Source organism: Convolutriloba macropyga, chromosome 1, assembly GCF_964194025.1.
Source record: "Convolutriloba macropyga chromosome 1, txConMacr16.3, whole genome shotgun sequence".
Taxonomy (NCBI): Eukaryota; Metazoa; Xenacoelomorpha; order Acoela; family Convolutidae; genus Convolutriloba; species Convolutriloba macropyga.
The window spans coordinates 7,187,398-7,259,486 of record NC_134468.1 but is presented as its reverse complement, the minus strand read 5'-3'; the positions used below and the strand labels follow the sequence as shown (position 1 = coordinate 7,259,486).

Below are 72,089 nucleotides of genomic sequence, written 5' to 3'. Positions count from 1 at the left end.
GACAATTTTCGATATTCGCGTATTGTTCCAAATTAGTTGGTGTATGAATTAAAAAAAACGTCTTTGAACTCAAACCACTGAACGAAATAAATAAGGTTGCACTAAAGAGCTGATGAGACGTGCCAACAATGAGACTACTAGACTACACAAACAGCAAAATCAAAAAATAAAAACTATGTTTGGTGCTCAAACAAACGTTTCTGAAATATCATTTTCGGTATATTGATTTGATATATTATGCTTTCAAGTGCGAATGAGAACATTCGCAACCGTCCCGCCCACAAGCACCAAGGCTACGTAGTTATTAGGTCTGAAGCACTCAGCATACGGTGCTTTTCGTTATTGATTGGCTCTGATAGCCTCTTTTCTGAAGCTCTGATTGGCCAATTTAAATCGTTATTTCGTAAGGGGAGGGGGAAAATAGGCTGCTTTAATCAACTAACGTAACGACGGTCTATCTGCTATCCGCAGTGCCCCGGTGGTCTGTATCAAAACCTCGCATCTTGTACATCATTCGACGGTCTGTATCAATGTATCAAACGAATTTCGGACCCCCCCCCCCCCCCCACCCCCAGTACGTTATGCTCCCCTTAATAACAGAGCACGTGCCATTACATAGTAACTCACTATGTGAAAATATGGCACGTGCGTTTGGGGGGGGGGGAGTAAATCACTGTGTAAAAATTTGGCACGTGCGTCTGGGGGGGGGGGGGGGGCAAGGGCAATGACCAGGGACCTTTTCTGGTTGCATTTCATGCCTCAATCGACAGTGATTCATAACTCGTCACAGATTACTCGACATTGTTAGTCTCTATTTTCTATTTTTGTTTTGCATTTTTGTCTCATTATTAGCAGCATTATGCAGTTACAATGAAGATTTGCAACAGTTAAGTTATGAACATCCGACTTTAAGTTGTAATCTTTACTCACTTTCGGTTGAATGTGTGTGTGTTTATAACTATGCGACTTATGTTATAACTTTCTTTCTATTTAGCCGTTATTATTTTATTCAGTTATAAGCATTCGCGCTTTTACTAAATGCTAGATAAGCTTGTACAAGAGAGTAAACAAACCGACACGCCGTTCGTGTACAATAGTGTATGACTTGTAACTACATTATACACTTATAAGGCAGTAGATGTGCCGTATGTGATGTGTAAGGGAGCGTAATTCCTTGAATAAGTGCGCTGTATCTGCGCTCTTTCCATATATGGTAAGCCATAGGCCATACTTTCACTGAATTTCATCTCCCTTCAGTGAAATTGAAGCAAAAATAGTCCGAAGTCAACTTATACCCCCTCTAACAAATTCGTCCATCATTTGTTCAGCATCGCTGTTGTAGAAAGTCGCATAATTTTGTAAAATTTGTTTGAAAACAAGTCCAAAATAACATCTCAAAATGTGTGAAGACGATGTTGCTGCGCTTGTTGTCGACAACGGATCCGGAATGGTCAAAGCTGGATTCGCTGGTAAGTTTTGCCAGACTTTCTCCGGAGACTTTAATTTTTTGCATCGACGGGGGATAAAAACGGGAAGATTGTGGAAAATTTTACCGAGGAAAGAACTGCAAACGGATGATAGAAGCCGAAATGGGGGGGGGGGGGGGGTTGGATAGATTGCTCAAGCATATAATTAGAAGCAAGCTGATGAAACGTTTCATATTTTCCTGTATAATTTTAAACGGAAAAGCAAGCGTAAAAAGCTGCTGCATTACATGATTACTTTGTCTAAACCATCTCAACCCCCCCCCCCCCCCCCGCCCAGCGCCTCTCCTTTCTTCCTAGCAACAAACGTGAAGTAACCAGGTTAGAAACGAAAACAAACATTTGTGGAAAGTTGTCATTGTTCGTTTGTAGGTGACGATGCCCCCCGAGCCGTGTTCCCCTCGATCGTGGGCCGACCCAGGCACCAGGGAGTAATGGTGGGCATGGGCCAGAAGGACTCCTACGTCGGAGACGAAGCCCAGAGCAAGAGAGGTATCCTGACCCTGAAATACCCGATCGAACACGGAATCGTTACCAACTGGGACGACATGGAAAAGATCTGGCATCACACTTTCTACAACGAGCTCCGAGTTGCACCCGAGGAGCACCCTGTGTTGCTGACTGAGGCCCCCCTGAACCCTAAAGCTAACCGAGAGAAAATGACACAGATCATGTTCGAGACCTTCAACAGTCCAGCCATGTACGTTGCGATCCAGGCTGTGCTTTCGCTGTATGCTTCTGGACGTACGACTGGAATCGTGATGGACTCTGGCGATGGTGTGTCACACACTGTGCCCATCTACGAGGGTTACGCTCTGCCTCACGCCATCATCAGATTGGATCTCGCTGGCCGAGATTTGACTGGTAAGTTTCAATCTTGGCTACTTGACAATTTTTGGACTATAAATAAAGCCCTTTCTCATTCCTGTTTCTGGGCTCAGAAATCTAGGTCCTAGGCAAACTTGACCCTACGAGGGTGTCAATTGGAGATCTGGAAAATTTTGAATTTACAAGCGACAAACTTCGGTTGTGCGGTCAATCTTTGGGTCAGTCTTTGAAACCAAGCAACTCGGAGGACCTTGAACTATGAAACCAGGGTGGAAGTATTCAAAATCTAAAGGTAGACGAGTGTATTTTAAAAATAGGAATCGGGAGGTCGGTTATAAATCCGCAAGTTGCTAACTTCTCTTGGACTGTTGTGATTCCGATTTAAAAATCAATTTGTTTTTAAGACTACCTGATGAAGATCTTGACCGAGAGAGGATACAGCTTCACAACCACTGCAGAGAGGGAAATTGTGCGAGACATCAAGGAAAAGCTCTGCTATGTTGCTCTCGACTTCGAACAGGAGATGCAGACCGCAGCATCCAGCTCGAGCCTCGAGAAGTCTTACGAACTTCCCGACGGACAGGTCATCACCATCGGAAACGAGCGATTCCGATGCCCTGAGACCCTGTTCCAACCAGCCTTCATCGGCATGGAATCTGCTGGAGTCCACGAGACCACTTACAACTCCATCATGAAGTGCGACGTTGACATCCGAAAGGATCTCTACGCCAACACCGTGCTCTCGGGAGGTACCACCATGTTCCCCGGAATCGCCGATAGGATGCAAAAAGAAATTTCGGCTTTGGCTCCCCCAACCATGAAGATCAAGATCATCGCTCCTCCAGAGAGGAAATACTCAGTCTGGATCGGTGGATCTATCCTGGCATCTTTGTCTACATTCCAGCAGATGTGGATTTCGAAGCAAGAGTATGACGAGTCTGGACCTACTATCGTCCACCGAAAGTGCTTCTAAGCTCTTTTGAAAAACTCAAACGCAATGCAACAAATGATTGGAAGCAGAACTTATTTCATTTCTCCTTAGTTGCTCATTCCCTTTTGAAACTGACTGAAAATACAATTCGTGCATTTCTTCGTAAAAGCAGCTACATGATAATCATATTTTGAATTGAATTGCTCCTTGCAGGAAGTTGTAAACAAACAAATAGCAGCCCCTGGATTTTGCTTGAATTTACAGGGAGTTGATTTTTGCAAATATTGCCTCTTGAAATACTATGAAAAGAGTTGATCTGAACTTTGTACTGAATCTAAACTTGTTTCTTTTTCTCATCTTCTCATCTCGGCTTAGAATTTATTTGAATAGGGTTTATTTTTGCTAATTTATTGTCAGGAAAACTCATTTTAAACCTTGCACTAGGTCACCTGGAAAAGTCAGCATTAAATGGTCGATATGAATTCTTATCTGATTGACCTTTTAACAACTTTTGCAGCAGGTCGGAGCTATTCAGTTACTGCTCACGCACTCAAATTGTTTAAAAAACGGGAGTATGAAGGCAGTAAAGCCGATTTTAATGGTCCGCCTAGGATATGAAAAATTAAACTGCTTTAACTGTGCCCACCGTCTTGGCCGACCGGACGTCTAGCGGACAAACACCAAAAAAAAATTGCCTACAAACGCTAACTCTGAAGCTCTGATTGGGCTACTTAATCCGGTATTTCGTAATCGGGCAAATAAACGAGTTATCAACTAGCATAACGAAAGTCTATCCGTGGTTGCACTAGCGGCCTATTCTAATATCTAATTACCATCACATATTGTAAGTATTGCTAAGGTGAGTATGGCCATAATTTTCGAATGAGAATTTTGCGTGGTACCATAATTGCATCCAATATTGGTCAGGATACGAGCAAGCTTAAACTAGGGTTTAGTTCGAGCGCATCCTGACTCCGACTACATAACAGGCAGGGGGCGGGGGCTGAACACTCAGTCTTTGTCATGCCGAGTACACACCGTACCTCTCGTCAATTTTCGCGGAAAGGAAAATGTAAAAACAAGTATGCAGATATACGGAACCGAGAACGTACAACATTTCATTTATCTCGGGCTGTCCTATAAAAAAATTTAGTGCCAAATAGTACAAAGTGACAAAGATATTACATTTAATGGCATTTTACCGAAAATCTGCAATGTACGCGAGAAATCGCCAACGCCATACGCAAACTGCTCACGGACTTAGATAACGACCGAAATCACATTTAGAGAGCAAACATTAAAACGTGATTTCTATATGAAAAGGAGAAGTAAACATGGGGAATAGAGAACATGAAAAGTTCCCTAAAAAGTAATGAATTATCTTCCCACACGGGCAGAATGAACACGTGAATTGCAAAGGAAACGAGAAAAAATAGCATAAACAGGAAATGACAAAAACAACAATTCATTTGATTCTAGAAATTTGTTTGAAGTGAAATCAAACACGCAAATCGAAAAGAACTTTGACTTCAAAAATGTCAAGTAATGAAAATTCTTTTTGATTTGCGTGTTTGATTTCACTTCAAACGAATTTCTAGAATCAAATGAATTGTTGCTTTTGTCATTTCCCGTTTATGCTATTTTTTCGCGTGTCCTTTGCAATTCACGTGTTGATTCTGCCCGTGTGGGAAGATAATTCATTACTTTTAAGGGAACTTTTCATGTTCCCTTTTCCCCAGTGTCAAAATCGCTTTTATAGGCGATTTGATATTTCGTAGACAACAGTCACAGAAAATTACAAAGTTTTATTTTGCGTCACTTATTTCACGACAAAAAGGATAATGCAAAACGTGGATTTAAGTAACGCAAAAAATGCATTTGGCCACTGGAATTGTCTTTTTAAACCAGAATTAGTATTGCGAGTAACATTTCAAAATAATCAGCAACAAGGTTTGCTTCTATTTTATTCTAATTTACAAGTTGTTATCTATCACGGACAGCTGCGATGGTGCGGACTGTGCTAGGAAATAAAGCCGAAAGGAAAATTAGCCGAATGGAATATTAGCCGAAAAAGAGCTATCAACCAATCAGATTTTAGAACGGCCGTGATATTTTGTTCGGTTGTGATAGATTCATATCAAGTCCCATACGCCGTTGAGGCATGGCCGTGGCCCTCGAGGCATGGCCCAATGCATTGTTTTCATGTGTAAGTGAGTTAAACAATTGCGCTTCCCACTTATGTTTGCTTACCGCAATTATCTCATGCAATTATTTCTGCTACCATGCCAAATTTTGACTTTTTTGGCTAATATTCACTCGGCTAGTGTTCCGGACACCGGTGCGGACAAATGTGAAAACACGTTTGTAGAGCGTCTGTAAACGCGAAATGTGAAAATACGTTTTTAAACATTATCTTCGTTGTCCACACTTGTCCAAAAACAGGAATCGTCTCCAAAAACAGGAAACACTTGTCCACACTTGTCCAAAAGTTGTTAAGGGTATAACCAAACTTGAAGCAAAATTGAACTGAATTCGCCTGCTGCCACAAATGTTCACACAGGCTCATAACCTTAACTTTAAAACATTGTAGTTTAACATACTGTCCACCTGCCCAACTTGAGTAAATTAACTTGACAGTACGGCATGTGCTACGTTGTGAGGGTAAAAAGAAGAAATCTGGAAGAATTCTACAGACTGACAGAGTCCAAAAAATCTACAGTTGCTCAGAAGGGTTCGAAACAGTTCGGATTTTGGCAAAATGAAGTCCCTACTCTCTTTGTTAAAATGAACTCAAGTGGTGCAATAAAAACATCTGCATATGAGGTTACATTGCGATACTTGCTATTATTAATATTTGGCTAGGAATTATCTTGCAAACAAAATGCTGATAGGAAACAAAGATAACGAAACTAGATCGCGTTTTCTGACAAATTTTATTTTGATCAAAATACATTCCCATTCAACTCAATTCTCAAGGCCTCAAGTCAGGAGGACCAAGAGATCATGACATAGAACAGTTCATAAGAAAGAAAACAGTTGTAAAAATCCTACAACGCATCCTAACTCCTTTATCAACTTTTCGTCCGATCGCCTCCGAGTTTATTTTTTGTTACAAAAACCAACAAAAATCGTGGGTGCCTTTAGAGTATCTCCGACTTTTCCAGCTTCATGCAAAAAAATTTTTTTGTAATTTTTTCAGAATTAAATAAATCTTTAAAAACGTTTCGCTCTTTCGAAAATCAATTTTAAACGGATATCTTACGAAAGAATTGCTGCGATCAGTTTCTTAATGGAGATATGCGCCAGAATGGAATATTCTAGGATTTCCTTCCTCTGCATCATTCCTGAGGAACAAATAAGTTCTGAACCCTATAACATTTATTTACTACACTACATTTCTCGATTTTTGTCATTATTTTGAAAAGAACTTCAAATCCTTTTGTTAAAAATTTAACCGTTGTTGAATAAAGTTTATAAATTTATTTTTTTGTGTGGGCATAACTAACTGATCAGAGATGCTCAAAGTTTTAGACATGGCTACAATATATTTGGAGAGTATAAAGTAAAATTTTTGATCTTTTGAGTCAATTTTTTTTTCTGAACCACAAAATTCTTTTGACGTACTATGATTCAGCGATTTCAACTATGATTCAGCGAATGATTCTGACTGTTTCTCGTGTAAAAAACTCTGAATGTTGAAAATTAAGTAGTTGTGACATGTGAACTTTGAGAAATGTATCAAATGTTTTCCCCTTTTGGGTATCATATGCTGATGGATTGGCAATTATCAATTTATTTAACTTTTTGTTCGCAAATGAAACTTAAGATTTGAAAACATAAAAAAAATGCTGCGAACAGACTCTCCATAGCAGATTGTTCTGGATTCAGCCAGTCATGTTCTACAATTTAACTAATCCTAATATTTCCGAACTCTCGTAAAACAAACTGCGAAAAAACTACAACAAAAATTTCGTTATTATATTAAATCAAAAAAGATTGAATAAAGATAGTCTGCGAATGTATCGTAGTTAAAAATTTTGTGATAAACGCACTAAAACATCAGCTCTACAGATAAAACTTTCTTTAAAACAGATAAAATACGGAAACTTTTTCAATTGACATCAATCGAAAAACTTAGCCAGAAAAAACAGGTAGCACAAGAAGAGTAGTCAAGAGACAGTTTACAACAAATTAGTGTTGTTTTATGAGGGTAAAATTAATTTCAGACAGAGCATAGAAAATACTGACGAAAACAATTTTCCAATTTTCAGCTATTCTTTTACTCGGTAAAGAAAATCTATTGGAATTACCTCAAGCAAATAAGCATGTGTCATTTATTCTGCATGTTGTCTTCTGAATCATTTCGATTTTGATAAAATTTTAATAGCCTTTAAAAATTTACTTTTGTTTCACAAACATCACGGAAGTCTTGATTTACTTTTATAAAAAAGTAATCTCAAAATATTATCAACCATTTTTTTATATTAATTTGGACAATATGTTTTACAATATATTAAAAAATTTTTCGATTCTGTTCTAAAAAAGTAATAGTTCTGCTTTGACTAAGACACAGGTTTTATCAGTTTCTAATAGCGATTAAGGTCTCATTGATTTCACAGAGGATACAACTGACACAAATATTCTCTTGAAAAATGCAGTAAATTGTTCCAACCTTTCAATGGAACTTTTTTGATTATTCTTTTTGGATAATCAGCTGAAGTGATTTAAAGATTTTTAAAGATATTGGTTTTAGTCGTTTGATGATTTTAAATAGGTTTTAGTCGTTTGAAGTACAGTAACTCAATGGTCAATAAACCAAAATAATCACCAGAAAGACAAAAACTTTTCAAAAGTTCCCTACATGTCGCAACCGAAAGAAGACCGAAATTTCATATCCAAAATGTTTTATTTTGTGGCTCAGAAGTTTTGAAACAACTTCAGAAACGGAGAAATAATTTTAACCAACAAAGATTGGTAAGACTCCCTTTCATAGAGCATACGGGACACATGAGAGCAGAAACGCCTGTTGTGGATTCACGTTCAACGATGTGAGCCCAGAATATGAGAGTAGAAAGCAGACGCTTAAGATAGAGCCGGGCCGACAGGGCGTTTAGCCGACAAACAAAAAAGGAGAAATTTAGCCCAAAGTTTACTTAAAATGCGGTAGTAGATCAATTCTGAATCTGTGACAGCCCAATATAAAACTATGTTTCGTAAAAGGGAAAATATACGGTGCGGTTTTCATTAACCTGCATAACAAAGGTCTATTCCAAAATTTCAAAGTAAACAGGAAAGAACTGTAAATTAGTTACAACGGTACTTTGTTTTGTTTTGTTGTTGTGTGCCGGCAATCGCCATGTTTTTGAAATTGATCTTTTACAGTTTTTTCATAAGAACGCCACAACGAAAACCAATTTTAAAAAAATGACATTTGCAGAGTGAATCAATGAAAAAGACTTCAAGTACAAAAATGCTTGCTTGGGTGAACAGACAAAACAGTCCCAGACAAAACAGTCCCAGACAAAACAGTCCCAGACAAAACAGTCCCAGACAAAACAGTCCCAGACAAAACAGTCCCAAATTTCAAAATATTCCCAGACAAAACAGTCCCAGACAAAATAGTCCCAAGAAAACAGACAAAACAGTCCCAGACAAAATAGTCCCAAATAAAATGTTCAAGCAATTGTAAATAGAATCTACAAACAATTAAAAATCCTAATCTTTGAGTTAACCTTCTGAATGCATTGTTTTTAATTGATATGAATTATGATTTAACCAAAAACTCGTGTCAAAACACATTATTTGGCAACAGCTTAATACTTGTTCAAAGAAATACAATCATATGAACAACGTAAGGGGATTCTTGGTTAATTGATGTGCATATGTTTGACTGACTACATATTTAGTTCGGACTATTTTGTCTGGGACTGTTTTGTCTGTTTTCTTGGGACTATTTTGTCTGGGACTGTTTTGTCCGGACACGGCTTGCTTGGCTTTCCTGAATGCTTAAATTGTTCATAGAAATCATGTTTTCTAATTTCCATTGAAGCTTGAGCCGGAACTTTTTGGAATCTGATTCACTGAAGCCCTACAAGACTGAACAGATTAAAAATTGAAAAAAGAATTGTTTCTTGAGAAAAAACGAGGAAATTTCCGGACCTCTACCACCGTAGGTTTTTCTAACCATAGTTGGCAGGCAGTTACTGAATTGAAAAAGAAACAATAAAATCGCAGAATGAGTATAGAAATTACCGAAAACGAACACTTAGACTTAGAACAAAAAAATTGAGAAGACATTTTTATTATAAAGAAAAAATACTTCTCTACGAAAAGTAACATCTTTTGTTGAGAGGTTTGCTTTGAATACGATCCTTTTAAGTTGACCAAACACGGGACGTTTTGACAGATCATAAAATGACGAAACATTAAAACTGAATATTAAAAAAGTCTAATTATGCTAGCCCTCAACACTAGAAAAACAGTTTTTAAAATAATTTGATTTTTTACGCTCCACAAAAAATTTCAAAAATTTCGCGCGATTTATTACGAGTTCTGCTAAACAGAAACGTTTAAGCCAAAATAAAGTTCACTTGAATTTCGTACTTGAATGAACAATATCAGACAGCAAAGAAAGCGCTGAAACACGTAGGTTTCTTTGCCATTCTTTATCACTGAATACCTGAATTATGTAGAATCGAAATGAAGCAAAAATCAAGGATTTTTTCTGACTACAAAAACACAGATTGAGTTGATTAGAGCAAAACTGCTGAATAACAATTTTTACGCAAACGCAAAATGATACAGATAGGTTTGATTCGAGTATGCTGCTGAATAAAATTTTTTACGCAAAAACGATTTTCAGTGAATTGGGAGAATAATTCGGCTGCAAAGGTTGCTTGAGATGCTTTAATTAAAATGAAAACTCGTCAATAATTTTTTTCGGAAAACTTTGAGCTCATCTTCTTTCTACCCACATCACGGAGGCAGTGGACTGAATTTCGAATCTTTGGAGTGCGAAGCACACACACCATCTCTTCGGTTTTCCTCCTGATTTTAGGTTTGTAACAATCTCTTCAACTTGCTGTACATACACCAAGAAAAAAGCATTCCTTGCAAGATAGTTCAGTTTCAGCTAACATAAAACCAACAATTGCGCTGTAAGCATTTTTTCATGGTACAGAGTTTGATTCCTCAACTAAATTTTTTATTAAACGTGCAATTTAGAGCATAGATTGGATAAACAATTTTTTCTCCCTACTCAGCAGAATTTCCAGCTCTGTTTTAAATTTAAAGGGCACCAATAAGGCCTCCGTTGTATTTTAAATTACTTTTGATTTTCGAAACTTTTTTGTTGCATTGCTGTTCTTCACTGATGGGGCCTCCAGCAAATACAATTTGCGGATCAATTTCATTGTTCAACTTGTGCTCATTGTTCTTTGCTTCAGTTCAACGAAATAAAAACTTTTGTTGCCGCTTCGTTTGCTGTAGAGTCAGACTAAATTGGTCACGTGATACCCCACATTAGTCTTCATTGCTTTAATTCAAGTTCAAGATTTTGCATTTTCTAGCCGAACAATTTTTGTCCTATAGAAATTCTTCAATTTTTCAAGTATTCAAAAGAATTAAATAAAATTATAGCTAAACAACCAAGATGCAGACTTCATTTGACTTTTGAGCTTGATGTACCCTAATTTTACTTGGTAAGCTTTTCGGTTCTTTTCATTAGTTGCGAACATTAGTCTCCTTGATTTCATAGAATTTGCTTTCTACGCAGAATTTTTCATCGCGTAACTTCTCATCAGAAGTTAACCTCACATCTTGCTGTGGTACTTATTTTTTTTTAACAATTTTCTGGAATTATAATCTTAATACGTTTGTATGTAAATAACATTGTTATCTTTTTAAGTAAAAATTATACCTTTATACAAAACTAGCTTCCCTTCCTTTAATATTTCAACCTACAGTTTTTGCAACTGCACAAATTTTTAGTGAAAGAATTACATTTTTCATTTTAGCTATTTCTAAAACGAACTTAGTTAATTCTAAAACGAAAATTAATTCATCAATTCAATTTTGCGCTTTTATAATCTACCCCTGCTCCCTACTAATAATACCTACCCCTTCTAATTGCAATATTCACCAAAAAGAGTTTAACGAAACGGTTCACGCTCTGTGTCGGTGAAAATTGCAAACCACCTCTGTGGCAAATGAGAGACGTCAATATAATTATCTCCAACTTTTGCATGGAATTCGATTTTGGATATAACCTCCATTTATACTCTTAATACAATTTAATCAAGAATTCCAAGTATGACTAAAAACAGCTAATTGTCGTTAACATTTATTTGCCTCAAGGGCAATAGCAAACGTAGCCCATGCAATTTTGTTCAACTTTTAAACAATGCAGACAAATTGTAAACAGCAAAATATTTGCCAAGTTGTTGAATTTCACTTTTGAAACATGTTAAAATGAACTCTAAAGATAGCCATTGATGAATCATGAATATCAAGTTAGCAAACTTCGATTTGAACTAAAATGTAAAAACTTGATGCAAAATAATTAATTGATTCATTTTATTCAACTGTGGTAACACGACAGGTACATTGAATCTAGGTCAAATAGAGCCTTAAATTTCCAAATTTATAGATTTGACTTCCGATAACTCTACACAAAAATCTATTTTCAACAATGAGATAAACTAATACAAATGTCTGAGGGACACACTAAGCACTTTCATGCAATATATTTATTCTGACAATATCTAACTATACAAGTGCACATTGATTCAGTAATTCTAAGCGATACAAAATCGTGATTAAATTCTATTCAGTCTAAAATCTATTTAAAATTTCTGACTAATTGTTCGGATCCTCTCAGTAAATGCCCCAAATATCTAACAAAAACGCCCCCCCCCCTCTTTGCCAATTCCACTGTCATTGATCCCTTTTAGATTTCAAAATAGCAAGGGCGCGTTAGGGGATGCAAATAATCTGCACACAGGATCAAGATTTTTTTTTGGGGGGGGGGGGTAAAAATTTTCAGGATCAAGATTTTACCCCCCCCCCCCAGACGATGGTGGTCATGTTAGACTGGGCAAGTAGCCGGAGAAGATCCATTTATTCTGACTAATTATCTAGAAGAGGGGGTCCGAATCGGTAGGATACAGTTCATTGTCTACATCAAGTTCGTGTCTAGATACCGACGACATGCACCAACATCTGCAACAAGACGGAATTTTGATCGCATTTTCAGCAGCCGAGAGCAAAATTTCATCAGCAGTCTTTCGTTTCGTCTCTGGAAGTGCGAAAAAGAGGACCAAACCGACACAGAAACTTGCAGTCATGAATATCACGAAAACTCTAGGTCCAATTTCACTCTTCAAAAGAGGATAGGTTAATGTGACAACCAGAGATATAACCAAATTAGTTATAACTGCAAACGAGGCAATTGATGAACGCGCACTGCTTGGGACCAATTCTGGAACCATAAGCCAGGGCATCGGACCGGGTCCAATAGCGTAACTGCAAAGAAATATTGAAAGTCCAACCAAAAGTATTATATTGGTTGCTAATACGGCGAAATTTCCTTTGTACAGAAGTGCAAACATAACAAGTCCAGCGCCTAGTATAGATCCCAGAATTCCAGAAAGGTGTAGAAAACGGCGTCCGAGTCTTTCCACAAGAACAGTTGCAGCCAGAGTGAAAGGAATTAGGAACGCGTAGACAACCGAATCCCAAAATAAGGAGTTCAAATTTGTACCAAACACTTTAGAAAGAATCGTCGAAGAGTAGGATAACATGACAGTGATTCCAGTCAACGACTGAGACGCATGCATACATATACAGATAACGAGCATTCTTCTCAAGTTTGGTTTTGACAAGATTTGTGAGAACCTTAGCATACTTCTGGCTCGATTCTGGTTGATCGCGTCTTCTGAGTTTTGCAAGATCTCATTGTCAATTTCAGCCAGATCTTCGCTAACATCGGGGCAGTTTCGTAGGCGTCGCAAAGATTGCATTGCGCCAAAAGCGTCTGATTTGAACAGCAACAGAAATCGTGGACTTTCAGGACAGAATTTGAGCAAGAGTGTTTGAAGAAAGGGTATCACGAGAGAGATAATAAACAGGTAATGAAAGTTGCTCATAGAACCAAGCAGGTTCGACAACCCAAGAAACAGAGCCAGAGTAGTTCCAGCAACATTGCCGAGCTGGAATGTTGACGTTATGTATCCTCGTTGGTGAACAGGTGCAATTTCGCTCAAGTAGACGGGCGCCACAGTTGCAATGATTCCACAATAAGCACCTGTTACGACCCTTCCCAAAACGAACACTTCTACATAACGACTCATAGAAGCCCACAGTTGAAGAGACGCCCCGATAACTCCAACGCAATTGTTCACAATCAGGAATCGCTTCCTTCCAAGTTTGTGTGAGCAAAAATGGGAAGCAAAACATCCAAATATTGCACCTATTGGTAATGCAGCAATGACGAAATGCCAAAATAAATCCATCGAATTTGAATCCAAATAATTTCCGTAATGGGTGAAAAAACTTTCGTTCATGTGTGTCTTCAGAACTGTTTCACAGTTGTTCACAAGACTGAAATTGTACCCGTACATCATTCCAGAGCCCAAAACTACTGTCAAAATGGTCCGCAAGAGGGCAGGGGTTAACTTAAATGAGAGTTGTTTCTTAACGCGTCTGGATGTAGGGTCCCATTCACCAGTCGAAGCCGAACTGCTGGCCCTGGTAAGAACCAGAGTCGCTGGTTCTGTATCGTCCAGAAATAGTGACATTTTAGCGGGTGGTTGATTTAAATATTTGTATCCCCTCTAGGGACTAAACTTGTTTAAATTTTCACATTGCAACAGCTGAAAAGCAATACTTTTGATCGAATTGAAATACAAATCAATTTTATACGCTTTAGCGCACAGCTACACTTCCAAACTCCACAGTTTTACTGTACGTTTACCATAAATTAAACGGACTCGAAACACCAATAGAAAAATGAAACGGCGTGAAAAGTTCGATTATGAACGAAGCATTCAACGGACTGGCTGCACCATTACGGATAGTGTAAAAAATCGAATACCATAAAAATATTCCTCAGTACTCTCATTGTTAAATCAAGATTAGGCGTTTCACGTTTGAAAAATTCACTGCAGAATCATTTTGAACTTTTTCTGGCATTAGAGCAGATGAACTTTTTCTGGCAACGTTGTTTCGCGCAGTTATGCATCATCTCGCTTATAACTCATCTTGAAAATAATCTACTGATCCCAGACGGGTCGTCGGACAGAGGGTCTGATCTAGTGGTTTGCTTCAGCGGTTGTGGAGTGTAGTAGCTTCAATATCGGACTGACATTTATTTTAGCACATGTTTCAAATCCGATTTCGAGGAAATTGACGACTTTATATCTGCTTGAAAGCAATGTAAGAAGCACTAATGCTTTCGACACACAAAATTTGAGCTATTATGTAACACTTCTGGGGCTCGTTATATGGTTGTTCGGTATAATTCATCGATCGATTTCTGACTATTATTTTTTACCGAATAAATTTCATTTTTTAAAATAAAAATTGTCTCAAATGACTACCTTAGAAACAAAATCTCAATATAAGTAACAGTTTACAGAAAACTTTCTGCATGTACGGAAAGACAAAAGAATCAAGAGTAAAAAGGCATCAAGGGTCCGGCACCAAAACCTTAAGACAGCTCACCTCAATCAATTAGTTTGAAATCAAATGGAAATGCTAGTTTCCTGATCTGCTTTTTCTAAGTTGTTTGCCCTACTTAGTCATTGTTCCGACCCCACTTGTGGGGGGGGGGGAACTATACACTCAAATGGGTTTTTTTGTTCAGACAATTTTGGCCGATCGATATATTCATCGTAGAGAACTGTGAGTGGTATCATCAAAAAGCTCGTCCAGGGTAGAATTCAAAACTATTTTTTTTAATTTCGTTTTTTTTCAAGGCAATGAGGATTGAAGTTTTGTGTGAACACGGGATATTTGGCATGATTTTGTTCACTTTGAGTGTAATTTTTTTTTCAAATTAAAATCTTTTTTATAAATTTTTAATTCAAATTTACTTTTTACGCCCCAAATGAATCAATTTTGAGTTCCTAAGAGACGAAAGGCGATAAAAAGTTTAGTTCTGGTCTCATAAGGAAGTTTACTATAAAAAAATTGAATTCTATTTTACAGCTCTTTTTAAGAAAACTTTTCATACTTTTTTGTTTTCTTAAATCACCTAGAGACTAGTCACATCTCATATCGAGGTTCCGTTAATGGCAAACCTTATTTACAGTCCAATGAAGCCCAATGAACAAAAAATTCGTTTTCAAGGAATCAGAAATGCGTGTTTTTTGGCTTCTGAGTTTTCGTAATTTTAAATGAAAATTTGATTTTCTTTTTAAGGTTTTACTAAAGTTTTGGAGTCCTATGGCATAGACTCGATGACTAAAAGTGCAATAGGTTTTGTAATGAGCATTAAAAGAACCTATCTAGTGCTTTGAGTGGCCAGCTAATGGCTGTTAGGAGTTTAAAAAAATAAACCGATCATAAACATATTTTCGTGAAATGTAAGTCAGTCTCACTAAGGACAAGACCCCCTTCCTTTCAAAATTTTCATTTTTGGTTCCTCTTGAATTATTTTAACATTATCCCAATATTGGTAGCTCCCATTGGCTTAGAGAAGACGTTCAATGGATCAAGGATAACGTTTTCAGAGAACAGCTTATGGTTTAAATGGCTTTGACACTTTCTTGTACTTTTCTACTGAATTTTTGGTTTTGCATGTATTTGTTGTTTCCATAGTCATAAGACTTATTGCTATGACTTATTGATTACCTATGCATGAAAAATATCCTTTTCCTCTCATCGATGCAAAACTGAGCGTTTTTCATGACTTCCGTTGAAAGCTATTGAATTCAATGTCTGTTAAGACATTCAAAATAATTCTTCAAGAGGTTTTTGAAAATTAACGAATGTTGAACTTATTTTCGTGAACTTTGAGTCAGTCTCAGTAATGACCGGACGCCTTTCGTTTCTAATTCAACAAAAATTAATCTAGTTAGCGGTTTTATCTTCTAACTATTGGTTTTTTTTTTGGAAAATTCCTTTTGAAACCTCAACACATTATCCTATATTGATAGTTCCCATTTGTTTAGAGAAGACGTTCAATGGATCATAGTTGAAGTTTTTAAAGAAAAGCTTATGGTCTAAATGGCTTCGACACTTCTCGCACTTCTTTACACTGAATTTTTGGATTTTGACTGTATATGTTGTTGTTTTCATAGTTAATGACTAATTGTAATGTCTTATGGAAGACTTGAGAATGACAAGCAACCTTGTTGTCTCATAGAGTCAAAACAGAGCCTATTTATTAGCTTCCGTTGAAAGCTGTTGAATTTTATGGCGATGATGCTACGGGTTTTCTCAAAAATTTCGTGGTTTTAAGGTATTAGTTCATATCTGTTAATTTTTTGAGGTCAAATTATTTAAAAAGAAGAATCCCACTGCTGTTAAAAATTTAATCAAAAAAAGAAAACTTTTACTGTAAAGTTCATTTTTTAACAGCTTCGACACATCTCTCGCACAATTTTTTTTTGAATTTGCTGCTTTTGACTGTTTTTTTTTCTTTAGGTAACCGTAGAATGCTGACCGGTCTCATAGGCTTGCAATTGAGGATTGAATGAATGATGTTACCCGAAGCAGTCAGTTTATAGCGAAGAGTTCTAAAGTTCATGATAATATACATTTTCAATGTTATTTCAATTTTTCAGTTTTTGTTCTTTTCGTCAACTTGTAACTAACTGTCACCGATGAGAGGTCCCATCCAATTCCTTATAATTTGAAAATTAACATGTTTACTGATATTATGTCGTAACTGATGTTTTGTTTGTTGAACAATATGCGTTTTGATAAAAATTGAGTGGTGTTTTTGTGTTACCTTTTCTCTTCCTTTAGCACTTAACAGAACCCAATGATTTTCAAATGTGGCCGAATTGGTTTTTAGTCTGTTCCTATGGCTTAGTCCAACCAAAGACAGGTCCGTTGGTTTCATAATGACTTTTTAGTAAGTTTATCAAGAATTATTTCGTTAAAAGCTAATGATTTTTAAGACTTTTGAAATTTTTTGGTTTGAAAAATATTGATTTTTGAATTTCGCCTCATTATTTCTTCTTTTTGTCCACTTGTTACCTAGTCTCAAAAAGGAAAAATTGCATATGCTGTGTAGTTCGGAAAAAGTATTTGTGTAGTAAGGGTTTTGTCTGATTGTAATTTGACGTTGTTACTAGGTGCTTTTAAATTTAGATATTGAGTTTTCGCCGTTAACAATTTGTTTTTTGCTTTTTTTGTTGCTGTTGTTTTTTCGTAGTTTTTTTGCTCGCAGATCTCGCTGTAATGAGGCATTACGTTATGCAATTCAATTGATAGTTTGGTTGTGTAACAATTTTTTTATATTCAAACATCTAATTTTGATTATCCCTTCATTTGGTTGACAGTTAAATCAAAACTGTAGAACGCTGGTCGGAACATCATGTGCGCACGCAGATTAATGAGCCTCCTATTGCAATAAAAAACTCACTGTGACTGGTTTCTCGTATGTCAACAGAAAACGCCTAATCATTTCAAATGTAATTTTTAAACAAATCCTTTTGTGAGGTCCCCAGGTGCTTTCGGCGACTCAGGTTTTTTTCTAATACATACTAGGAGAAACATAAACCGACCAATGTCGGAAGAATTGCACTTGAACGACAGCTGAGGCACTCTAGTTCAGGGTCTGTAGCCGAGATAAATTTTTCTTTACGGATGCAAAATTTTACACGCCGGGATTCGAACCATTGCCCTCTCGCTCCCTGACCAGAATCACTACCAACTCGGCTATCAGGCCCATTTCTTGCTATGCTGCAATCGAATTTATTTTAGGAACAAGCTTTACATCGGAGTGAGAGCAATAGAGATCACACAAAAATGAAGAACCAAAGCGTGAAAGTTACTTGAGAAGTCAAAGAATGCTCTAGAAGAAAATCGCAAAATGGTCAAGCAAAAAATTGCATAAAAAAGACCGACACGTTTACAATAATTGCTACGAACTTCGTTCAAGAGCAATTAATCAAGTGTAGAAAAAAGTCAGGCCCTTAGTTTGCAATTAAATCTTAAGAAACGCAACTGCAATAGACTGCTCTCCTAAATCTAATTTCGCTCGTCTTACTTAGTTGCCATAGGTAGTAGTCCTCTCGCACTTTGACCTTTTCTCAATTGCTGACAAAATGAGCATAGTTTTTCCACTCTGATTTTAAAATACGTTAGAACATACATCCTAGTCCCCCTCGTGCTTGTACCCAGCTCTCAGGCGCTAAGTCCCTTGAGCGACTAAGATTTATGATTCCAACATATATTTAGTGCACCGGGCAGAGTTGACACGAAGCAAAGCAGACTTCAAACGAAGCCAGAAACTAACAAGGCGGCTCGGTAATGTGCGATGGCACAAAGTTCCGACCCCACCCATCCACAATTTTGGCATAATTGTCTACCAAATGAGGAACATATAGAAAAACCCAAAAATTATTTTTTGCGAATCCCAAAAAAGCCCAAGTCTTCAAAAAATTCTGTATGAACGATAAGATAGCCTCCAAAGCAAATAACTCAGTGGAGTAAAAACTGATGCATTAGATTGCTGTAATATGTCAATATTAAGAAAGCGAGTCAAGACGAACAGCAAAATCAAACAACAACAACAACAAACATTAATTACATCAAAAAATTTATGTCCCTCTTAAAACCTAAATTTAATAACAAAGTCAACATACCGTCAGATAAACCTAAAACTAAACAAAAATAACTTATAAATCATCAGAAAACTTTTCTCAATTGCTGACAAAATGAGCATAGTTTTTCCACTCTGATTTTAAAATACGTTAGAACATACATCCTAGTCCCCCTCGTGCTTGTACCCAGCTCTCAGGCGCTAAGTCCCTTGGGCGACTAAGATTTATGATTCCAACATATATTTAGTGCACCGGGCAGAGTTGACACGAAGCAAAGCAGACTTCAAACGAAGCCAGAAACTAACAAGGCGGCTCGGTAATGTGCGATGGCACATAAAGTTCCGACCCCACCCATCCACAATTTTGGCATAATTGTCTACCAAATGAGGAACATATAGAAAAACCCAAAAATTATTTTTTGCGAATCCCAAAAAAGCCCAAGTCTTTTTCAAAAAATTCTGTATGAACGATAAGATAGCCTCCAAAGCAAATAACTCAGTGGAGTAAAAACTGATGCATTAGATTGCTGTAATATGTCAATATTAAGAAAGCGAGTCAAGACGAACAGCAAAATCAAACAACAACAACAACAAACATTAATTACATCAAAAAATTTATGTCCCTCTTAAAAACTAAATTTAATAACAAAGTCAACATACCGTCAGATAAACCTAAAACTAAACAAAAATAACTTATAAATCATCAGAAAACATTTGCGACCAGTCCATAAAAAGGTTTGGTAACAATTATACAAAAAAGAACAAAAACAGTAAAGTAAAAAAATTTAACTTATTTTTTTGAAACAGTTAACTTCAAAGTAATAAATACCATTAGGAATCAATTAATATTACCACAAATTTACGATTATCACTGCTTCTATAGAAGGGCATTAGGACCTGTCCTTATTCATTTTTTAATGCGGCTAAAAAGATTAACAAAGAACAAACAAAATTTCAATTGAAACTTGCCAGAAAACGCTGTCAAAACCGTCAAGCCAAATTTTGGCACTCAGAATATATATTTGATTGCGCCTTCTTCAAACAACTATAATGTAGTACGTGGCCATTCGCGAAGTGCTAAAGTATGTAATAATTTTAATTTTTTTTTCGAAACGAAATTACATTCAATGTCATGAAAGGCATTAATTACTAAAAGAGCTATTTAAATAGGGTCGTTTATTCATGAAAAGGAGACCTTCGAGACCTGCAATTATCCAGAATATTTCTTGCATCTACAAAATGAACGTCAAATATGACAAAAATCAAATTAGTTTACTTTTTTTTTGTGAAAAACCGAAAAACCGGTGTCGAAGCCAGTAAGGTCATAACAAATTCTTTAAAAAAAAAGATTTTGGGACACCAATACCTTTTATTCCCTTGAGACCTATAATGTCATATTTGACCTGTAATTCACTTACGAGATTAGGTAACAAAAAGAAATATAAAAAGAACAAAATTGCGAAGTTAAAAAGTTTTTTTTAAATTTTGGAAAACGATTGTTTTCAAAGTCATGAAAGCCATCAGCTATCAACTAATTTCAGAATATTGTTTCTTCTATTCTTCCATGAAAAGCCAATGAAAGCTATCACTATACAGGAAATTTCATACGACCGAAACGACAAAGTATAAATGACAGTTAGAGACAAAATTAAAAAATTCAATTGATTTCTTCAAGAAAGAGGCGTCGAGGCCGTTAAAATGACGATGTATATCTTTCAGGATTTTAATATGTTCAATTCTGCCTTATTATGAATGCTAACAAGGTGACATGAGAACTGTCAATAATGTGATAATGTGACAAAATTAGAAAACGCGAAAACCTGGCAAATATCAAAACAAATAAAAATCTGAAATCTTTTAGTATCAAAGCCAGAAAACAATAGTTGCAGGCTTAAAACTGCAACCCAAAATAAATGTTAAATCAGTAGAAAGAAGAAGCAGTCTTTCTTTGATGACACTAAGCTGGAAGTTGAACAAATTAAGAAAAAAATAGAGGTAAAGTTAATTAAGCCATTATTCATTGAAAGTCATTTTTTTTAAAAAAAAAAGAAACGACCATAAACTTTCAATTAAAAACTAAATGCATTAGTTTGGAGCTGCTTAGCAAGCGAATTGGTTGGACCTATCACTCCTGGGCTTTGATTTGATATGTTCTGTTCTTTATTATTAAAAAAAAGTCTTTTTTTTAAAAAAAAAAGGCCGACTGATTACAACCCGATTTTTTTTGGATTTTAACAGTCCAAGAATGGTCCAAAACTAGCCCTGCTAATACCTATTGTCCGTTAGGAACAATTGATTTTTCAAATGTTGTAGATGTAGATAATTTGTTAGTTGAAAACTCAAAATAAATTCTGCATTTTTGATAATCAATGAGTAAAGTTAGCAAAAAACGGCAAAGTTTTAACTACAGTGCACTCTCAGCGGACTCTGAAGTAGAAAAAGCCCCCCCTCTGAGTCCACAAAGATTGTATGAGGGTTGTTTGGGGTAGTACTGTCGGCAAATTTAATCAAAGTGGACTAAAGTAGCTTATTTCGTGCTGTTTTTGTTGAAAAAGGCTAAATTTTGAAATGTTTATCCAGATTTTTTGACCAAAAAAATTAAATCAAAACAATCAACAATGCTTGTTCGTCTTTAAAATTAAAATCAACGACACTATTCTTAAAAATTATAACAAATTTTAGCAAAATTGACGAAAATTTAGGCAAAAATTCCGGTAAATGTGAATAAAAACAACGTGAATTCACTCTTCTTTTCTCAGAAGTTTAAACCTCGATAACTCCCTGTAGAAAACGAAAATTAAAAAAATCTTTTTAATTCCATATTCTACGCTGGACGAGCTTTCTAATGATACCAGTCTCAACTCTCTACGATGAATATATCGAGCGGCGAAAATTCACGGAACAAAAAAAAAAACCCACTTGAGTATATAGTTCCTCCCCCCTCAAGAGGGTCGGAACAATTAATGACGCATAAAAAGTAGTTCTTTTCATTTTTTAGACCATTTTTACAAAACGGCTCTGCTAAGTAATTCATTCAACGCAAAAAGTTCAACAAAGCACTTCGATCACAACCGCAAAACTTCTACTTTTTTTATCAGAAGAGAACATCCAAAAATCAACATTTCTTTAAGTATTATCGTTATAAGTACCATGGTTCACAAAATCACAAGAAGATCAAATTATTATTGCTTCTTGAAAACATAAGCCACTAACGTCGGGGAATTGCTCTCAAACGAGAGCGGCTGGCTCTGGTACTAGCTATCTGGAGCTTGGGGATGCTATCATTGGGGATTGGGAACGAGCGGGAAATTCGAATTGCCGAATGGAGGAGGGTGAACGGGGAGTTCAAAAGCGCCACACGAAAAAAACGTTCCAGCGAAAAACCGCAAAAAGGACTCCAGGACTAATATAATGGCTACAAACTTCGTTTGAGAGCAATTAGAAACCGTGTTAAAATATTTCTCGACTTTAAAACGCAAAATAGAGCAAGTAAAATACACTGGTGTCATCCAAGACTCGAAATTACAGTTTCAGTTAAGGTAAAAAAAACTACGTAAGTGCAAAATTTTCTACGTAATACTAATTGGGATAGATTACTTATTTTCTTGAAGCTCTAATTTGATCTAGTTTTCATAAATTATGATGAGAAATTGGTATTTAAAGAAAACTATTTAAAATTTGCTGTCCTCATGGAATTCAACTCCCTTGCCGATTCTTGAGAACTCCACTCCTCAAAAAGTTGAAATCCTCAGTCAATTTTATTGTAATCTGAACCAAATTCTGATGAAAAAAATATCTTTTTTAAACTCCTCCTACAGTGAATTTACGAACAGTAAATAGAAAACGAAAAAGTCATTCCAGTACCGTTAGAGCTGTTTACTGTTTTGTTAGAGTACTTAAAACCTTGTAGATTGGCCAAATAAGCATCAAAGATTGATTTATGAATTTTATTCAGCTAAAAGCAACATTGGTAACTAAAATGTGAAATATAAACAGGACATTTGATAACCAAAACAAAACTTCAACACAGTTGGCAACGAAAAATTGACACATGAATATTGATCAAATTAATGAAATTGCTAGAATATTATTAGCACCCATAAAATTATTGAAAGCCAAGCAAAACGTATCTACTTCTAAATTGACGACAGAGATCAAAAAAATTTGGAATGATGACAATAAGCACTAATAATGAGAAGAAATTAAGACCGTGGATAAATCAACTGAACGGATCACTTTTTTTGCATGAAAGCATCAATTTCTAACAAATAGAAACGCCTTTTTGGTCCCGGTAGATAATGACCATCAATAATGGACAATCTTTCATCCCTTAAAATATGAATTGAACTTCCAGCTCTTTTTACGCAGATCTTTTGGTTGTAATCTGGCCGGAAATTACTCAAGAAAAAAATTTCAGAATAATTTACATCAAATCATGAGGATTTAAAACGCAGAACTCTTTATTTGATTCGAACAATAAGATTTGATACTTAATTAAGGTTAATCTAAGAATTTGAACAAAAATTTACTTTCTGTAGTTACAAAAAAATTCTCGCCTCTTTAGTTTTCAAGACCTACTATCAATACAAACATAGCCGGCAGATTGCCGGAATAGCTGCGAAAGAATAGACCTGCGTGCCATATAATAGAGATAGAAACAGATACAGATCTAAATTGAAAAAAAAATCGACGCCGCTCAAAAAACTAGGTAAAAAACATTCAGCGATAAATTAATAACGCTTGTTAAAATTCATTCCACAGAAGCCTCTTATTAGGGACCGTTACTGCACATATGAGTTCCTTTGACCTTAAACAAATTCAAATTAAACTTAAGTTTTAAAGTGCAAAAGTAATTTTATTGAGTGAGGTAAGTCACGTATGATGAAAATCTAATCACGCAAATAACCTAAAAACTTTTGCTAAAGCGAGTGAGAAATGACGTCACGCGCGCAAACGCCGTTAGTGAGAGGAAGAAGACATTCAGAAAATTTGACTTTTCAGCTTTGCTATGTGAACAAATGTAAAACGAAAAAAAGGCGTCAGACGACGAAACAAAAAAACATAGCAGGACAAGTCCTGACGTACAATTCAAAGAATTTTCATTGACTCAACAGAAAAACCAGACCTAGAGTGGACTAAGAGTGAATTGAGAAAACCATTTTTAAAAAATTCTGATAAAAAAATAAGAAAAAAAACAGAAAATCAATGTGAAAATGCCGCATGTGAACAAAAAAACCACTAACGAGAAAGCGAATTTTTGTTCAAACACCGTTTTCTCACTCCACTTTAAATTTAGAGCGAAAAAATTTCACGCCGCAAAACCACTCGCTTTTTCGCTCCATTTCCTGTTTCGGCGTGACCAAAATCACTACTCCAATTTGACTTCAAAAATCATGAAAATGTGTGAACAGATCTTAAAAAAAAAACATAGCAGGACAAGTCCTGACGTACAATTCAAAAAATTTTCATTGACTAAACAGAAAAACTAGACCTAGAATGGACTATGAGTGAATTGAGAAAACCATTTCAAAAAAATCAGAACAAAAACATAAGAAATAAACAGAAAATCAATGTCAAAATGCCGCATGTGAACAAAAAAACCACTAGCGAGAAATGAAAATTTAATTCAAACAAAAAGCTAGGCCTAGAATGAGCTGTGAATGGATTGGGAAACCATTTAGAAAAAAATCCGATCCAAAAAATTGAAAAAACAGTGAAAATCAGAGTGAAATTGCCGCATGTGAACAAAAAAACCACTACCGAGAAACCGAATTTTTGTTCAAACACCGTTTTCTCACTCAACTTTAAAATTAGAGCGAACAAAATTCACACCGCAAAACCACTCGCTTTTTCGCTCCATTTCCTGTTTCGGCGTGACCAAAATCACTACTCCAATTTGACTTCAAAAATCATGAAAATGTGTGAACAGATCTTAAAAAAAAAGACAGCGCCCCAATACAATTCAAATTCTTTGAATTGTAAAAAAAACCAAGAGCACCGCAATATAGCTTCGCTCAGCTTACAGCTTCGCAGCTATAAAAAGGATATTTCTTTCTCAGCAAATAATTATGAAATAGAAATTGTGCTTAAAGGCAAAAACAAGTGATGATTAGCAAGAGAACGAGTCACTCAAAATGACACTTGTTGACATATCTTTCTCGACATTAACACTTCCCATTTCTGGCTGGTGCAAAGCATACCATTCATTATGCACTACATCAATCACATCACCGGGCGGATCTTCGCCCATTCCCTGAAAAATAATTCGACCCCAGGATTTGACCTTGTCATACGTCAGAACTGCCCCGTCAACATCGCCCAGATCCCTGATCAAGTGGTACTGATCAGAAAACATTGGATCAATGCACGCATAAACCCACATAGGTTTCAACACACCACCATTCGAGTCGTAAATCCAAGAAGAAGTCGAAGTATCGCATTGCGAGTCATCCGCAATCATAGATCCACTCGATTCGTACTCGGCAACGTCCTCGCCCTGGACAAACACAAACGTGTCATCCGAGTTGACAACCTCTGAACTGCTCTGTTCTGATTCATTTTCAACATTAACTTTACTATTTTCGTTTTGATTAGCAGGTGTTTGCAATGAAGCCGCATCAAACTCTTTCCCAATTAACAGGTGATCTCTTTCCATGCTGTCTTGACGCTCCAGCTCCGATGATCTTTCATGTTCGGAATTTAAGAAAAGTGAGTCTTGTTCGAGTGAAGGCAAGGACGATTTTGTGTAGCAATGAATTCTGTGAAATAGACCCAGTTGCATATAAAATAGCTTCAGTTGTACCTCCAATGATTCTGCAAGGTTTCTGTAGTAAACATTGTTCAAATGAGCAATCTATTTTTATTTTTAAATTAACAGCTCAAAAAACAGAGGGTTACTCGCTTGCAGATAAGCGGCAAATATAAGCCTTCTCAAACAATTTCGTTCTATATAACTCGTAAGATTTCAGGTTTAAAAAATAAAACATTTTTAGGGATTTTCATTTGAATTTTGGTAGTAAACTGCCGCCACTTAGAGTTTAGCTGCTTTAAAATTCTGAATGAGAGCAATTTAGAACACCCAACTAACGTCGGAAGAATTGCTTTCAAGCGACTGGGGAGGAAGAGGGCTTTGGCTTTTGTAGTAGATAGCTTAAGTTAAGGCGATTAAGATCACTTCGTCAGGGGAGGGGAGAGAACACTGCACTGGTAGGCAGGAGGCAGATCAAGAGGGGCCATACTTCCCAGACTCTTTTCCTTTTTCTTATTGTTCGAGAAAATACCAACAATTCCAAACACGATGAGCTCTACCGCCCTTTAGACCATTTTCTACAACTTCTAATACACTGGAACTATCCACAACAGCGTTTGAAAGACCAAATCCAAGGATTTAACTTTTTATTTTAAAATGCAAAATGAAGATTAGAAACCATAACATAAGCAATTTATTCAACAGTATCTTCTGAGACAAATTCATGACGTTGGGTAACATTACGCAGAGCAACCGCTTGAAGAATGGGACATTTGGACAAAATATCGCCTTGAAGACAGCTGTTTTGTTTTCGGAGAATTTCACCTTCAGTCTCGAGGGGAGAGACCAGCCAATCGAAGGGGAATAGTAGTTGATCAACATCCATCCTCAGAACCTGTTCAGCAAAAAATATAGGTCAGTAAACATTTTTCAAAAGCGCATATTGAACGTATATACGTTTCTCAAATTCGTGATACAAAACCACTTCTAATTAATTATTTTTGCGGAGGAAATTTATTTTTGCGTTCTGCAAGAGAACTAGTGTGAAAATGGTTGACAGCTTTAAAAAGAAATTATAACCACGCCAAGGAAATATCTTTCATGTTATTTTTATAACTTATTTCCACTTAAACAATAATTGCTAGAAATATAGTTGCAATAGCTTTGTAGATAAAGTATCAAAATTTTGATTAAAAACTATGCCAACTAATGGAAAAAAAATAGGCATAAAACTAAAGAAACAAAAAATCTTGCATCAATTGCTGAGATGTCTCGAAACGTTTAACGAATTCAGTACACGTATTAGCCCCTACACCGCAAAACAGCCCCCAAAAAACATCCCGTGTTATACACTTCACCCGCTTGAGCTGAAGCTAGCGTTACAAAGCTAGCTACTACCGTAGCATAGCCCCACGTTCGTGGGTTATGTTTTTTTTTCAATAACACCATATGCCACGATATTGCGACAATTCATAATGCAATTATATTCGATGAAAATAAATTTAAGGTTAAATTTGAAATCCAGAGACATAAAGATGGAATGGAGGAAGCTTTTCTTTTCCAATTTATAGAGCAGCAGAAAACATCATTTTCGCAGACTGCGAGTCCAAGAGAATCCAGCAAGGATGCTCGTTAATGAGCGTTCGCACATGATGTTCCGACCCGAGCTCATCAACACTTTTGACTTAATTGTCAACCAAATGAAGAGATAATAAAAATAGATATTTTAGTTTAAAAAACCGTTGAAAAACCTAACTACTTATTGAACTACATAATGCCATACCTCATTACAGCGCTGACAAGATCTTTCAATGAAAAAACTACGAGAAAAACAAACAAACAACAAAAGAAGCAAAAGCAAAAATTTCACGGCAAAAACTAAATATCTAAATTTGAATGCACCTAGTAACAACGCCAAAAAGCAATCGTATAAAACCTTAGCTGCACAAATTTACTTTGTTCATACTATGCAGCAGATGGCAATTTTCCTTAATGAGACTAGGTATCATTGTTGACAAAAGCAAATAATAGCCGAAATTGAAAAATCAATCAACATTTTTTAAACGAAATAATTTCTAAAGTCATAAAAATCATTAGCTTTTAACGAAATAATTCTTAAGAAATCTACTAAACACTCATTATGAAACCAATAGGACCTGTCGTTGGTTAGATTAGGCCATAGGAACGCAGAAAACTAGAAAACAAGGGCACTACAGACGCAGAAAAACTCAACAAAATTAACAATTTTCGAAAACACAAATTAATGAGGCCATTAAAATCATTAGCTATTATCTGAATACTATGAATTCTTCCTTCCATTTTCATTCATACTAATGCAGCTAAAATTATACTGAAAGATTAAATAAGTGCATTTAAGCCACATTCGAAAATCATTGGGATCTGTTAATACGCGAATGTGCTAAAAGAAGAGAAAAAGAAACACAAGTACACCACTAAAACTTATTTAAACGCAAATGGTCCACAAACAAAACATCAGTTACGACATGATATCACTGGACATTTAAATTTTTCGAATGCAAGAAATTGAATGAGACCTCACAATGATGAGAATAAGCTACAAGTTGACGAAAAAAAAACAAACAGAAAAGTTTAAATCATTGAAAAAGTATTATATCATAAACTTTGAGACTATTCGCTAAAAAATGACTGCTTTGGGTAAAATCAATCCTTGAATACTCAATTAGAAGTTTTTGAGACCGGTCAGCATTTTGCGCCTACCTAAAGATAAAAAAAGGCAAAAACCAATAATTAAAAAAAAAAAATTGCGCGAGAAAAGTGTCGAAGCCATTAAAATATAACTTTTCGGTAATGACTTTTCCATCATCCATTAACTTTTTAACAGCATGAGATTCTTTTTTCAATATAACTTCAAAAAATCAATAAATATGAACAAATACATTAAAACCACGAAAATTCTGAGAAAATCGGTAGTATCAACGCCATTAAACTCAATTGCTTTCAGCGAAAGGCAATAAAAGCGCTCGATAGGAGTATAAGAGTTATACTTCGACGGGACGACAAGGATTTTTGTCATAGACAAGTCATCGATACGCTAAGAGATTACAATAAGTCATTGACTAAGGAGACAACAAAAAATACAGGCAAAAACCAAAATTTCGGTAGAAAAGTGCAAGAAGAAAGTGTCGACGCCATTTAAACCATAAGCTTTCCTTTGAAAACTTTATCTATGATCCATTGACCTCCTTTTTAGGCCAATTGGAATTAACACTAATATGATAATGTGATAAGATTTCAAATCCAATAATGGGATGAACCAAAAACAAATCCGATAATTTTCCAAATGTCCAAAAAATTTATGGAAACTAGCGCATCGATTTTGTCAAACCAATAGTTAGAAGATAAAGTCGCCAATAAGATTATTTTTGTTAGATTAGGAAAGAAGGAGTTCCGGTAATTACTTAGACGTTCGTACAGTTCACGAAGATAAGTTTACGAAGTCTTAACAGCCATTAATTTCAATAGCTCTCAACAGAAGTCAACAATTACGCTAAATCATGACTAAGTAGAATGACAAAGATGTTTGCCATGCATGGGTAATCAATAAGATATCACAATAAGTCTTATGACTGCAAAACAAATACAGAAACCAATAATTCACCAGAAAAGTGCGAGAAGAAAGTGTCGCAGCCATTTAAACCATATCCTTTTATCTGAAAATTTTCTCTATACTCCATTGAACGTCTTCTCAAAACCAATGGGAGCTATCAATATTAGGATAATGTGATAAGATTTCAACAGGAACCAAATATACAAAAAATCCAAAATTTTAAATTTTTTTTGAAATCTTGTGGCATAGAAGCCATAAAACCAGGAGTTAGAAAAAAACTTCAACCAAAATAAATTAGATTGCTGTAGGAAGAATTGAAGGGGTTCTGGTCATTACTGAGAAATTCTCACAAATCATGAAAATAAGTTTAAAATTGGTTAATGTTCAAAAAAATTTTTGAGAAATTATATTTAAAGTCTGAACAGACAATAAGTTCAATAGCTTTCAACAGAAGTCAATAGACACGCTCAGTCATGACTCGATAAAAGGAAAAAGATGTTTGTCATGCATGAGTAATCAATAAGATATCACAATAAGTCTTATGACTATGAAAACAACAACAAATACAGGCAAAAGACAAAAAATCAGTAAAAAAAAGTGCGAGAAGAAAGTGTCGAAGCCATTTAAACTACAAGCTTTTCTGTGAAAACTTTATCTATGATCCATTGAACGTCTTCCCTAAACCAACGGAAGCTATCCAAATTAGGATAATGTGATGAAATTTCAAAAGGATTCAAAAATACGAAAATATTAAAATTTTTAAAATTGTTTTTGAAATCTTGTAGCATCGAATTCATAAAGTCAATAGTTAGAAGATAAAAACGCTAAACATTAGATTTGGTTGCAGTAGAAAAGAAGGGGATCCTGTCAGTGCTGCGGCTGCCTTCGTTTACAAAAATAAGTTGTAAGCCATTAGCTGTCCAATCAGAGCACTGAATAGCTTCACTAATGCCCATTACGAAATCCAATGCAATTCTTGTCAACAATTTTATGCCAAAGAGCTGCAAAAATTCAGTAAAGCCTCAAAGAAAATCAAAATTTCATTAAAAATTACAAAAGCTCAGAGTCGAAGCCATGAAGAACATGTGCGATTCCTTGAAAACGTTTTTTTGTTCATTAGGCGTAATTTTACTCTAAATCAAGTTTATCAATAACCAAACATCGATATGAAAAGTGACCAGTCTCTAGGAGACCTGAAAAATATGAAGTTTTCTAAAAAAAACAGCTCTCAAATAAAATTCGAATTTTTTTATAGTAAACTTCCCTAGGAGATCAGAACTAATCTTTTATCACCTTTCGTGTATTAGGAATACGAAATTGATTCCCTTTGTGGCGTGAAATGTAATTTTGAATGAAAAATTTTCAAGAAAAGATCATAATTTGAAGAAAAATTACTCTAAAAGTGAACGAAATCATACCAAATATCACTTGTTCACACAAAAACTTCAATCCTTGCCCACTCGAAAAATACGAAATTCAGAAAAATCGTTTTAATGTCAAATTTTACGCTGGACGAGCTTTTTAATGATACCACTCACATTTCTCTACGATGAATATATCAATCGACCAAAATTGACTGAACAAAAAAAACCCAGTTGAGTATATAGTTCCTTCCCCCACAAGTGGGGTCAGAACAAAAAGAGAAAGATGTGAATTCAAATTACGTTGTTTTTTATTACGTTGCTAAAATTTGGTTAAATAAATTTAAATTTTTATTTGTTTCTATTAACCAAATGCTTGCTATTAAAGAAAGAGTTACTTAAATTACAACTCGAAGATTTTCAGGGATGTGAACCCTAGATAACTTAATGAGTGCAGAAAAAAGACACGGTAGGGGTTCGAAACCACCAACCTGCCAGATGTTATGCTCCCGGCTTTTCTATCGCCTTTATAATAGCAACAGACTTAATTTTGGAATGAGAGCAACTCCGATCACGCAAAAATCAAAAAGTCAAGTGTTAAAAAGTGTCACTGGAGACAAAAAAAAATGTTCTAGAACAAAACAGTCAAGTAAAAACTTCGCATAAAAAATACACACACGTTTACAATAACTGCTTCAAACTCCGTTCGAGAGCAATAGCAATTAATAAATAAATTTGAAAAAAAATTTATTCGAAAAAGTAAAATCCACCACTAAACAGCTCCAAAAGACCACGAGGACCACTAAAATTTCAAAACTGCTAATTTCAGCACCAACCTGCCTCAAAGAAAAAGTATCAATGATCATTCGATCCAGGGAGGATCACATATCCAAATGAGAACTTCAAAAAGTTACATCGATAAAAAAAACCTTTCGTATATTATGTAGCTACGTACGGGAAAAAAAACACAATTCCAAAATTCAGAACATATGAACCTTGAGAACATTGCTGAATTCTGTCCAAACTGCTCTTCGCAACTTCGGGTCAAATCGGGTACACATAGGCAACAGCACAAAATTCGCAAAAAGTTGGTCTCCAAACGATTCAGCCTCAAAATGTTCCAGCAGAGACACGTAATGCTCGTAGAAAGCTCCGTCTGTCGTAGAATCGTGTTTCAAAGTTAACTTAGTACACTCAATTAGACTCAGTAAAAGTTTTCGAATAGAAGTCTTGATATCGTTGTCCATGAAAATTGCACTTGTCAACATGAACACGCACATCAAGCGGTCGAATATGAGATTAGGCGTCAAAAATGTTGATAAATGCTCAAAGCTTAGAGTACACAGAAACTTCAAACATACTCGGACTGTTTTCACATTAGCGTACTCAATATCAACATCACCGTTTTTGTGCTTGGTTTGATCAATTAAGCTCAAAATCGGATAAAACAACCAATCTTTTGGTAACTCTAGGCCATTACTTGAAGGTTCAACTAGCAAGCTTTCAATCTCAGCAAAATTGACAGTTTTCTGTTTTTTCAAAATAGCCGGGAACGACGATTCAAAGCATACGAAAACTTCATTGATGACATCAGCTTCACGATTTTCGCTCTCAGGAACTGAACTATCGATATTCAATTCTGATAACTTTTCAGTTAGGGTTACGTAGTTATGAAATGATTGATCAAATAATAGCTCTCTAAACATTCTTCGAAGTAAATCTGGATACCCGGAGGGACATTCTGATATTAATTTCAGGCAAACAAGTGTTAAACTTTGGGATGTTTTAGATGATAACAAGCCTTGATTGATAAGGTTTTTGAGATAAATCAGAACATCGAAAACCGATTTTACAGCAACTATGAAATTTGAGTAACCAAAGCTGTCGCTCAAATCTTTTTCTATCACTAACGGAGGTTCGAATTTTGTAAAATATTTTAGAAAATTATCCGCAAGTCTAACAAGTTCTTCTTTATGGTTCTGATTAGGATCTTGAAACTTGGACGCAAGTTGAAAAACGGACGAAATGCACTCGAAAGTGTAAAACGACGTTGTTGTGATGTCAAGGTCGTAATAACATTCCAGCAAACAGTTTGAAATTACGAACTTGTAAGGGAATTCCACAATTAAACGCGAAAATAACTTGCTTATTTCTCCACTCTTCAAATACCTGACAACCATTTGAAAAAGCTGTTCAAAATTTTCATTCAAGTCTTTAGATATTTGATTTCTTGGACCTGCATTCAAGATTTTCAGCATGACTGCAAATACAGAACTGCGTACCCCATTTATCAAATGTGGTTCCGAAACTACAATCGTATTCAACCACTTCAGACTAAGGACCAAAGTCATCTCACGACAATCATGTAAGAATACATGCAACACTGTGTTATCGGCTAGACTTGACAGCTTTTCGTATATAGTTGCACAAAAGCTGAAATGAGCGACTAAAAATTTGAGTTCATTACTCGAGCATTTTTCGATTTCAACTGTTTGAAGTTTCACTGTTCGCATCATAACAGAATGCAAAACAGAAATTAATTGGTCAGTGAACAATTGACATTGAAGTAATTCTTCAACTAAGTAATAAACCAAAGAGATAACAATTAACTTATAATTCAATGTTTCATTACTCTCCGACACTGCTAAATCTTCAGTTAAACCGAAAAGAACAAACTTCTCAAAATTGGGAAACAAGACAATGGTCTTCGCCATATTAACACCGTTCGATATAATGACCAATAACAACTTCATGCAATTAATAGTTAGTTCTGAAAACGGGTTTTGAAGGTCCAAATAATTGTTAACAATCAAGTCCAACAGACGAGGACATTTGAAAACGTCATACGCTAGCGACATAGAATGTCGGGAGAACGATTGCAGAATTTTTAAAATGTCTGAACAAACTTCTGGCGGCGGTTTAATAACTTCGATTATGTAGCGCAACCGAATCATAATGTTAGTCTGGTTTAGACCTTTCAATAGGTCAATTTTCATCACATCTTCTGGTTTCTTACTATCAATTTTCTTCACACTGAAAGGCTTCATTGACACAAAACAAAGGCGGGTTGTCGAACACAATGTTGAAACTTCGAGAACATTTTCAGTATGAGAACTATGTAACATCAAACTAAAAGCCTGAACAGCAACACAGATTGAAGCTATATTCTGTTCGTCTAAAACTAGTCGAAACAAAATCGGCAGGCCCTTTTCAATTAAATGCTGGAATACATTAATTTCTAAACCCACAAAACATCCCAGCTTTGCATTTTTGCATATCAAAGCCAGAGTTTTCACAGCCATCAGCTTTTGTTGAGCGTTCGAGCTTTTACTGAGCATGAATAATTCATCGACTGTATAACCAGGTACTTCTTGTTCTTCGCCATGATGATGTAACCCTAGATGCACTGGTAAATTGTTGTTAGTTACAATTAGACCCTGGAAATCAAATCTAATCGAATAAGTCTTCGACGGATCTGGTTCTGGAAGATCCGAGTCCCAAATATGTTGACCCTCACTGCTCAATGACTTGTCATTCGGATTCCCGAAAGGTCCTGAGGTTTCTGCGAGTTTAGTAGAACTGCTTACTTTATGACTGTTTTCGTTAGTAATAACAGGTTGCTTAACTTTCGATCGATTCTTCAGAAATCCAATAGTCGACGGGTCCAATCGAGAAATCAGTTGACGTTGCTCGGCTAAGATTTCTTCGTCGCTCATAGACTTCAATTTTGTCATATTTTCTTCATGAATTGATTTGAAATCTACCACATTCTCTTCCGCATTACTTTGAAAATGTCTCTCAATCATTACTGGCCCGGTTTGCGTCGAGTGACCTTCGAATCCCGTTAAATTTGTACAAATCGGCTGTTGTGTAGGTACATTGTTAGCACTTTTGTCAGTTTTCATTCTATCAGCAGCCATTTTTTGGGCGAAAATACTTGTTCCTTTCTTCTTTTTCTTGACGTTTTGAGGTACCTCATTATCACATGACTTGTTATAATTAGTCAATTTCTCTACAACCGGGAACCCCATTTCACACTGAGTGTCCTGAACATCTACAATTGCACTAATTTCAGACTGACGCTCAATAACTTCTCCAATCGTAAAGTTAGAAACAATGATTGGACGCTTTGCTTCAGCGGAATTTAGCTCCTTCCCTGGACGTGACTTCCCTTTAGATGTAGGTCGGTCCATCTTAACCAATGTAGCAGATGGATTAGACTTAGACTCAGCAAGAAACTTCTCCTGGAAGGCAAGAAGTTCGTCTTCATCTTCGCCTGGCTTCGGACGCTTCAACATTTTCTATCTGAAATGAAAGTCCTCACAGGAGCTTAGACCTGAACTATGCGCCTTAAGCATGATATTCAGTTCTTTCGAAAGACTGCGGACAAACAAGATAACAAGCGGGTGTAGTGCTAAAGCAGCAGAGCAAATCCGATGTAAATTTCCAAATATAAAATTGTCCCAGATATAAATTCCAACGCATCAGTTACCGGGTACGCATAAGAAGCTTGTAAAATGCATAAGAGATTGCCGTTTAAATTAAACACGTCTATCATCGACCTTCGCATGCAACAGGTCTCTCTGCTTGCGGCAGATATTTTGTTTTAAAAAGTCTACGATCAATAGCGCACAAAAGAGATCAATTATCTACTCAAAAACATTCAGGTTTCGATATTCCGCCAACCGCATCTAACCAAACGAAATAAAATCACTTCATACACCAAAATTGATTCAGTGACAAATTTAATTCAGCTAGTCAATTTGCTAACTACTTCTTTTCTTTTGGACATAATGCGGTGCATTAAATCTCTTTTTCAAAAACGTTTTCTCATTTTTAAAAAACGTTTTCTCATTTTTTCTTTATTCGACGAAAGAAAAAACAAGGCAGGACAGGACAAGTCCTGAAATACAATTCAAAGAATCGTATTAATTTACGACCTGACCATCATTACTTCCGCTTTAAAAGGCAAATGAGAGCTGTTAGTAATGAGACTAAAAATAACACCAGCACAACAAAAACAAGCAAGATTAAAAATTCAACCTTTATTTTTTAAAAAGAGTATCAACATCAAAAAACAACTGCTATGAACTCAAACTGTCAACTATATTCCTCTACTTCTCATTAGCAACCTGTTATTAAACGTCCTCTCACTAATAACATTAAATAATCAGAAAAAATTAACCAAAAATCGCAAAACTCGCTGCAACTTTTAAAAAACATAGTATAAAAGTCACAGAACGCAACAGCAACTGAAGAATACAACTACATCAATTAATTGAGTCCTCAAAGACACCGCTGAGACTCGAAGAAGCGAGTACTTTTGGCGTGAAATTTTCACTCTAATTTTACAGTAGAGTGAGAAAACGGTGTTTGAACAAAAACTCGCTTTATGGTTAGTGGTTTTTTGTTCACATGCGACAATTTCACTTTGATTTTCTGTTTTATCGATTTTTTAGATCGGAATTTTTTCTAAAAGATTTTCCCTATCCATTCATAGTTCAGTCTGGGCCTAGTTTTTTGTTTGAACCAAATTTCGATTTTTCGCTAGTGGTTTTTTGTTCACATGCGTCATTTTGACATTGATTTTTTTAAATTTTTTTATCTGATTTTTTTTTTAGAAATGGCTTTCCCAATTCACTCATAGTCCAGATCATAAAAGACAGCGATCCAATACAATTCAAATATTCTTTGAATTGTTAAAAAAATTAGGAGCGCTATAATAGCCGGCTGAGAAGCTGAGGCGGCTATTAACAACAAAGAAAGAAAAACAAGAGCCTGCTTTTTCCAAAACTATTTTTTCCCAAAACTACAAAGAGCGCCGATTAAGGAGCACTGAGCTGATCTTTGATTAGAGTTTGATTCCTAAACTTAAATTTCCGAATTCATTCTTCAGTGAGGTAAGTCATTTGTGATCAATATTCTTTTCACAACAATGACCCAAAAAATTACAATAAGAAGTGTGCAAGATAGCTGAATAGAATGGTTGTTTTGAGATTTCAAGTGTGATCAAACGGGCGCAAGAAAAAAGATTAAACGCGTAGGCAATCAGGAAAACTTTTATTCTCTTTGACCTGGTAGACCAGAGGCCTTAACCACTCGGCTATCAAGGCCTTGTCATCGACTTATTAAAAATCGGTTTTGTTTGAACAACAGACTTTATTTCGGAGTGAGAGCAATTGAAATCACTCAAAATCAAGAAGTGCGTGAAAAAATCACTCAAAAAATCAAATATTCTAGAGGAAAAGCGCAAAAACGGTCAAGCGAATCAGCATAAAAAGACACACACTTTTACAAAAATTGCTTCTATTTCGAGAACAAATAAAAAGAATTTAAGTTTACTGAGATTAGGTCTTAGAAACTGTATTTGCGAGGTACTAGTCCGATACTACTGCCTCTTATATGCAAAAATTTTGCAAGTCACAATATCAAAATCAGTAAAGCCGCTACTTTTGTTATTTCGCATGATGCTGATTCATCTCATCTTGCTCAAGGCTTATAAGATAAATCGACTATTTCGCTTGATAAGTGAAAATCAAAAGCCGGCAGATGTCTCACCAGACTGACCGCCAGTAATGTTTTAGCGCAACTATCTTTTAATGCAAATGTTTTTTTAGAATCAATGCTGATTCCACTAATAAATTTCAGGCTTTTTAAAGACTTAAGCAATGCTTTCAAAGTGCTTAAATGGCACAAGCATGTTTTATCGAAGGATTCGTTGTGAAAATCCAACCAAACTTTCATTTTTTAGCCCATTTTATTAGATTGCTCATTTGTTCGCACCTGATCTCCTTTACCAACTTAGACGGAGTCTGGGAATGTACTTTTAGAGTGTTATGCACCAACTGGACAACGTCAATCGGAATCATAGCAGCCGCAAACACAATTCCCACGCCGGCGATTGATGCACGCGCCACACCTGAACCAACAACCGCCATTGTTCTGGCACCCGCTAACGAGGTCACCCCAATTTTGGCAACATTTGGCACTGCACAGGCGAAGCCAATTGCGTTGAGGAAACTGAGATCCCAAATAGCCGCAATTGTGTGATCTGTTTTCGCTCTATTCATCATTGTAAGTAACTGCTCAGACAAAAAATTGTCTAGCTGAAGACGCATGTTGACGCGTTTCAAATTTCGCTTTCGTGATATGTATTCGACGATATTCGTAGCAAGGGAACCTACAACCATGAATAAAACTATTCAAACCCATCAAAAATCAACTTAATGTCGCGATAAAGGAGTTCATACAGAAGAAAACCTAGAAAACTGTTCTCACATTGGAAAACTGAACAAATTTCCATTCCGGAAGATCATAAATGCCTCTTTTGCAGATAATTCACATATCAGTGACTTGCTTCGTAAAATCACAAAAACAATTAGCAAAAATTGGTCATAATGTGACGCAGTACAATAACATCAGTTAAAGCCCCCCCCCCCCCCGTTATATAAAACGCGGCATTACACGATAAAAGTAAAACATTGTGTTAACAAGGCAGTTGTGCTTGGGGTTGCTTTGTATGTAAACCCATTAAAATGTGGATACAGACGAAAACTTTTGACAAGAAATTCGAATCACAAATTTGACAGTTAAAGCTTCTCTATAATTTCAACCCAGTACATACCAACAGCACCGGTTCCCCCCACAGCTGTTCCAGACACTATAAGAGGAACACCCAAACTAGCTCCAAACCCGGTAATAGTAGCTCCTAAGCCCAAAGTAACAGCCACTCCCCCAATCACACATGCTGACAAACTTCCCACTTGAACCTTTGAACCCTTGAGTTCAACACTATCCACCAGAGTTGCAATGTCTCTCAATATTCTGATCGTGGTCCAACGACATTCCAATGAACAAGAAAGATTCGTTTTGAAGTTTCCCCGATTTCTGAAAAATATTTTATCCGTAGACGACGTGCTAAATGTTTTTTTTCTCTGTATGATATATGGCTGATAGCGAGCGCGATCGAAAAATCAAGAAAAAAAAATCAGAAACGTCCCGAAGAATCGGCTTTGCCAAAAAACAAGCCTGTGATAAAACCACTACATACTAAAACCACTCAAGAAAAATTTTTAAAAAAAGTAAAGTCAATAAATAACAAACGACTAACGTCGGGAGAATTGCTCTCGGACTACTGGTGGGAGCTCTAACCTATTGCAGTCTCCTTCAGTCAGGGGGGGGGGGTAACAACAATCACAAAGTGAGCTTCAAATGACGTCATTAGAGTTTAATATATAATATACCAATTTAACCCCCCATAAAAATTTAAGGAAAAAACTGAAACCAATTTTGGCGCACTTGTAAATCGACCTTCACTTTTAGTAGTGAACTGCCGCCCCTTGATATCAGCTCCTTAAATTTGTGAAGAAAAACTTAGATCACGCAAAACGAAAGTCATGGGCGCAAAGGTCACTCGTAAAGTCAAATCCCTCAAGCAAAAGTCTTACATTAAAAAGACCAACACTTTCACAATAATTGTTTCAAAATTCGTCCAAGAGCAATTAAAACTATGTAGCCTAAAAAACCAACAAAACTAAAAAAAACTCAATTAATTCCTCGTAAAATATAAGTGCACATAAAACGAAAATCTTTCGTTAAACACGTGAAGATCACAAAAAATGCTCACATAGCAATAGGAAAGTCATACGCTCAAATACATAATCTAAATTTTAAAATTCCATTTCTGTTTTTTTTTAATTTCTCAGCCAAAAGAAAGTTTTACAACATTGAAATTGAAATAAATTGACACCTAAAAATTCTTTTGAGCATTAGGCGTCTATTCAATCCGCAATGAATGCAGTGAAACAAAACAGTAGCAAAAAAATGCTGAAGTCGCCTAAGAAACCACTAAATTATCATTAAACCAAAAAAAGTAAAAACTTAGACTAATAACTAAAAAAAAACATTAATACACTATCAAAACAACCTTTTAAATCATTAACATAGCATATTCAAACCTTTAATCAAGAAAAATAGTGAACAAAAAAAGCCGCATGTACAAGAAAATGCCTTCGCGTAATTTTTTTTCACTCATTAAATTCCCGCTCTCCGGAAAGCATAATCATGAATCACTCATTCTGCTCCACTCCTCTCATTTTGTTCAAAACTTCAAGTCGCAACATTTGAATTCCAAGTTATTAAGTCATAATTGTTCCAATTCGAATTTTGGGGTAGGAAATTTATGCTAGGCGAATTTTTTTGTACAACCTATAGTATAAGGCTAATTTTTATCTTTTGCGTAAAGAATTGAAAAGCCCATAAAAACTGATTTTTTATTTCACAGCAAATTATTAATTTATGAGTGTTTACGTGGGCACGTTTGCATGTGAACGCATGTATGTCTCTCTGCACGCGTGTGTGAGAACACAATTGAGAGTGTTTGTGCATGTGTGCAAGGGTAGGTGCTTGGTCGTGTGTGTGGGAGAGATACTTATACACCACTAACTTGATTCAATTTTGCAACAGATTTATTGAGTGCAGCATTTATTGTCTCCTGTTTTTGTCCTAAGTTCTGTTTTTGTCCTATTTCTTTTCCGATTTGCTTCTGATTAACTTTAAGGTCTCAACGCAATGTTCTTTAAGTCTGTAGCTTTGATTGAAAACATAGCCAATTCAGCACGCCAACAGTTTTTGGCCACCCATGATTTTGAAAATAATTTTCGTCTGTTTTAACTGAGGCGTTTAACTTAACTGCGGCGAATACATATTAAATCAAAATCAATTGAGGGAAGCTTTCAGAAACAATTTTTCCCTGTTTTTCCCATTTTTCAACTTGCAACTGTGTCCTTTTCTAAGCGCTGCATGTTTCAAGGAAGAGCTATGATGCAATAGATGGAAAAGTTATTCCACCAGCACAAATTAATTACTGATCAGAGCGGAGTTGAGACGAGCGAAACCGAGTTGAACAAAACTCTGGAAACATGCGTTTGAGAACGGGCGCAAAAAACAAACGTTCAGAAAAGCATCAAATACAAAACTTTGTATAATGAATCGTAGGGACCTTACAATCAATTACAGAGCTGGAGAAGCAATTGAGATCATATTCATAAGAGGAAATTTTGCAGTCTGGGTCGAGTTTTTGAAATCGATATTTCCAACATAAAACTGACTAACGTCGGACAATTTGCTCTCGAACGACATTGCTCTCGAACTTGCTCTCTAAATCGCGGGGCCATTTAATTTAGAGGTGGCTGTAGCCCAGATAATTTTTTATGGGTGAAAAAAAAACGCTCAAGGAGAGGTTCGCACACTCGTCCTCCATCGTAATACAATGAAGCATTACAAATCGCCTGTCACTGCCTTGTGCATGCTTTCTAATCTCTTGTTTTTTTAAAATAAAATCAATTTAAATCACTCAAAAATCAAGAAGTTCAGCACGAAAAATTTCCTATGAAATGAAATCGTAAGAATGTTCTCGAACAATAAGGCCAGGTAAAAAAATTAAAAAAATCATGTAGTCTTCTCTTTCTGTGCTTGTAGAGCCTGGTAGAGACAGTTTATGTTTTCATATAGTAATGTCCTTAAAAATGTCCGATGTCATTTCAAAATGACATTTAAAAATGCCATCTGCAGGAAACCTAAGAGAACTTCCAGTGATCACGGATTTGAACAAACTGTCAAACGAGCAAACCCTTCGAAAAATTTAATCAGCAGAGCGAACTTGAGTTTCGAAAATGTCCACATAGTAAAAAATTTCTTAACATTTCATGTGAAAATTTTGATCTTTTCTGAACTTTCATAGAGGACGACAAAAATCATCAGGATACCATTCAGAGCAATCTGCTTTAATAATGCTGAGGACACTTCAGGTCAGCTTAGTTGTAGCTCCTACACTATTGTCTTCGTTGGCTTGATGTCGTGCGGAAGAAACTATTGACGTTGTTCAAGAGTTTTTGATGACCGAATCGAAATTTCCAGAGTCTTACTTTGGTGACATCGAGTTCATACTGTTGTTGCATGATCTAGCATATTGATAGTGTTGTTTTACTTTCCACTGTCATCAGAAACAGGCACCGTGTACTTCAGTACATATAGCAACACGAAAGATCCGTTTATGATGCAAACCACACATCTGATGCATGTTAAGTCCCTATCTACATAAGCCTTTAATTAGCTCAGCGCTTTTTCAGGTCGGCATTCTTCCTCTTCTGATCGTGGAAACGCTTTTTTGTTTTAAACTCAATTTTTTTGTTTGACATTTCTAGTCAACATGAAATTTTTGACTTGATAACTCCAAGATCATTCGCCCAGTCATCTAATTGTCTCTTGTTCAAATGTCACTTTACTCTGGAATTTTGGTTCAATTCCAAAATTTTGCAGCTCCACGTCTGGATCTTCAGGGAGAGAGCGTGTTCCCTTCGTTATGTTGGCGAGCACGTTGAAGCCATCCGCTTAGTCGAATGGATGTCAGTTTGAAGCTTTGGAAAGAAGATCGATCATTTAAATAATATCAACATCAGGGCGCCCAAGACTAACCCCAGCAGGACAAAGCTTGTTACTTGGTTCGCTTCTGATTCACTGATCCCAAATTTGACGCATTGTTTGTGGTTGGAGGCAAGCTTCTAAACACTATCAGTAACTTGCTACCAGTTTCGGTTCATTGTTGGTTTGACTTGTCGTAGGCGTTGTTGTTGATGGGTGACTAGGCTGAAGATTTTTCTTTAGTCCCAGTCGTTAATCTTCACTTATTTCTACAATTATAGCAACGGGAGAATAACTGCAACGTAGAGATGTTTCGACCGAAAACTTCTCGATCGAAAATAACTCCACATTATATTAAAAATACCATTTTTCAATACAACTGATTCTGATTTAAGTTTTTTCAGACGGTTCACGATTCGACAAGTTTTAAACAAAAATTAATTTGCAGCTCTGTCCTTAGCAGTACCTACAACACAAAAGCACAATATCAACGACTAATATAGTCACCAATTGGATCAGTCTTCACTTAGTGCGAAACAAAATTCAAACAAAGAAATTTGTTTGCTTTTTCATTCCCTCCTCAACATGAAAACTCGATGATAGGTCATCCTCGACTTGCATTCACAGATCCTTGACAACTGTACGTCATAGATACTGCCCCATTACATAAAAATTGAGATTGTGTCCTCAAAATTTGGTGATGCGCTTTTCGTCAATGGCATTTTGTTCATCGCTACGCAATGTTTAGGTGCATTAAGATCGTCTTGAACTAGAAACACTTTTCACTACCTCTAAGATTTTGAGTTCATCCTAAAAATTGAATGGATTAGAGAAAATCAGAGAGCATTTGGAAGGTCACGCATTGAGATGCAGAACAACAAAAGACCTAGAGACCATCCTTGTGGACTCTTTGTCCTCATATACACATTTAAGAATTTTACTGTCGATGCTCAAAAATGCAACAAGCAATAGTTTTCAACTTTGCTTCTGTCCCCTATTTTGTGAATGGAGGTAACACGTGCGACTTCTAAATTGTCTGGAGTTTTTCAGAGCCTCGCGATATTTTCAGAACAATATGTAGTATATCTATAGTATACTCTGGTATATCTTCTTTGGGGAATCTTGTTTGGGTCTAATGAGTCAATTAGACTGTTTTTTTTTGGTTTGAACAAAATTACAAAACTTAGACCAAGTTCTTTTACTTCCACAATTGATGTCGCAATGACATGCAAAAGACATTGAATAATTTCTTTAAACTTAATTCGAGTGAAATTAACCACTCGCCACAAACATTAAGCAGCCACTAACTTTTTAAAATGAGGGAACCGCAGCAGCTCCTCGTACAGCACAAGGTCGATTTTGTTCAAGTCACATTCTTCTAATGCAGGCAACACTGAAAGCGGTCTTGGTTCTGCTTTTCTATCAAACGGGCAGATCACGCCTCCATGTCTAAAGCAATCAAATTTAATGGAAATTTTAACTTGTTTTACGAATTCAAATTTATCAACAACATACCTCTGAATTAAAACTTCTAAGCAATTCAAGCAGAAAAAATGACCACAATGAAGGCACAGTAAGTTATAGGAGGCAAAGCAAATAGGGCAGACCAATTCATCAACTTGGAGTCGCTGATTCTTAGCAGTTTTATCTCGACCATATCTGTTGCCCATTCTTCTGCCTTATCATGCTGACCTTATACATGCGGTTATTAAACTGCTTTCATGAACGAAGAACTGAGCAGCCATCTATGATTCACTGAAAGGATGATTCTCTAGATCAAAGCTAAACAATAAAAATACATGATCCCCAAGGAAAAGCTCAAATGAGTAAAAAATCGGAAATTCTGGGTATTACTTTTACCCACAGAAGGTCACACTCTCCATTGTTTAATCAATTTTTAGAGGTTTTTCGACATGTTCAACGTCAGTGCGTATTTATTCCTGCATTTTTAACGTCAGTGCATTTACTGGGCTCAGAAAGTACTGCGAAAACAGCTTGGTTAACGTTAATGTGCACAGTTTTTCATCAGCTTTAAGATCTCAAATGTAAATTTACACCCCTGTTACAATATATGGCCCTCCGATAGCCATATCCACCCGATTATGATATATGAAGCTCCTTGTGGCTGGGGTAAGATAGATCATTAAATTAAAAAACCTCAACCCAGTGACGTGAAGCCAACTATTATGTTTAAGTAAACAAAATGAGTAGTCAGCGTCAGAAACAAAATAAAAATGTAAAGGAAACCAATTTGTCAAACTTAAATTTATTTCCAATATTTAAAACAAACGTTTTCGAACTTTACGTTCATCGTCAGGTTAAAACTGTTTTACAAATTGGTAAAAGATAAAATGAATATGTATTTAAATTTGTCTGAGACGACAATTAAAACAATTCTAGGAACTATTCTACAAAATCAATCGAAAATTTTTCCGTATATACAATATTTAGCCTTTTTACAACTCATATTTACATCTGTTATCAATTTATTTAAAAACATTCCTATTCCGGATTTTTCGATTTTGGCCACGTTCTTGTATTTTTAGGGTTATTCCGAATTTGCCCTAATCATAAGTATCCCTCTTGTGGAGGTTTTGCAAATTTCGTTTTGTCATGCACAAAATGTTTTTTGCCCTATGTATTCTCATTTAGTCAAAATTATGATTTGAACTAACATTTTAGCGTGAGTTCCCTCCCCCTATATTCATCGCGTGTGTTTAGTGCCGGCTTCAGCTTGCTGATATATATAGCTTCGATAATCATTAGTTTTTCTACTGTCCGACAGGCATCCAGAATTTTCAATGACATTCGTAGCGCCACGACATTCAACCGGATGTTGACCCACCTGTGCATCCTTCTTTTGATTTTCTGTTATCCTTGTGGTAACATGCCGGCTTGGTTGCCCAACATAGATGGATCCGCATCCATTACATTTAATCTCATATACCACGTGGGATTTCAGGTCTCTATCGAAAGATGATTTCAGGGTGGGGAGGCACGATCTTAATTTCCGCGTTGTAAAAACTACTTGCAATTCGTATAGTTTCTTCAGTTTGCTTGCAAAGTTTTGAGTAAGGTTGCCTCTGTATTGTAGAAAAATAGTTGGCTTATCAACAGGTTTAGTCTTTCTTTTTTGATGCTCTTTTGGCGTTGTTCTTAATTGGTCTTTACCGCCACTTATTATCTTTTCTAGAGTCTGATTCACTATTTTTGAAGACCATTCCTCTGGATGTTGATATTGGGTCCAGCAAGTTTTGTTCTTTTCAAGAGCGTGATCGAAGGCCAACCAATTAGAGGTTGCATTAAAAACCCTGTGAACCGCCCCTTGAATCACATTTTTCTTATGCTGAAGCGGTGCACAGCTGCGAAAATTCAGTATTTTTCCAGTGTCAGCTGGTTTTTGATACCAATTGCAGGTTGTTATGTATTGAGTTTGCAAATTTTAAAATAAATATGACTCAGGAAATAAATATGACTTATGGATAAAAAATATATATGACTCAGGAAGAAGCATAAGCAGAACACAGAAAGATTCCGATGCACGAGTTAGAAGACAGAAAGAATGATCAACAATGACAAAAAAAAGGTAAATTAAGAAATTCGCCTCCCAAACACTGGGTGATTTTTGGCTGGTCCGGGGCCCTCCCAGCACTACGTTTTCATAGAGCATTTTGTATTGTTAAAATCTATCAATAAAGTGATATTAAAAACATCAACTGATAAAATAAAATGAAAGACAGCATTAGAAAACAAACTAACAGTCTCCCTTCTTCAAACTAATAGCCTCCCTTCTTCAACCACAGCTCCCATCGAAGCTTCAACAATTTCGCAACGCCTAAGCGTCCTTGACCCACGAATGCAGAGGATGGAACTCCTCAGAAGAGCAAAGCTGATTTTTGTTCTTAGATATGATAGCTTGAGTGTCACGCGTATATAAAAAAGATGTACTAAAAACCTTGGGTTTCAAATTTAAAGATTTAATTTAAGACGAGATTTATTACCTGATTGATGGCTGACAAATATTTGATAGGTGTCGGAAAAGAAAATAAACATTTGATCAGAAAAAGCATGGTTAAATTACCACGATGATAGAACTGATATTGGGTGCCGACTAAAGCGAGGATTAAATTCATTCATTGAACATCAAAACCACTATCAGAGCTAACCACTCTAATAATTCATATTTTATTTAAATCAAATTTTCTTCACATTGATCTACTTAATAATTTAACTTCCTACTTTGCATTTTAAACATGTACCACGCTCAATTAGCCAAAGTCATAGAGTATTGCGCACGTGCAGCTACTATAGTGGCGACAGAGGTTAAAAGTAAATAGGAAACCACCACCCAATAATATTGAGCGTCGTACAGATTTCTAAAAGAAATCTATTTTTTGTTTGCCGTCCAAAACCAACTTTTGACACGAGTCTGCCGTCTTAACATCACAACCCGAAAGATGAATTTCGAACTGGTGTCGGGATTCGACGGGAACACTGCCATCTCGGAACTTTCAATTGAGAACTCCCTAAATTTTCGAGTAGTGGAAATCGGGTCGTATATCTTTTTTCGATAATAAACTAGGGTTCAAAATCAAGCGTATTTAAATTCGACAAAATTTGACTTACAAATATACCAATGAACCTCGAGTTTTTTGTTTTGTTTTAAAGAAATACAGTGTCAATAAGATTTAAGGGCTGCTGTGTTAGAGAATCAACAAAAGTAGGTAGGGTTTTGAACTAATATATTGAAATATGTTGAATAACAGCAACTTTTTCATAAAACACGGATGGCGCGCCACTCTTCAAAAACGCTTTTACTAGAGCCTTTTAAGGGTTCAATTGATTTCGATAGTTATGTTGCACTTTTTCAGTTTTTGTCACAACTTCAGAAGTGGCAAAAAAAAACAGTAAGTGAAATTGATGAGCGGCCGATTATTTTGCGTTAAGGCCACAAAAGTTGACTATTGATTTCTATCGTACACTTTGGGAGGGCACTAGAAAGAGCTAGAAAATATAAAATATAGACAACGCTTTCTTCATCTTGCATGGAATACTTATTTAATTTTGATTGTATCTTAAACCACAGTAAGAAAGAACTCCTTTGCAGGAAAATTGGTAAAAGATTACGACTGTCCCCATCACAACGAAAAAATAAGAATTTGTTTTCAATTGTTGCAGAGGATCACGATTTACCTCGTCGCTTCAAAGGTTTCATTAAAGGCAAAATCATCAATGAAGAAGGTAACAAAATACAACAAATAGAAATTATAGTCCAGCCAATTAAAGAGTTTAAAGACAAGTCACATATATTGATAACGAGATTGCTAAGTTACATGATTGATGATGTCGTGTGGGTTTGTGTTCCAAACTCTATATTAAAAAAATTAGATAAATGCTACAATCGAATGTAAGGAAAACATTGAAAAAATTTAAAGAATACTTGAAAATAAACCCCCCCAAATCCAAAAGATACAGATGAATTTGAACTTGAAAAGAATGTGAACGGAAGTTCAATCAGTTTGTCTTTGAGGAAATGTCAAAAATGAGGTCATTTTGCGCAAATTATGAAATAATATTTTGGCGAAGTTCTTATGATACGGGATTTTGCGACTAAATTATCATAAAATAAAACTAAAAAAGGATGCTATGCCATTCAGTCGTACATAAAGCAGCTTGAGTCTTGAAAAAAAAAGCCATCGAAAGAGTTGTTGAAGACTTGGAACGAGAGGACTTAGTTAAAACAACACATTCCGATTGGGCAGCGTCACTATTTCTTGTACCTACCAAAAAAATGGAACCTGTCGCTTGGTTTTAGACTACCTTGTTCTGAACAAACAAATCGAGAAAACATTCTGGCCTTTACCACGAAGTAAGGAGGTTATTGATTCCTTGGAGAGAAACATGTACTTCTTGAACATTGAACTATTGTCCAGATACTTTCAGAAGGCGCTCGAGGAAGAGAGTCAGAATTTAACAACTTTCAAAACGCCTCTGGGCCTGTATATGTGGATAAAACTTCCTATCGGACTGGCATCTAGACTGGGAGTTTTTTAAAACCTAATGGAGTTACTTTTTGCTGGCCTCTCTTACGAAATGCTCTAGTGTATCTAGATGACGTTATCGTTTTCGCCAGAAATTTCGACAAACACCTGAAACGGTTAGAACGGGTTTTCCAACGTTTAACGTTGAATGGATTAAAGATTAATGGAACCAAATGCAATTTTTTTCAAAGCGTGTCAGCTTCTTTGGGCACATTATATTCGAGAGTGGAGTGGAGGTCGACCCCGAGAACTTAAGAGCGATAGAAAGAATGAAAGAACCATCCTCACTGAGAGACGTCAAGGCCTTTCTAGGCCTTGTGGGCTATATCGAAAAATTATTCAGGGTTTCGGAAAACAGCAGGACCTATTTACAGGTTACTGAATGAGTCAATTAAACTTAAATGGAACACAGAATGCAAAAGTGTGGCAACCGAGCTAAAGAAGGTTTTTATTTGTTATTTAAAGAAGGGAATTATTTGCACTCGGCCCTTTACGCAACAATCAAGCACAGAGCAGGCAAAAAAGTCCCACACGCTAACTGTCTGTCGCGGATAAATACAGAAGTTGATTAGCAGACAGATTTCGTTAACCCGATTACGAAGGACGCAGAGCAAGACAAAACCGACTATGATAGTCGAATTTGAAAATTGAAAACTATACTCCTGGGTACTAAACAAAAAAGACCGGAGCCATGGCAGATGAAAAATGGAGCATCAAAGGAGTTATGGAAATACGGGGTTCAGTACACAAATCTTTGTCTCAAAGAATTGATTTTGTTTCGTAAACACCAAACAGAACCCAACTTTGGGACTGTTTACCAAATGCTTGTATCATGGGAAATAGTGTCCAACGTGCTTCAGCTGTTGCATGACTCTCCTAGCGCAGGTCACTTTGGAATTGAGAAAACATGCCGAAGGGCATCTGAAAGATTTTTTTGGCCGTGAATGAGATGAGACGCAAGGAACTGGACAGAAAGCTGTGACGTGTGCTTATAAAGAAAATGCACTAAACAGAAACATCGGCTTTCACTCGCAAAAAAAACTTAGTCATTCCTTTTGGCAAGTATCTTTTGATATCATGGGTCCACTTCCCGATTATCAGGGAAACAAGTACGTTTTGCTTATTGTTAATTAATTCAGTGACTGGTACGAAAACGTAGCATTAGTCAAACAAAAGGCAAAAACCGTGTCAAGAGCGTTTGTTGAACACTGGATAGTGAGTTTCGGCTTTCCAGTCAACCTACACAGTGATCGAAGTTCGAAGTTTTTGTGGAAATGATTTCGCAGTCTTTGCAGTGAACGAGGAATTTAGAGGACATCAACAACATCCTGAAGCCCACAAGAGTACGCAATGATGGATAGAAAATTCTAACAATAGTAGAACGTCTCTCTAAATTTATAGGCCAATATTCGCCTGAGCGGACCAAAATTTCTACCCATAGCGATGATGACCTATCGACCATCAATCCATAGTTTAACAATTTACAGCCCAGCGTATGTGGTTCTGGGCTCTCCACTGTCGCTACCTATAAACTGCATGTATTACACACCACAGACCGCAATATATGCAACACCAAGTGATTATGTTTTCACAATGAGTCAGAAACCACAGTAAACGCACCAGTTGATGCTAGAGTTTTTGGATACCGAACAAGAACGCCAGAAAACCGTTTATGATTGTAGTAAGTATGGACCTAGCTATAAAGTGGGAGAAGACGTGTCACTTTTCAACACAACATTAATAATAAAGAGAAACGAGAAAATTTACTTCCTTCTATTTAGGACGATACACAAAAGTTGATTTTATAAACTATTTGAATTTCAAGGTAGACGAAAAGAAGACGAAGAAAGCTTAAGGTCCATTATGACCGACTGAAAAAATATAAAACACGAGAACAGCCATTCACGCTTGAGCTTAAGTCGAAACGAAAAACAAAAGTTAAGGAAGAGAAGACTACTCATTTCAACACTTCAGACGATGATGACATAATCGAAATAAAATGATCCACAGTCGGTGAAAGTAATTTAGCACAAAAAATCAATTTAAAGCTGAGGATGTTAACGATTCACTAAATGAAACAAAAGACACGTCTGAGAATGAAGCTAAAGAATAAGGGCAAGAAACATCTAAAGGGCAAGAAAATAGAGACTAATTCAAAAACTACAGAATACAGTGGAAAAAAAGCAGCAGAAAAGAAATTTCCAAAACCAGAAAAAAGGCACATGAAGCTAGTAGTGAAACAAAAAGTACTACAGAAAAGGTTAACAGTGATCCCAAGGCACCAAAAATGGCAAAAGTCTAGCAGCCGATTAAAATCGGTTCCTGAGAAATTGAAGAATTACTTTACTGAGCAAGATGAAGAGCAATTTAGCAGTCAGGAAACTGATAATGTTTTTGTTTGAGGAAAATTCGGAAAGAAAGAATGTAATCAAAAAGAAAGGCAAATTTGTCCGGAGCGTCGTGTGATGGAGTATCACTATGTTTGCATCTGGCATTGCTAGCCATTTTTGCTCGTCCTTCACCTTGTATCAAGTTATGCGGGTATCATTTTGACAATATCGTATCAGCAAAGATCTATTCGCTAGATCACAGTAGAAACTGTGATAACACACTTCGAGTATCGAGAACAATAGAAAAAGGTAGTTTGATATATGCTGAGGTTCAAACTGAGATAAAACTAAAATCTTGCATTTATGAAGAGGCATATACAGTGTCTGCACTTAAAAAAACAACGTATATGACGATGTAGAATTTTTCTCATAGAAAATTCAAGCCTACTAAACAGGTTTTGGAGATAGGACTTTTAATGTCAACAGGTCAGTATGTGAAAAAAAATTATGACAGGCCAGCGAAACCATTTATGCTGAAGAGCATAGTTAAAGCTTCATGGCAGAAAATCGGCGCAAAGGCGGTGTGTATGCGGATCCCGTAGATTGGTTTTCACCTACAACAGAAAAACTTATTGGAAATTTGGTAAATAATGCAAAAATTTAAATCGGAGCATTTTAGGGAAATCTGCTATAGGGAAGCCTATTAAATTTTAAGGATTCCCTTGGTTTCTCGAAAGTCGTGTTCATCAAAACCACATATTTTAAAGACGACTTAGCAAACTATTTTTTGAAAATCAAGGTGAGCAAACATGTCAAACGATCAAAGACTTTAATAAGGAGTACCCTGCAAAAATATTTGAAAACAACAAGATGACTTTTATCAGCGGAAAAACTGTATCTGAAAACAATTTTGAAGATATTGCATTAGAAGTCTTAGAGAAAAAAGATATTAGTTTGCGTGGACAGCAGGGAAATACAACCGGAAACCCAGGTGTTTTTTACTCTGAGGAAAGTTCAGAACTGAAAACTCGTAATCTCAAAAATAACCATGGAAATGTTTCTTTGAAGCGTTATTGGCACCTCGAAATTCGAACTTCTAAAAATTTCAAAAAAAAGAAACCATTTTAAATGGAAATTAGAACTCTCCAATGCAAAATTCAACGACTGAAAATTCAAATAACGATTAAAATATCAAAAAAGACTCTCCGTCCATCAGCAACGCTCTTCGAGAAAGGAACTCACGTTTAAAGAGCAGGATCTGTTTTATATGTTCATAAGTGTTAGAATTTTGATTCGAGTTAAAGGCTTAAACTTAGTATTATTAGAAAGTTTAACTTACCAAATTAACCTGACAGAGGCAAATTGATTCAAGTCACCAATACTGATATAAATGAATCTTCAAGAAATGGTGCTGTGAATCAATACTCGGTTCAAACTGATGATTCTAGATAATTATTATTAGAGTTAGATTAATTGATGTAAAATCTTCCCAGCATGTATCGAATGATTATGATATCTCCGGAAGTGTGAATGAATTCTTAGAAAAGTGCGAATGCTTTCCCTTTATGGTTCCCTTTGCGACTGATTTGTAGAAGCAAACCATATTGGGTAACCCTTGCAACCCCCACTATAAATCAGGGTGCTAAGATTAGTTTTGTATCTTGACTTTTTCACACTGAGACTGGATATATATACGGCTGATCTTTGAGTCCTTTTTCATCCACAAATTCAAATCACCATTTTGATCTATTAATCAGATCTCTCCGGTAAATCTCTAAATTCTACTGTTAAATACCATTCTTGTTTTTCTCTCATTTTGACAAATTAATTCTTTCACTTAGTTAAAAACGCTTTTTATTCGGCTTGCGAAAGTTCATAACCCAACAGGTTATGGGCCCGGCAATTTTCTAAGTCATTAAACTAATTTATAGAAAAAAACTGGTTTGTTGTTGACAGTCACAATCCTTTTCTGCTTAGTACCTTTTCTTTTCACAACTGTTTTGCCTGCTCAAACTACGATGGATCAACAGACAGTGAAGCTGCTGACCTACACAGGAAAGGCACAGGAATTTCCAATCTGGAGCACATGATTTGTAGGCAATGATGCAGACGAAGGGACTCTACAAATCACTACTGGAGACAAAAGAGCAACCCAATGAGCCTGCTCCACTGGTCAATGGGGCAACCAATGATGAAAAGAAGAACCACAAGGTGCTGAAAGATGGATATGAGAAGGAAGTTGCAGACATCAAGGAGAAACGAAACAATATGTGATGGCATCTGGCACTGACTCTGGATGCAGCAACCCTCATGCTGATGAGAAATGACTGTATGGTAGATGATGGCATTGGAGATGGAGCAAAGGCTTGGAAGCTTTTGCAATAGATATTTCAGAGTATGGAGACGCTGACAGCGGTGACTTTGTTGGCACAGCTTGCTCGAATGCAGGTCGAGGATGATGAGGATTTGGATAGCTTCTTCATCAGAGGACAGGAGTTGCTCAAAAGGCTACAAGAAGCAGGGGAAGCAGTCTCAGAGGACCATTCGCAGACCATTGAGGACCAGGGCGTTGAAGAGTGTCTCTGAGACTGCTTCCCCTGCTTCTTGTAGCCTTTTGAGCAACTCCTGTCCTCTGATGAAGAAGCTATCCAAATCCTCATCATCCTCGACCTGCATTCGAGCAAGCTGTGCCACCAAAGTCACCACTGTCGGCGTCTCCATACTCTGAAATATCTATTGCAAAAGCTTCCAAGCCTTTGCTTCATCTCCAATGCCATCATCTAACATACAGTCATTTCTCATCAGCATGAGGGTTGCTGCATCCAGAATCAGTGCCAGATGCCATCACATATTGTTTCGTTTCTCCTTGATGTCTGCAACTTCCTTCTCATATCCATCTTTCAGCACCTTGTGGTTCTTCTTTTCATCATTGGTTGCCCCATTGACCAGTGGAGCAGGCTCATTGGGTTGCTCTTTTGTCTCCAGTAGTGATTTGTAGAGTCCCTTCGTCTGCATCATTGCCACAAATCATGTGCTCCAGATTGGAAGTTCCTGTGCCTTTCCTGTGTAGGTCAGCAGCTTCACTGTCTGTTGATCAATCGTAGTTGGAGCAGGCAAAACAGTTGTGAAAAGAAAAGGTACTAAGCAGAAAAGGATTGTGACTGTCAACAACAAACTAGTTTTGTTTTATAAATTAGTTTAATGACTTAGAAAATTGCCGGGCCCATAACCTGTTGGGTTATGAACTTTCGCAAGCCGAATAAAGCAGATTTCCCTATAGCAGATTTTCCTAAATTGCTCAGATTTAAATTTTTGCATTATTTACCAAATTTCCAATAAGTTTTTCTGTTGTAGGTGCAAACCAATCTACGGGATCCGCATACACACCGCGTTTGCGCCAATTTTCTGCCATGAAGCTTTAACTATGCTCTTCAGTATAAGTGGTTTCGCTGGCCTGTCATAATTTTTTTTCACATACTGACCTGTTGACATTAAAAGTCCTATCTCCAAAACCTGTTTAGTAATCTTGAATTTTCTATGAGAAAAATTTTACATCGTCATATACGTTGTTTTTTTAAGTGCAGACACTGTAAATGCCTCTTCATAAATGCAAGATTTTAGTTTTATCTCAGTTTGAACCTCAGCATATATCAAACTACCTTTTTCTATTGTTCTCGATACTCGAAGTGTGTTATCACAGTTTCTACTGTGATCTAGCGAATAGATCTTTGCTGATACGATATTGTCAAAATGATACCTGCATAACTTGATACAAGGTGAAGGACGAGCAAAAATGGCTAGCAATGCCAGATGCAAACATAGTGATACTCCATCACACGACGCTCCGGACAAATTTGCCTTTCTTTTTGATTACATTCTTTCTTTCCGAATTTTCCTCAAACAAAAACATTATCAGTTTCCTGACTGCTAAATTGCTCTTCATCTTGCTCAGTAAAGTAATTCTTCAATTTCTCAGGAACCGATTTTAATCGGCTGCTAGACTTTTGCCATTTTTGGTGCCTTGGGATCACTGTTAATCTTTTCTGTAGTACTTTTTGTTTCACTACTAGCTTCATGTGCCTTTTTTCTGGTTTTGGAAATTTCTTTTCTGCTGCTTTTTTTCCACTGTATTCTGTAGTTTTTGAATTAGTCTCTATTTTCTTGCCCTTTAGATGTTTCTTGCCCTTATTCTTTAGCTTCATTCTCAGACGTGTCTTTTGTTTCATTTAGTGAATCGTTAACATCCTCAGCTTTAAATTGATTTTTTGTGCTAAATTACTTTCACCGACTGTGGATGATTTTATTTCGATTATGTCATCATCGTCTGAAGTGTTGAAATGAGTAGTCTTCTCTTCCTTAACTTTTGTTTTTCGTTTCGACTTAAGCTCAAGCGTGAATGGCTGTTCTCGTGTTTTATATTTTTTCAGTCGGTCATAATGGACCTTAATAGCTTTCTTCGTCTTCTTTTCTTCTACCTTGAAATTCAAATAGTTTATAAAATCAAATTTTGTGTATCATCCTAAATAGAGAGAAGTAAATTTTCTTGTTTCTCTTTATTATTAATGTTGTGTTGAAAACTGACATGTCTTCTCCCACTTTATAGCTAGGTCCATACTTACTACAATCATAAACATTTTTCTGGCGTTCTTGTTCGGTATCCAAAAACTCTAGCATTAACTGGTGCGTTTACTGTAGTTTCTGACTCATTGTGAAAACATAATCACTTGGTGTTGCATATATTGCGGTCTGTGGTGTGTAATACATGCAGTTTATAGGTAGCGACAGTGGAGAGCCCAGAACCACATATGCTGGGCTGTAACTTGTTACACTATGGATTGATGATCGATAGGTCATCATCGCTAAGGGTAGAAATTTTGGTCGGCTCAGGCGAATATTGGCCTATAAATTTAGAGAGACGTTCTACTATTGTTAGATTTTTCTATCCATCATTGCGTACTCTTGTGGGCTTTAGGATGTTGTTGATGTCCTCTAAATTCCTCGTTCACTGCAAAGACTGCGAAATCATTTCCACAAAAACTTCGAACTTCGATCACTGTGTAGTTTGACTGGAAAGCCGAAACTCACTATCCAGTGTTCAACAAACGCTCTTGACACAGTTTTTGGCTTTTGTTTGACTAATGCTACGTTTTCGTACCAGTCACTGAATTAATTAACAATTAGCAAAACGTACTTGTTTCCCTGATAATCGGGAAGTGAACACATGATATCAAAAAATACTTGCCAAAAAGAATGACTAGGTTTTTTTTTGCGAGTGAAAGCCGATGTTTCTGTTTAGTGCATTTTCTTTTTAAGCACACGTCACAGCTTTCTGTCCAGTTCCTTGCGTCCCATCTCATTCACGGCCAAAAAAATCTTTCAGAAGCCCTTCGGTATGTTTTCTCAATTCCAAAGTGACCTGCGCTAGGAGAGTCATGCAACAGCTGAAGCACGTTGGACACTATTTCCCATGATACAAGCATTTGGTAAACAGTCCCAAAGTTGGGTTCTGTTTGGTGTTTTCGAAACAAAATCAATTCTTTGAGACAAAGATTTGTGTACTGAACCTCGTATTTCCATAACTCCTTTGATGCTCCATTTTTCATCTGCCATGGCTCCGGTCTTTTTTTGTTTAGTACCCATGAGTACAGTTTTCAATTTTCAAATTCGACTATCATAGTCGGTTTTGTCTTGCTCTGCGACTTTCGTAATCGGGTTAACAAAATCTGTCTGCTAATCAACTTCTGTATTTATCCGCGACAGACAGTTAGCGTGTGGGACTTTTTTGCCTGCTCTGTGCTTGATTTCAGAACTAAATTGCCCCAGTTTCTCTATACATCTTCTAACCATACCGACTGATTCTTTAAAATTATAGATCCAGACAAAAGCCCGTTAGTCCGTTATAATTGAAACTAGCTGGCCAAGTAAATAGTTTTTAAATTTTGCGTAAAGGGCCGAGTGCAAAGAATTCCCTTCTTTAAATAACAAATAAAAACCTTCTTTAGCTCGGTTGCCACACTTTTGCATTCTGTGTTCCATTTAAGTTTAATTGACTCATTCAGTAACCTGTAAATAGGTCCTGCTGTTTTCCGAAACCCTGAATAATTTTTCGATATAGCCCACAAGGCCTAGAAAGGCCTTGACGTCTCTCAGTGAGGATGGTTCTTTCATTCTTTCTATCGCTCTTAAGTTCTCGGGGTCGACCTCCACTCCACTCTCGAATATAATGTGCCCAAAGAAGCTGACACGCTTTGAAAAAAATTGCGTTTGGTTTCATTATTCTTTAATCCATTCTACGTTAAACGTTGGAAAACCCGTTCTAATCGTTTCAGATGTTTGTCGAAACTTCTGGCGAAAACGATAACGTCATCTAGATACACTAGAGCATTTCGTAAGAGAGGCCAGCAAAAAGTAACTCCATTAGGTTTTAAAAAACTCCCAGTCTAGACGCCAGTCCGATAGGAAGTTTTATCCACATATACAGGCCCAGAGGCGTTTTGAAAGTTGTTAAATTCTGACTCTCTTCCTCGAGCGCCTTCTGAAAGTATCTGGACAATAGTTCAATGTTCAAGAAGTACATGTTTCTCTCCAAGGAATCAATAACCTCCTTACTTCGTGGTAAATGCCAGAATGTTTTCTCGATTTGTTTGTTCAGAACAAGGTAGTCTAAAACCAAGCGACAGGTTCCATTTTTTTGGTAGGTACAAGAAATAGGACGCTGCCCAATCGGAATGTGTTGTTTTAACTAAGTCCTCTCGTTCCAAGTCTTCAACAACTCTTTCAATGGCTTTTTTTTCGAGACTCAAGCTGCTTTATGTACGACTGAATGGCATAGCATCCTTTTTTAGTTTTGTTTTATGATAATTCAGTCGCAAAATCCCGTATCATAAGAACTTCGCCAAAATATTATTTCATAATTTGCGCAAAATGACCTCATTTTTGACATTTCCTCACAAGACAAACTGATTGAACTTGCGTTCACATGCTTTTCAAGTTCAAATTCATCTGTATCTTTTCGATTTGGGGGGGGGGGGGTTTCAAGTATTCTTTAAGTTTTTTCAATGTTTTCCTTACATTCGATTGTAGCATTTATCTAATTTTTTTAATATAGAGTTTGGAACACAAACCCACACGACATCATCAATCATGTAACTTAGCAATCTCGTTATCAATATAAGTGACTTGTCTTCAAACTCTTTAATTGGCTGGACTATAATTTCTATTTGTTGTATTTTGTTACCTTCTTCATTGATGATTTTGCCTTTGATGAAACCTTTGAAGCGACGAGGTAAATCGTGATCCTCTGCAACAATTGAAAACAAATTCTTATTTTTTCGTTGTGATGGGGACAGTCGTAATCTTTTACCAATTTTCCTGCAAAGGAGTTCGTTTTTAATGGGGTTTAAGATACAGTCAAAAATAAATAAGTATTCCATGCAAGATGAAGAAGGCGTTCTCTATATTTTTTATTTTCTAGCTCTTTCTAGTGTCCTCCCAAAGTGTACGATAGAAATCAATAGTCAACTTTTGTGGCCTTAACGCAAAATAATCGGCCGCTCATCAATTTCACTTAATGTTTTTTTTGCCACTTCTGAAGTTGTGACAAAAACTCAAAAACTGCAACATACCTATCCAAATCAATTGAACCCTTAAGAGGCTCTAGTAAAAGCGTTTTTGAAGAGTGGCGCGCCATCCGTGTATTATGAAAAAGTTGCTGTTATTCAACATATTTCAAAATATTAGTTCAAAACCCGACCTACTTTTTTGATTCTCTAACACAGCAGCCCCTAAATCTTATTGACACTGTATTTCTTTAAAACAAAACAAAAAACTCGAGGTTCATTGGTATATTTGTAAGTCAAATTTTTTCGAATTTAAATACGCTTGATTTTGAACCCTAGTTTATTATCGAAAAACGATATACGACCCGATTTCTACTACTCGAAAATTTAGGGAGTTCTCAATTGAAAGTTCCGAGATGGCAGTGTTCCCGTCGAATCCCGACACCAGTTCGAAATTCCTCTTTCGGGTTGTGATGTTAAGACGGCAGACTCGTGTCAAAAGTTGGTTTTGGACGGCAAACAAAAAATAGATTTCTTTTAGAAATCTGAACGACGCTCAATATTATTGGGTGGTGGTTTCCTATTTACTTTTAACCTCTGTCGCCACTATAGTAGCTGCACGTGCGCAATACTCTATGACTTTGGCTAATTGAGCGTGGTACTTGTTTAAAGTGCAAAGTAGGAAGTTAAATTATTAAGTAGATCAATGTGAAGAAAATTTGATTTAAATAAAATATGAATTATTAGAGTGGTTAGCTCTGATAGTGGTTTTGATGTTCAATGAATGACGTTAATCCTCGCTTTGGTCGGCACCCAATATCAGTTCTATCATCGTGGTAAATTAACCATGCTTTTTCTAATCAAATGTTTATTTTCTTTTCCGACAGCTATCAAATATTTGTCAGCCATCAATCAGGTAATAAGTCACGTCTTAAATTAAATCTTTATATTTGAAACCCAAGGTTTTTAGTACATCTTTTTTATATACGCGTGACACTCAAACTATCATATCTAAGAACAAAAATCAGCTTTGCTCTCCTGAGGAGTTCCATCCTCTGCATTCGTGGGTCAAGGACGCTTAGGCGATGCGAAATTGTTGAAGCTTCGATGGGAGCTGTGGTTGAAGAAGGGAGACTATTAGTTTGAAGAAGGGAGACTGTTAGTTTGCTTTCTAATGCTGTCTTTTATTTTACTTTATCAGCTGATGTTTTTAATATCACTTTATTGATAGATTTTAACCATACAAAATGCTCTATGAAAAGGTAGTGCTGGGAGGCCCCCGGACCAGCCAATAATCACCCAGTGTTGGGGAGGCGAATTTCTTAATTTACCATTTTATTTTTGTCATTGTTCATCATTCTTTCTGTCTTCTAACTCGTGCATCGGAATCTTTCTGTGTTCTGCTTATGCTTTTTCCTGAGTCATATATATTTTTTATCCATAAGTCATATTTATTTCCTGAGTCATATTTATTTTAAAATTTGCAAACTCATTACATAACAACCTGCAGTTTACCTTAGAAAAACTGAACATGGATGGGGATTTGGCTTTTCTTGACATTAACGTAAATGTGAGCAGCAAAAATAATATCACCTGTCATTGGTATCAAAAACCAGCTGACACTGGAAAAATACTGAATTTTCGCAGCTGTGCACCGCTTCAGCATAAGAAAAATGTGATTCAAGGGGCGGTTCACAGGGTTTTTAATGCAACCTCTAATTGGTTGGCCTTCGATCACGCTCTTGAAAAGAACAAAACTTGCTGGACCCAATATCAACATCCAGAGGAATGGTCTTCAAAAATAGTGAATCAGACTCTAGAAAAGATAATAAGTGGCGGTAAAGACCAATTAAGAACAACGCCAAAAGAGCATCAAAAAAGAAAGACTAAACCTGTTGATAAGCCAACTATTTTTCTACAATACAGAGGCAACCTTACTCAAAACTTTGCAAGCAAACTGAAGAAACTATACGAATTGCAAGTAGTTTTTACAACGCGGAAATTAAGATCGTGCCTCCCCACCCTGAAATCATCTTTCGATAGAGACCTGAAATCCCACGTGGTATATGAGATTAAATGTAATGGATGCGGATCCATCTATGTTGGGCAACCAAGCCGGCATGTTACCACAAGGATAACAGAAAATCAAAAGAAGGATGCACAGGTGGGTCAACATCCGGTTGAATGTCGTGGCGCTACGAATGTCATTGAAAATTCTGGATGCCTGTCGGACAGTAGAAAAACTAATGATTATCGAAGCTATATATATCAGCAAGCTGAAGCCGGCACTAAACACACGCGATGAATATAGGGGGAGGGAACTCACGCTAAAATGTTAGTTCAAATCATAATTTTGACTAAATGAGAATACATAGGGCAAAAAACATTTTGTGCATGACAAAACGAAATTTGCAAAACCTCCACACGAGGGATACTTATGATTAGGGCAAATTCGGAATAACCCTAAAAATACAAGAACGTGGCCAAAATCGAAAAATCCGGAATAGGAATGTTTTTAAATAAATTGATTACAGATGTAAATATGAAATGTAAAAAGGCTAAATATTGTATATACGGAAAAATTTTTGATTGATTTTGTAGAATAGTTCCTAGAATTGTTTTAATTGTCGTCTCAGACAAATGTAAATACATATTCATTTTATCTTTTACCAATTTGTAAAACAGTTTTAACCTGACGATGAACGTAAAGTTCGAAAACGTTTGTTTTAAATATTGGAAGTAAATTTAAGTTTGACAAATTGGTTTCCTTTACATTTTTATTTTGTTTCTGACGCTGACTACTCATTTGGTTTACTTAAACATAATAGTTGGCTTCACGTCACTGGGTTGAGGTTTTTTAATTTAATAATCTACCTTACCCCAGCCACAAGGAGCTTCATATATCATAATTGGGTGGATATGGCTATCGGAGGGACATATATTGTAACAGGGGTGTAAATTTACATTTGAGATCTTAAAGCTGATGAAAAACTGTGCACATTAACGTTAACCAAGCTGTTTTCGCAGTACTTTCTGAGCCCAGTAAATGCACTGACGTTAAAAATGCAGGAATAAATACGCACTGACGTTGAACATGTCGAAAAACCTCTAAAAATTGATTAAACAATGGAGAGTGTGACCACCTGTGGGTAAAAGTAATACCCAGAATTTCCGATTTTTTACTCATTTGAGCTTTTCCTTGGGGATCATGTATTTTTATTGTTTAGCTTTGATCTAGAGAATCATCCTTTCAGTGAATCATAGATGGCTGCTCAGTTCTTCGTTCATGAAAGCAGTTTAATAACCGCATGTATAAGGTCAGCATGATAAGGCAGAAGAATGGGCAACAGATATGGTCGAGATAAAACTGCTAAGAATCAGCGACTCCAAGTTGATGAATTGGTCTGCCCTATTTGCTTTGCCTCCTATAACTTACTGTGCCTTCATTGTGGTCATTTTTTCTGCTTGAATTGCTTAGAAGTTTTAATTCAGAGGTATGTTGTTGATAAATTTGAATTCGTAAAACTAGTTAAAATTTCCATTAAATTTGATCGCTTTAGACATGGAGGCGTGATCTGCCCGTTTGATAGAAAAGCAGATTCAAGACCGCTTTCAGTGTTGCCTGCATTAGAAGAATGTGACTTGAACAAAATCGACCTTGTGCTGTACGAGGAGCTGCTGCGGTTCCCTCATTTTAAAAAGTTAGTGGCTGCTTAATGTTTGTGGCGAGTGGTTAATTTCACTCGAATTAAGTTTAAAGAAATTATTCAATGTCTTTTGCATGTCATTGCGACATCAATTGTGGAAGTAAAAGAACTTGGTCTAAGTTTTGTAATTTTGTTCAAACCAAAAAAAAACAGTCTAATTGACTCATTAGACCCAAACAAGATTCCCCAAAGAAGATATACCAGAGTATACTATAGATATACTACATATTGTTCTGAAAATATCGCGAGGCTCTGAAAAACTCCAGACAATTTAGAAGTCGCACGTGTTACCTCCATTCACAAAATAGGGGACAGAAGCAAAGTTGAAAACTATTGCTTGTTGCATTTTTGAGCATCGACAGTAAAATTCTTAAATGTGTATATGAGGACAAAGAGTCCACAAGGATGGTCTCTAGGTCTTTTGTTGTTCTGCATCTCAATGCGTGACCTTCCAAATGCTCTCTGATTTTCTCTAATCCATTCAATTTTTAGGATGAACTCAAAATCTTAGAGGTAGTGAAAAGTGTTTCTACTTCAAGACGATCTTAATGCACCTAAACATTGCGTAGCGATGAACAAAATGCCATTGACGAAAAGCGCATCACCAAATTTTGAGGACACAATCTCAATTTTTATGTAATGGGGCAGTATCTATGACGTACAGTTGTCAAGGATCTGTGAATGCAAGTCGAGGATGACCTATCATCGAGTTTTCATGTTGAGGAGGGAATGAAAAAGCAAACAAATTTCTTTGTTTGAATTTTGTTTCGCACTAAGTGAAGACTGATCCAATTGGTGACTATATTAGTCGTTGATATTGTGCTTTTGTGTTGTAGGTACTGCTAAGGACAGAGCTGCAAATTAATTTTTGTTTAAAACTTGTCGAATCGTGAACCGTCTGAAAAAACTTAAATCAGAATCAGTTGTATTGAAAAATGGTATTTTTAATATAATGTGGAGTTATTTTCGATCGAGAAGTTTTCGGTCGAAACATCTCTACGTTGCAGTTATTCTCCCGTTGCTATAATTGTAGAAATAAGTGAAGATTAACGACTGGGACTAAAGAAAAATCTTCAGCCTAGTCACCCATCAACAACAACGCCTACGACAAGTCAAACCAACAATGAACCGAAACTGGTAGCAAGTTACTGATAGTGTTTAGAAGCTTGCCTCCAACCACAAACAATGCGTCAAATTTGGGATCAGTGAATCAGAAGCGAACCAAGTAACAAGCTTTGTCCTGCTGGGGTTAGTCTTGGGCGCCCTGATGTTGATATTATTTAAATGATCGATCTTCTTTCCAAAGCTTCAAACTGACATCCATTCGACTAAGCGGATGGCTTCAACGTGCTCGCCAACATAACGAAGGGAACACGCTCTCTCCCTGAAGATCCAGACGTGGAGCTGCAAAATTTTGGAATTGAACCAAAATTCCAGAGTAAAGTGACATTTGAACAAGAGACAATTAGATGACTGGGCGAATGATCTTGGAGTTATCAAGTCAAAAATTTCATGTTGACTAGAAATGTCAAACAAAAAAATTGAGTTTAAAACAAAAAAGCGTTTCCACGATCAGAAGAGGAAGAATGCCGACCTGAAAAAGCGCTGAGCTAATTAAAGGCTTATGTAGATAGGGACTTAACATGCATCAGATGTGTGGTTTGCATCATAAACGGATCTTTCGTGTTGCTATATGTACTGAAGTACACGGTGCCTGTTTCTGATGACAGTGGAAAGTAAAACAACACTATCAATATGCTAGATCATGCAACAACAGTATGAACTCGATGTCACCAAAGTAAGACTCTGGAAATTTCGATTCGGTCATCAAAAACTCTTGAACAACGTCAATAGTTTCTTCCGCACGACATCAAGCCAACGAAGACAATAGTGTAGGAGCTACAACTAAGCTGACCTGAAGTGTCCTCAGCATTATTAAAGCAGATTGCTCTGAATGGTATCCTGATGATTTTTGTCGTCCTCTATGAAAGTTCAGAAAAGATCAAAATTTTCACATGAAATGTTAAGAAATTTTTTACTATGTGGACATTTTCGAAACTCAAGTTCGCTCTGCTGATTAAATTTTTCGAAGGGTTTGCTCGTTTGACAGTTTGTTCAAATCCGTGATCACTGGAAGTTCTCTTAGGTTTCCTGCAGATGGCATTTTTAAATGTCATTTTGAAATGACATCGGACATTTTTAAGGACATTACTATATGAAAACATAAACTGTCTCTACCAGGCTCTACAAGCACAGAAAGAGAAGACTACATGATTTTTTTAATTTTTTTACCTGGCCTTATTGTTCGAGAACATTCTTACGATTTCATTTCATAGGAAATTTTTCGTGCTGAACTTCTTGATTTTTGAGTGATTTAAATTGATTTTATTTTAAAAAAACAAGAGATTAGAAAGCATGCACAAGGCAGTGACAGGCGATTTGTAATGCTTCATTGTATTACGATGGAGGACGAGTGTGCGAACCTCTCCTTGAGCGTTTTTTTTTCACCCATAAAAAATTATCTGGGCTACAGCCACCTCTAAATTAAATGGCCCCGCGATTTAGAGAGCAAGTTCGAGAGCAATGTCGTTCGAGAGCAAATTGTCCGACGTTAGTCAGTTTTATGTTGGAAATATCGATTTCAAAAACTCGACCCAGACTGCAAAATTTCCTCTTATGAATATGATCTCAATTGCTTCTCCAGCTCTGTAATTGATTGTAAGGTCCCTACGATTCACTACACAAAGTTTTGTATTTGATGCTTTTCTGAACTTTTGTTTTTTGCGCCCGTTCTCAAACGCATGTTTCCAGAGTTTTGTTCAACTCGGTTTCGCTCGTCTCAACTCCGCTCTGATCAGTAATTAATTTGTGCTGGTGGAATAACTTTTCCATCTATTGCATCATAGCTCTTCCTTGAAACATGCAGCGCTTAGAAAAGGACACAGTTGCAAGTTGAAAAATGGGAAAAACAGGGAAAAATTGTTTCTGAAAGCTTCCCTCAATTGATTGTGATTTATTATTATTCTCTGCAGTTAAGTTAAACGCCTCAGTTAAAACACCAAAAATTATTTTCAAAATCATGGGAAATACAAAAACAGAACTAAGGACAAAAACAATAGACAATAAGTGCTGCACTCAATAAATCTGTTGCAAAATTGAATCAAGCTGAAAAATTGAACCTACCCTTGCACACGTGCACAAACACTCACAATTGTGTTCTCACACACGCGTGCAGAGAGACATACATGCGTTCACATGCAAACGTGCCCACGTAAACACTCATAAATTAATAATTTGCTGTTAAATAAAAAATCAGTTTTTATGGGCTTTTCAATTCTTTACGCAAAAGATAAAAATTAGCCTTATACTATAGGTTGTAACAAAAAAAGTTCGCCTGGCATAAATTTCTACCCCCAAAATTGGAATTGGAACAATTATGACCTAATAACTTGAAATTCAAATGTTGCGACTTGAAGTTTTGAACAAAATGAGAGGAGTGGAGCAGAATGAGTGATTCATGATTATGCTTTCCGGAGAGCGGGAAATTAATGAGTGAAAAAAATTTACGCGAAGGCATTTTCTTGTTCACATGCGGCTTTTTTTGTTCACTATTTTTTCTTGATTAAAGGTTTGAATATGCTATGTTAATGATTTAAAAGGTTGTTTTGATAGTGTATTAATGTTTTTTTTAGTTATTAGTCTAAGTTTTTACTTTTTTTGGTTTAATGATAATTTAGTGGTTTCTTAGGCGACTTCAGCATTTTTTTGCTACTGTTTTGTTTCACTGCATTCATTGCGGATTGAATAGACGCCTAATGCTCAAAAGAATTTTTAGGTGTCAATTTATTTCAATTTCAATGTTGTAAAACTTTCTTTTGGCTGAGAAATTAAAAAAAAACAGAAATGGAATTTTAAAATTTAGATTATGTATTTGAGCGTATGACTTTCCTATTGCTATGTGAGCATTTTTTGTGATCTTCACGTGTTTAACGAAAGATTTTCGTTTTATGTGCACTTATATTTTACGAGGAATTAATTGAGTTTTTTTTAGTTTTGTTGGTTTTTTAGGCTACATAGTTTTAATTGCTCTTGGACGAATTTTGAAACAATTATTGTGAAAGTGTTGGTCTTTTTAATGTAAGACTTTTGCTTGAGGGATTTGACTTTACGAGTGACCTTTGCGCCCATGACTTTCGTTTTGCGTGATCTAAGTTTTTCTTCACAAATTTAAGGAGCTGATATCAAGGGGCGGCAGTTCACTACTAAAAGTGAAGGTCGGTTTACAAGTGCGCCAAAATTGGTTTCAGTTTTTTCCTTAAATTTTTATGGGGGGTTAAATTGGTATATTATTTATTAAACTCTAATGACGTCATTTGAAGCTCACTTTGTGATTGTTGTTACCCCCCCCCCCCTGACTGAAGGAGACTGCAATAGGTTAGAGCTCCCACCAGTAGTCCGAGAGCAATTCTCCCGACGTTAGTCGTTTGTTATTTATTGACTTTACTTTTTTTAAAAATTTTTCTTGAGTGGTTTTAGTATGTAGTGGTTTTATCACAGGCTTGTTTTTTGGCAAAGCCGATTCTTCGGGACGTTTCTGATTTTTTTTTCTTGATTTTTCGATCGCGCTCGCTATCAGCCATATATCATACAGAGAAAAAAAACATTTAGCACGTCGTCTACGGATAAAATATTTTTCAGAAATCGGGGAAACTTCAAAACGAATCTTTCTTGTTCATTGGAATGTCGTTGGACCACGATCAGAATATTGAGAGACATTGCAACTCTGGTGGATAGTGTTGAACTCAAGGGTTCAAAGGTTCAAGTGGGAAGTTTGTCAGCATGTGTGATTGGGGGAGTGGCTGTTACTTTGGGCTTAGGAGCTACTATTACCGGGTTTGGAGCTAGTTTGGGTGTTCCTCTTATAGTGTCTGGAACAGCTGTGGGGGGAACCGGTGCTGTTGGTATGTACTGGGTTGAAATTATAGAGAAGCTTTAACTGTCAAATTTGTGATTCGAATTTCTTGTCAAAAGTTTTCGTCTGTATCCACATTTTAATGGGTTTACATAAAAAGCAACCCCAAGCACAACTGCCTTGTTAACACATTGTTTTACTTTTATCGTGTAATGCCGCGTTTTATATAAAGGGGGGGGGCTTTAACTGATGTTATTGTACTGCGTCACATTATGACCAATTTTTGCTAATTGTTTTTGTGATTTTACGAAGCAAGTCACTGATATGTGAATTATCTGCAAAAGAGGCATTTATGATCTTCCGGAATGGAAATTTGTTCAGTTTTCCAATGTGAGAACAGTTTTCTAGGTTTTCTTCTGTATGAACTCCTTTATCGCGACATTAAGTTGATTTTTGATGGGTTTGAATAGTTTTATTCATGGTTGTAGGTTCCCTTGCTACGAATATCGTCGAATACATATCACGAAAGCGAAATTTGAAACGCGTCAACATGCGTCTTCAGCTAGACAATTTTTTGTCTGAAGAGTTACTTACAATGATGAACAGAGCGAAAACAGATCACACAATTGCGGCTATTTGGGATCTCAGTTTCCTCAACGCAATTGGCTTCGCCTGTGCAGTGCCAAATGTTGCCAAAATTGGGGTGACCTCGTTAGCGGGTGCCAGAACAATGGCGGTTGTTGGTTCAGGTGTGGCGCGTGCATCAATCGCCGGCGTGGGAATTGTGTTTGCGGCTGCTATGATTCCGATTGACGTTGTCCAGTTGGTGCATAACACTCTAAAAGTACATTCCCAGACTCCGTCTAAGTTGGTAAAGGAGATCAGGTGCGAACAAATGAGCAATCTAATAAAATGGGCTAAAAAATGAAAGTTTGGTTGGATTTTCACAACGAATCCTTCGATAAAACATGCTTGTGCCATTTAAGCACTTTGAAAGCATTGCTTAAGTCTTTAAAAAAGTGTGAAATTAATTGGTGGAACCAGCAGAGATTCTGAAAATATTTGTGTTAAAATTTAAAGTTGCGCTAAAACAGTGTACTGACGGTCAGTCTGCTGAGCCATCTACCGGCTCTTGCTTTGCACTTATCAAGCAAAAAAGTCGATATATCTTATAAATAAGCCTTGAGCAAGATGAGATGAATCAGCATCATGCGAAATAATTAAAGTAGCGGCATTACTCATTTTGATATTGTGATTGCAAAATTTTTGCATATAAGAAGCAGTAGTATCGGACTAGTACCTCGCAAATATAGTTCCGATCTTCAAAGTTTCTAAGACCTAATCTCACTAAACTTAAATTCTGCTTAATTGCTCTCAAAATAGAAGCAATTCTTGTAAAAGTGTGCGTCTTTTTATGCAGATTCGCTTGACCGTTTTTGCGCTTTTCCTCTAGAATATTTGATTTTTTGAGTGACTTTTTCACGCACTTCTTGATTTTGAGTGATTTCAATTGCTCTCACTCCGAAATAAAGTCTGTTGTTCAAATAAAACCGATTGTTAATAAATCGATGACAAGGCCCTGATAGCCGAGTGGTTAATGCCTCTGGTCTAGCAGGTTAAAGAGAATAATAGTTTTTCTGGTTGTCTACGCGTTTAATCTTTTTTCTTGCGCCCGTTTGATCACGCTTGAAATCTCAAAACTACCATTCTATTCAGCTATATTGCACACCTCTTATTAATAGCCGCGAAATGATAGCTGAGGCTATTATTGGCCTTCTCTTGGTTTTTTTTATTTAGTCAAGATTTTTGTTACGACCATATGACGTCACAGCCACTTCAGATCTGCTTTTTGTTCATTCGTTTCAACTGAATTGCGTGCGTGACGTCATTTTTCACTCTTAGTGGAGCTAGTTTTTTGTTCATTCACGTGATTAATTTTTTTTGGTCACACGTGACTTACCTCACTCTCAAAAATGACTCCCTTACTTTGAAATTGAATTTTCTTTGCTTTAATTCAAAGAGATAAGGTCAAATGAGTGTGTGTGTGTGTGTCACTCTAATTGAAGGTTATTTAAGAGCAGCAAATAGAAACAGCAATAAGTTATAGAGATTCTTAATCAAAATTTAATACCGCAGCCCTTAATGAACAGAATAAGTTTCTTTTTGTCTGTCTTTTTTACCTTCTTTTTGAGACTATAGATCTATAAAGCTATTGCGGCTATTTTCTGGCTAATTGCCAGCTATGTTTGTAATTTTCTGGGTCATTGTTGTGAAAAGAATATTGATCATAAATCACTTACCTCACTGAAGAATGAATTCGGAAATTTAAGTTTATTAATCAAACTAATCAAAGATCAGCTCAGTGCACCTTTATCGGCACTCTTTGTAATTTTGGGAAAAATAGTTTTGGAAAAAGCCGGCTCTTGTTTTTCTTTCTTTGTTGTTAATAGACGCGTCAGCTTCTCAGCCGGCTATTATAGCGCTTCTAATTTTTTTTACAATTCAAAGAATTTGAATTGTATTGGGGTGCTGTCTTATGATCTGTTCACAAATTTTCATGATTTTTGGAGTCAAATTGGAGTAGTGATTTTGGTTACGCCGAAACAGGAAGTGGAGCGAAAAAGCGAGTGGTTTTACTGTGTGATTTTTTTGGCTCAAATTTTAATGTTGAGTGAGAAAAAGGTGTTTGAACAAAAATTCGCGTTCTCGCTTGTGGTTTTTTGTTCACATGCGGCAATTTCACTTTGTTTTTCTGTTTATTCGATGAAGTAAAAAATATAGCACAAGTCCTGACGTACATTTCAAAGATTTTTCATTGACTAATCAAACGACTAGACCTGGAACGAATTATGAGTAAATTGGGAAGGCCATTTCTAAAAATATCAGATAACAAAAATTAAAGAAAAAAAAACAAAGTCGATGTCAAAATGCCACATGTGAACAAAAAACCACTTGCGAGAAATCGAAATTTAATTCAAACAAATTTTTAGGCACGACTGAACTATGAATGGATAGGGAAAACCTTTTAGAGAAAAAATCGATCCAAAAAATTGAAAAAACAGAAAAAGTGAAATTGCCGCATTTGAACAAAAAACCACTAGCGATAAAGCGAGTTTTTGTTCGAACACCGTTTTCTCACTTCACTTTAAAATTAGAGTGAAAATTTCACGTCACAAAACTACTTGCTTTTTGGGGTCTCAACGGTGTCCATCTGTGGCTTTTATACTGTGTTCTTTTAAAGTTTCAGCGAGTTTTATTGCGATTTTCGGTTATTTTTGTCTTAATATTTATTGTTATTAGTGAGAGGACTTATCCACATTTAATGACAAGTTGCTAATGAGAAATAGAGGAATATTTTTGGCAGTTTGAGTTCATAGCAGTTTTTATTTGATGTTGATCGTGTCTTCAAAAAAAAGGTTGAATTTTTTAATCTTGCTTCTTTGTTGTGCTGGTCTTGTTCTTAGCATCATTACTAACAGCTCTCATTTGCCTTTTAAAGCGGAGATAATGATGGTCAGGTCATAAATTAATGCGATTCTTTGAATTGTTTTTCAGGACCTGTCCTGCTCTGTTTTTTATTTCGTCGAATATCAATTTTTCGCTTTACCTTAGTTCACAGCTGGTTCAACATTTTGGGTGAAATCCTTTTGACTTCTCTAGGCTAGTTTCACTCTTCTCTCGTTCTGCTAAAAGTGAATAAAAGTGTTTTTAGACAGCAGTTGCTCAGCAAAGCAATTCAAAGTGAACAGAGACTTTATCAAAAAACGAAATCAGAAACAGAAACGGGATAAACCCATAAAGTCCAATTTTGGATGCCCGTTACTCGAACTTTGTTCTTAGTTACCATCTCTAGTGCTTATTGGTATTGATACTAATCCATGTGTCGTCTCACTACGAAATGAGTTCGTTCAGCTCTAAAATGACATCAAAATAGTTTAAAATTGTTTGTACAAAAAGCTTTTTTTCACTAGTTTTTTTTCTCTTCTTTCAATGCCAATCTTGGTTATGTGAATCAACGGCGGCTATTTTTCGGCAATCTGCCGGGTATTTTTAAGACAACAGAATATAAACAGTTCAAATGTTTTACGCCAAGCATTTTGTATTAAATTTGGCAGGTAGTTGTTATTGTCCAGGTTAGAGCCATTTGTGTGGAAAATTTTTTGCTCCTGGGAAACAACACTCTTGCGAACAATTTAATGATTGAAAGGGTTCCAGCAAAACAAAATCTGAGTTTAACTATGATATTGCTTACCATCTGCTGAACCTTTATGGTAGTGTGCTATAACGACAATCTCCTTGATAATTTAGCTGGAATAAAGATATAGGCGATTCTTGAGAAAAACGTCAGAGATTTAATACACCGGATTACGTCCAAAAGAAAAGAAGTAGTTAGCGAATTGACTAGCTGAATTAATTTTGTCCCTGAATCAATTTTGGTGTATGAAGTGATTTTATTTCGTTTGAGTTAAGTTCAAAAGTATTTTGCTAGATGCAGTTTTGCGGTTGGGGGAATATCGAAACCTGCATGTTTTTGTGTCAATGAAGAGTAGATAATTGATCTCTTTTGTGCGCTATTGATCGTAGACTTTTTTAAACAAAATATCTGCCGCAAGCAGAGAGACCTGTTTCATCCGAAGGTCGATGAGTTACGTGTTTAATTTAAACGGCAATCTCTTATGCATTTTACAAGCTTCTTATGCGTACCCGGTAACTGATGCGTTGGAATTTATATCTGGGACAATTTTATATTTGGAGATTTACAACGGATTTGCTCTGCTGCTTTTAGCACTACACCCGCTTGTTCTCTTGTGTGTCCTAATTCTTTCGAAAGAAATAAATGCCATGCTTAAGGCGCATAGTTCAGGTCTAAGCTCCTGTGAGGACTTTCATTTCAGATAGAAAATGTTGAAGCGTCCGAAGCCAGGCGAAGATGAAGACGAACTTCTTGCCTTCCAGGAGAAGTTTCTTGCCGAGTCTAAGTCTAATCCATCTGCTACATTGGTTAAGATGGACCGACCTACATCTAAAGGGAAGTCACGTACAGGGAAGGAGCTAAATTCCGCTGAAGCAAAGCGTCCAATCATTGTTTCTAACTTTACGATTGGAGAAGTTATTGAGCGTCAGTCTGAAATTAGTGCAATTGTAGATGTTCAGGACACTCAGTGTGAAGTGGGGTTCCCAGTTGTAGAGAAATTGACAAATTATGACAACTCAAGTGATAATGAGGTACCTCAAAACGTCAAGAAAAAGAAGAAGGGTACAAGTATTTTCGCCCAGAAAATGGCTCCTGGTAGAATGAAAACTGACAAAAATTCTAACAGTGCGCCTACACAACAGCCCGTTTGTACAAACTTAGCGGGATTCGAAGGTCACTCGACGCAAACCGGACCAGTAATGATTGAG

General features: G+C 36.4%; 6 protein-coding genes across 6 annotated transcripts in view; 3 read left to right on the top strand and 3 right to left on the bottom strand.

The window, feature by feature from the left end:
- The first annotated feature begins 1,285 nt into the window (after window positions 1–1,285).
- Window positions 1,286–3,669, top strand: LOC142334643 (actin, non-muscle 6.2). The gene is made up of 3 exons (XM_075382844.1): window positions 1,286–1,469; window positions 1,857–2,348; window positions 2,717–3,669. Exons 1-3 carry the CDS (start codon window positions 1,400–1,402, stop codon window positions 3,283–3,285), a joined length of 1,131 nt encoding a protein of 376 aa, XP_075238959.1. The 5' UTR covers window positions 1,286–1,399; the 3' UTR covers window positions 3,286–3,669.
- Window positions 3,670–12,304: 8,635 nt separating this feature from the next.
- Window positions 12,305–14,142, bottom strand: LOC142345166 (solute carrier family 2, facilitated glucose transporter member 4-like). Its single transcript, XM_075397246.1, has one exon. It carries the CDS (start codon window positions 14,037–14,039, stop codon window positions 12,378–12,380), a length of 1,662 nt encoding a protein of 553 aa, XP_075253361.1. The 5' UTR covers window positions 14,040–14,142; the 3' UTR covers window positions 12,305–12,377.
- A 10,938-nt stretch (window positions 14,143–25,080) lies between these two features.
- LOC142334634 (uncharacterized) lies at window positions 25,081–44,393 on the bottom strand. Its single transcript, XM_075382831.1, has 5 exons — window positions 43,653–44,393; window positions 43,446–43,586; window positions 38,341–38,603; window positions 37,500–37,896; window positions 25,081–25,842 (listed from the first exon to the last, which is right to left on the bottom strand). The coding sequence occupies exons 1-5, from the start codon at window positions 43,805–43,807 to the stop codon at window positions 25,128–25,130; spliced, it is 1,671 nt and encodes a 556-aa protein (XP_075238946.1). The 5' UTR covers window positions 43,808–44,393; the 3' UTR covers window positions 25,081–25,127.
- LOC142334625 (RNA polymerase II-associated protein 1-like) lies at window positions 26,397–35,052 on the bottom strand. Its single transcript, XM_075382820.1, has 2 exons — window positions 31,712–35,052; window positions 26,397–26,661 (listed from the first exon to the last, which is right to left on the bottom strand). The coding sequence occupies exons 1-2, from the start codon at window positions 35,012–35,014 to the stop codon at window positions 26,461–26,463; spliced, it is 3,504 nt and encodes a 1,167-aa protein (XP_075238935.1). The 5' UTR covers window positions 35,015–35,052; the 3' UTR covers window positions 26,397–26,460.
- Window positions 44,394–61,242: 16,849 nt separating the features above from the next.
- Window positions 61,243–72,089, top strand: part of LOC142344526 (uncharacterized) — a 20,532-nt gene continuing 9,685 nt past the window's right edge. Inside the window, exons 1-4 of the mRNA XM_075396259.1 lie at window positions 61,243–61,561; window positions 61,628–61,768; window positions 66,473–66,735; window positions 67,175–67,571. Of these exons, the coding sequence (XP_075252374.1) occupies window positions 61,407–61,561; window positions 61,628–61,768; window positions 66,473–66,735; window positions 67,175–67,571 (956 nt within the window). The 5' untranslated portion in view covers window positions 61,243–61,406. The remainder of the gene's footprint in view (window positions 61,562–61,627; window positions 61,769–66,472; window positions 66,736–67,174; window positions 67,572–72,089) is intronic.
- LOC142344148 (RNA polymerase II-associated protein 1-like) overlaps window positions 71,589–72,089 on the top strand; it is a 7,103-nt gene continuing 6,602 nt past the window's right edge. The window contains exon 1 of the mRNA XM_075395678.1: window positions 71,589–72,089. This exon is cut by the window's right edge and continues 210 nt beyond it. Coding sequence (XP_075251793.1) covers window positions 71,589–72,089 — 501 coding nt within the window.

Coding starts and splice junctions, on each gene's coding strand:
- LOC142334643 (XM_075382844.1), top strand. CDS start 1,400: ATGTGTGAAGACGATGTTGCTGCGCTTGTTGTCGACAACGGATCCGGA. Junction 1,470..1,856: donor GGTCAAAGCTGGATTCGCTG/GTAAGTTTTGCC, acceptor GTTCGTTTGTAG/GTGACGATGCCCCCCGAGCC. Junction 2,349..2,716: donor CGCTGGCCGAGATTTGACTG/GTAAGTTTCAAT, acceptor TTTGTTTTTAAG/ACTACCTGATGAAGATCTTG.
- LOC142345166 (XM_075397246.1), bottom strand. CDS start 14,039: ATGTCACTATTTCTGGACGATACAGAACCAGCGACTCTGGTTCTTACC.
- LOC142334625 (XM_075382820.1), bottom strand. CDS start 35,014: ATGTTGAAGCGTCCGAAGCCAGGCGAAGATGAAGACGAACTTCTTGCC. Junction 26,662..31,711: donor AATTCAGCAATGTTCTCAAG/GTTCATATGTTC, acceptor TTTGCTGAACAG/GTTCTGAGGATGGATGTTGA.
- LOC142334634 (XM_075382831.1), bottom strand. CDS start 43,807: ATGGGCAACAGATATGGTCGAGATAAAACTGCTAAGAATCAGCGACTC. Junction 43,587..43,652: donor TTAGAAGTTTTAATTCAGAG/GTATGTTGTTGA, acceptor TGATTGCTTTAG/ACATGGAGGCGTGATCTGCC. Junction 38,604..43,445: donor CGGTTCCCTCATTTTAAAAA/GTTAGTGGCTGC, acceptor AATATTTTTCAG/AAATCGGGGAAACTTCAAAA.